Source organism: Thamnophis sirtalis, unplaced genomic scaffold, assembly GCF_051295495.1.
Source record: "Thamnophis sirtalis isolate CommonGarterSnake01/CBP01778 unplaced genomic scaffold, rThaSir2_p1.2 scaffold_1, whole genome shotgun sequence".
NCBI classification, from domain to species: Eukaryota; Metazoa; Chordata; class Lepidosauria; order Squamata; family Natricidae; genus Thamnophis; species Thamnophis sirtalis.
The window spans coordinates 20,894,552-20,966,640 of NW_028261381.1; positions in this window are offsets into that span (position 1 = coordinate 20,894,552).

Genomic DNA, 72,089 nt, shown 5'->3' on the forward strand with positions numbered 1-72,089 from the left:
CACTGAAACCGCCTTGGTCGCATTGATGGATGATCTTTGGAGAGCCAGAGATGAAGGACATCCCTCCATCCTGGTCCTCCTTGACCTCTCAGCGGCTTTCGATACCATCGACCATGGTATCCTTCTGCGAAGACTGCGGGAGGTGGGAGTGGGAGGCACCGTGTTACGGTGGTTCTCCTCCTACCTCTCGGACAGGTCGCAGTCGGTGTTAGTGGGAGGGCAGAGATCGTCCCCAAGGCCCCTGAAATATGGGGTGCCGCAGGGTTCGGTCTTATCCCCCCTACTATTTAACATTTACATGAAACCGCTGGGAGAGATCATCCGTAGGCACGGGATTAGATACCATCAATACGCGGACGATACTCAATTGTATCTGTCCGCCCCGTGCCAAATCAATGAAGCGGTTGACGTAATGGACCGGGGGCTTGAAGCCGTCATGGACTGGATGAGGATTAACAAGCTTGTGCTCAACCCAGAAAAGACCGAGTGGCTGTTGTGTTTCCCTCCCAAAAATTTGGTCACTAATCCAACACTCAGGCTGGGGGGTCAAATTTTACACCCCTCAGAGAGGGTTCGCAACTTGGGAGTCCTCCTGGATCCACAGCTGTCATTCGACCATCATATAGCGGCTGTGACCAGGGGGGCATTCGCCCAGGTACGCCTGGTGCGCCAGTTGCGACCCTACCTGAACCGGGAGGCTCTCACAACAGTCACTCGGGCCCTCGTGATTTCTAGGCTGGAATACTGCAACGTGCTCTACATGGGGCTGCCCTTGAGGTGCATCCGGCGACTTCAGCTAGTGCAGAACGCAGCCGCGCGAGTGATCGCGGGTGCACCCCGATTCACCCGCATTACACCTATCCTCCGCGAGCTGCGCTGGCTACCTGTCGATCTCCGGATGCGCTTCAAGGTGCTACTGATCACCCATAAAGCCCTACATGGCAGTGGATCTGGATACTTGAGAGACCGCCTTCTGCCAATTACCTCCCTACGACCTATAAGATCTCATAGGTTAGGCCTCCTCCGTACTCCATCGGCCAGCCAGTGTCGGCTGGCAACTACAAGGAGGAGGGCCTTCTCAGCAGCGGCCCCGACCCTTTGGAACGAGCTCCCCGTAGAGATTCGTACCCTCTCCACCGTCCAGGCCTTCCGCACAGCCTTGAAGAACTGGCTCGCCCGTCAGGCCTGGGGATAAGGCCCATTACCCCGCCCGAATGTTGTATGCATGTTGCCTATTATTTTATTATGTGTTGTCGTCTTAGTGTTGTATTCCCCCCTCCCTGGTTTTCTGTGAGCCGCCCTGAGTCCCCTCAGGGAAAAGGGCGGCCTACAAATAAAATCAATTCTAATTCTAATTCTAATTCTACTATTGTTCTATAAGGAGAGAAGCTACCTTAGAACTAATGAGAAATTTCCTAAGAATGATTAACCAATGAAACAACTTGCCTCCAGACATTGTGGGTGCTCCATCACTGGAGGCATTTAAGAAGAGGCTGGGCAGCCATTTATCTGGAATGATTTAGGGTTTCCTGCTTGAGCAGGGGGTTGGACTAGAAGACCTCCAAGGTCCCTTCTAACACTCTTGTTATTCTATTATTTTGTTATTCTGAGGCCTGTCTCCAATCTCATGGTGGTATTAAAATATATATTTGGGGACTTGAAGACCGATCTTAAAGAATTAGATTGAACAAGTTGTAATTGTACGAAGTTGGGGAAGGGGCCCAAGGGAGCCCCCTTGTAAAGAAGTTGTGCTAATGGCTTAGCTTTGAAAAGTTTCAGTGCTGCAGAAACGTAGAGGCTGCTTCTTGTCTTGAGAAATTTAGAAATGGTTGAGTCCCTCTGTACATTTTCAGCTACATAGTCCCCATTGGGTTTAGAAATGATTTATTGGCATATATTTTCCTCTATTTTCAATTGAAGGATATAAAAAATTAATGAACAGTGTGTGTGTGTGTGTGCGTGCGTGCGTGTGTGTGTGTGTGTGTGTGTAGGCGTGCACGAGTTAGTCTATCAAAGAAAATCCCTTCCTAAATGTCAAGCTCACTATTAAAACTAAGTCTCATTTCTTAGGTATAATTCATTTCCTACAGGAACCTTCAGTTCTGGCCCTGAGTATCAAGTGTAATAACTGAAGTCCTAAAGCCCCCAAATTTAATGTTGTGTGTTACATAAAAAAATATGGTCAGCATAGGACGGAAGTGAATGTTTGTAAATGTTGTTCCAGGAGCTACATTTTGAATGAAGTAAAACAGAAAGGACTTCTTAACCCTGTGACAATCATAATTGGGTAACTCCTGTGATCATGATTGCTCAGTGGCTGCAAAGCAGAAAATGAAGACTGTAAAAATGTCACATAAAGAAAAATGCAGAATGGGTTTAAAATGCCTGTAAGTAGCTAGAAGAAATATAATAAATGTTTTTCTGCAACATTGATCATACTGTATCAAAGGAAATATTAGTGTGCAGGGAGTCATGATTATGTTGGTAGTAATTCTCAGAATCAGAAATTACTAGGAGGTGTCATCCTTTATCATCTGAACTTTAATTGGTTGCTATTAATTAAAAAATGTCCTTGTATTGCTGCCCTAACTAGATTTTTTCTTAAATGAAAACTAGGTACGTTAGTTCATTAGTAGTAACTAAATCAGAAATTCAGATAACATTTGTATTTGAGTATGTTTCTTCTATACATATTCTAATATTTCATGAAATATCTAGATAATCCTTCCTGATAAGTGAGCATTCAGTGACCATTCAGAGTTATGACAGCTTGAAGTTGTGGCTCTTATAGCATCCCTAATGGTCATGTGATTATATTTCAGGTGCTTAGCAAATGGTGCACATTTGTATGGTCATGTGATCGCCATTTGCACACTTCAAAAATGGCTTCCAAGAAGCAAAGTCAAAAGAGAAACCAGCAGGAAGTTGCACGTCAGAGTCATATGACATCACACACACAGTAACGCTGTGAGCAATTCACTTAATGATCGTAGCTGGAACTGATGAAGTCTGGCACAATCATGTGATATTTCACTGTGTGACCATGGCGCTTGTTGACAGAGTTGCCATTCCCAAATGCAGACAGTAAGTTGTAGCTGTACTAAAATCACTTTCTCAGTTTGGTTATAAAATATGCCTAAAAAATAAATTCTCCTCACCTCAATTTAGTCAGACAGGCTGCTGGTGCATAATTCTGTACCACAATCCCACCAGCATAATGTCCCCTATTAATGGATTATTTGACCAGGGCAGCTATAGAAATGTGAAAATGCACACATGCAAAGTTCAGTAAGGTGCTCTCATTGTTTCAGTTTTACTGGCTGTATTCACAGATTCTGCAAAGACACAGCCTTGTTAGCTGTTTAATTTACAAATTTATATATATATGTATATATGTATGTATGTGTGCTGATCAATAAATAAAGTGAGACTAGTATAGATCTATTTCAAGCTATTTAGCTCTCATCAGCTAGCCATACCCTTACTGGGATTCGAACCTGTGCTGTATTGCATCTTAGGCAAACGTCTTAGCCATTAAGCCACAGGTCTCCTCCTTATCAGCTGAAGCCAGGGAAGAAGGTATATATTTAGAGTCACAACCCCTGGTAAGCCCCAATTATGGGAGGAAGCTAACTGCTTCCATCATCTTTCAATCGGCTCTTCACAAGAGTCCATCACGACAGAAACCCAATATTTTTACTGTTGCCTTTGTTGACTCTAAATATATATATTCGATTCCCAGCAAGGGTATGGCTAGCTGATGAGAGCTAAATAGCTTGAAATAGTTCTATACCAGTCTCCCTTTATTTATTTATCAGCACAAATATAACTTATATATATACACACCACAATATTGTGAAAATAAGTAAGCATGATCACTTTTATTAAGGTAAGTAAATAATGAACTCATTTGCAAAATCAGAAAAGTGATATTCTGACATTTTGTAAGGCCCTAAACCTGTGACGGTGAACCTATGGCCCGCGTGCAGAGGTAACAAGCAGAGCCCTCTCTGTGGGCACATGTGCTGTCGACAGCTGCACTTCTGGTTTCCGTCATGCACATGCACATCAACCAGCTGGTCTTCACGAGTGCCAGAGCACCAGAAAATGGCCTGAAAATGACCCCCCCAAACAGCCAAAAACAGGCATGTGCAATAGCCAGCTGGTCTTCAGGAAACCTGAAGATTCCGGAGCTACAGCGTCAGTGGTGGGATTCAAATAATTTACCAACCAGTTCTCTGCCCTAATGACCAGCTGGGTAGGCAGGGCTCGGTGGTCATGTGATCATGTGGGCGTGGCCAAGTCAATGTCATTCAGGTCGATGGGCACTTCACCTTAGTTGTTACAATGGTAATAAGAATTAACTCTGTAAAGTGGGGAAAAAACAAAAGATTTTTTCCAAAAACCGGTTCTCCGAACTGCTTAGAAAGTTACCAACCAGTTTTCCCGAATAGGTGCGAACTGGCTGAATCCCACCACTGTACAGCGTGCACACATGGGTTTGGGCACACTGGTTTGGGCACTTGGTACCGGAAAGGTTCACCATAGCTGCCCTAAATGGTAACTCCTTATGCTCAGGCCATAATGTGTTTCCAGTCTTTTATAAAAGTACCAAAATAAATGCAATATTCCATCTGGCATGAAAATAACTATATCATGAGATTCCACCCCTCCCACCCCCCGCCCGCCTGCCCACACACACACACACACTTTGTCTGAAAGGCTGAAACTGGCAGGGTGTTTTTCTTTGGAGCCCAAACAATGGAGGTCACCACTGCCCCTTTAAAAAAAAATGTTGTGTACATATAGTTTGTTAATAAACCAAAGCTAAGTAATCTGAATAATAGATATAAATTGCAACATTGCTACTTCTTGAAATGCATAACCTCAAGGTTCTTCTAATCCATGGGTCAAATTCGCTGTGTCACATTGCCATCACGTGACATTTTTTCCCTGTGTGGAACTGGGGTGGGTGTGGCCTGTGTGTGATGCATCCACCGCACAGGCCGCCAGTTTGACACCCCGGTAAATCCAACCAGCCAGCTTTCTCCCATATTCTCTTCCAGAAGCTTCTAGTAATACACAATATGTAAGATGGTGTTGCTAGGCTGCAAAGTTTCTACTCTACTCAACTATTTTAGCTGCTGCTCATGCAGTTGAAGAAGCTTGAAGTATACGAAAAGAATTCTGCCTTCCACAAATTGTCTGCCATTCTACAGATTGCTGAGGTTTGGTTCCCTCACTCTGTTCTCCACATCTGAATCATACCATCTTTGATTGCTTGGTGGTGCAGTGGTTAGAATGCAGTATTGCAGGCTAACTGTGCCCAAACGCCAGGAGTTTGAGCCTGACTGGCTCAAGGTTGACTCATCCTTCCATCCTTCCAAGGTCGGTAAAATAAGGACCCAGATTGTTGAGGGTAATCTGCCAACTCTATAAACCGCTTAGAGAGGGCTGCAAAGCCCTATAAAGCAGCATATAAGTCTAAGTGCTATTGCTATTTGTTGTGGTATTGTATTTCCACTTTTGCAGCTGCATTGAAAGAAGTCAGCATTTCTCTGTTCTAACTTGGATTGCTTAGTCTCCTATTAGATGTGATTTCATAGTAAACAACATTACATTGGACAGATGGCCTATGTTTACAGCAACCATATGTCCTTTGTTTCAGAAAGCTGTCCTTTAGATTTTTTTTTTACTTACTTTTGTCCTTTAGTTCGGTCATTTAACTTTTGCTATTTACCATTACAAATGGTACCACTTAATGCACAGATTTCACAGTCGTATGAAAAATATGGAAGTTGATTTGTCTTTTTAAAATAAATTTACGCATACTATTTTGCTTCACATATTTTAATCGGAATATGCGTTTGTGTAAAGATTGTCTTGGTTTTGCTCCTGAATTCTGTAAACATAAGCAATTAAAATATTTTATCTTTATAAACTTCTTTCAGAGTTTCCATCTTTCCAAGTTTTCCTTTATTTTTTCCAAGAAAATATGGTAATCATACCTATATTCCACACTGAATATCTCAGCACATTGTTATAATTATTTGCCAGCCTCATTGTACTGATTTTAATTCCCGCTCCCCCTTTTCATAAAGTTGTTAGGATAATGGCACAAGACTACTTAATTGAAATACTGGCATTTATGCATATATTTTTAAAGGGATAAACCATAGCGCATGTAGAAATAAATTGGAACCAAGGATAAGGGCTTAGTAGAACATCTGCCCTTCAAATAAGGAGGAATGGTGGGATGCATTAGGAGAGAAAGAAGAGATGGCGAAGAACAAAAAAGTGTTGTCCATCCTTGGAATGAACAAAGAAGCAAACGAACTCAGCATTATTTCCTTTTAGTGTGTTATGTTCTAATTATTTTCATATTTTCAATATTAACACACTTTAAGTACTGTTTTAATAATATTTTTTACTAAATATTATAATTCAAGTAACAAAAAGTTAATACAGACTTTAAAAAAGGATAAAAAGAAAGAATTGAAAATGCAGAAAAGAAAAATAGAGAAATAAAAAGCACATACAGTAATAAAGAAAAAGAAAAGAAATATACAAAGAAGTGACTTCTCACTTTCATCACAAGTATACACAATTTATAACTTATCGCCTCCTTTTAAAGTGCCACAAATTATCTCTTCTTCCCACATCACATCTCTTATCTACAAACAAATCCACAAAGTATTATTGGTGGTAATAATTAGTGAAATAATAATATTATTATTTTGTGTTACAATTGATGCTGGACAGATTTCTGCCTGCTGATTCAAATCCCCTTACGATCCCTGAATTCCTCATTATGAAACTGGATATTGTAAAGATAGCATTTAGTTATTTTGAGGTGCCCAATAGTAATGTTGTTCAAGATTGGGCTATCATAAGATGATGATGATGATGATGATGATGATGATGATGATGATGATGATGATGATTAAAAAAAGAAATCAAAGATTATAACAATAATAATAGGTTTCTTGGGTGCAATCCCAAAACAATTGGATAACTACTTGAACACCATCGGCATTTGCAGATCTACCACCAGTCAATTGCAGAAGGCAGCTTTACTACTGCCTGGAAGAAATTTCATCCCGCAACAATATCTGTAACACTGTCAAACATCAACATCTGCCTACCCAGGGTCCTTGGGAAGAACTCAGTAGGTGGATAAAAATGCCAAATCTATTTGACTGACTGTGTGCAACGAACCACAATAATAACATTTTATTTTTATTCTGGGAGTTTCAGAATAGGTGTATCTGTCTCCTTTTCCTTTAAATCCAGAAAAGCAAGAAAAAGATCATGTCTAACTAAAGAGCCGTGGTGGTGCAGTGGTTAGAGTGCAGTACTGCAGGCTACTTCTGCTGACTGCTGATTGCCAGCAGTGTGGCAGTTCAAGTCCCAGCAGCTCAAGTTTGACTCAGCCTTCCATCCTTCCAAGGTGGGTAAAATAAGGACCCAGATTGTTGGGGGCAATAAGCTGACTCTGTAAACCGCTTAGAGAGGGCTGTAAAAGCACTGTGCATCAGTATATAAGTCTAAGTGCTATTCCTATTCTGAATTCAGCAGAATGGATTTTTACCCATTTTCAGCAAAAAGTCTGTAAAAAGTTTCCAGTCTTTTGCAAAGGTAAAAGTAATCCCCTCCTTAATCAAACAAAGTGACCGCTAGATCCATGGTGAGCCAAGAAGTCCCCCCCTCTCTCTGTATACACCAGTGGTGGGTTCTGGATCCCATTCCAACCAGTACCGTTGGAACGGGCCTGGTGTCGTCCACATGGACGAGCGGAGCGCACGTGCATGCAGCATGCACATGCATGGTACCTGCCAGTGATGCCACCGCAAGCCTCTGCGATGCTCCAGCTGCTTGGTGGAGCGTCGTGCAGGTGCTGTACGTGCCATGCACATGCGCAGAAGCACCAAAGGCTTTAAAGAACAGGTAAGGTGCTCGGGCTGGCGGGTGAGCCCTCCAGAGCACCGTACTGGAACGGTACCCAGTGCTCCAGGGAGGCTCCGGTACACCCATACCGGGGCGTACCACCTGCAACCCACCACTGGTGCATACATATGCAAGTGTGCATGTGTGCACACTGCACCAGTGGTGGGTTGCAGGTGGTACACCTAAGGGATATCCCTTTCATTGCACACATATAAATAAATTTAGATAGCATTCTGGACCTTATCTAATTGTGTATGGTGTTTGGGGCTATGAAATGGATTGGTTTCAAATTTCTTTTGATTTAATTTATATTTAACTTGGATAAACTTTAAACCTAGTTAAGATGCTCAATCTTCAATGATAGATACAATAATTTTTTCCTGTTACCACCTTAGAAAACAATAATTTGGTAACAACTGCTGAACTTTATAAAACACCACACGACCTGTGCTCCAAGAACCTACTCTCCATCTAGCTCAAATCCCAGACTTGTTTTTCAACATTTTGATTCGCAGGCATGGTTGCTAACAAAGAAGATGAAAAAGGCAACTTTCCCTTTCTAAGTCACAGGTGTCTCTTTCACCATTCCTATCGCTCCTTATTTCTAGCATTTCTATAGCGCCTCTGCCACCCCAACCCAACTTTATATAAATAATTACTTTGAGAAAAGATTTAATTGCTGGAAAGAAAAGATAAGAAGAGTCTCAACCAAGTAATCCTAAATAATAATCAAGTACAGATAGTCCTCAACATATGACTGTAACAGACCCTGCCCACAATTAGTCATATGTCATAATAGTCATAAAAAGGGTCACCAATGTGACCAATCCAATTTTACCTTTTTTTTGTGGCAGCCATATTAAGTGGAACAATGGTTCTCTGTGGGTGTGGATTTGTCATAAAACCAGAAGTAAAACTAAAAAAAATAAAAGTTAAAAATGTCTATGGAAAGGGCCCAACCCTCAGAACTTCAAATCCACGTTGTAAGTTGACTTTTTGGGTTAGTTATAACTTTGGTCAATAAGCAACCTGTTGTAAATTGAGGACTACCACCTACACTTCCATTCCTCTGGCCTTGGAAAAAAATTGCTTCCTTCCCTTTCCATATCACCACATCTGACTCATCAAACGTCTTCCTGGTTTCTTTAAGCAATTTTCCTATCTGGAAATAGATTTTAAAGAAAACCACTCCTAACTAAGTCAATTCCAAAATTGTCTCCAAATAGGCAGCTATTTCCATCTATCTTGTAAATAAACAATTTGTCTTCCAAAAGTGAATATCTATAAAGCAGTGGTGGGATTCAAATATTTTACTACCGGTTCTGTGGGTGTGGCGTGGCTTGGTGGGCATGGCAGGAGGAGGATACTGTAAAATCTCCATTTCCACCCCACTCTTGGGGAAAGGATACTATAAAATCCCCATTCCCTCCCCACCCCACTAACCTGTTTTTCAGCTCTGTTCTCCTATGCAGGACAGCAGAAGAAGATCCAGCTGATCAGCTGGGACTCCAATCAGCTGGGACTCAGGAGGCATAAAATAGATAGGGGCAGGGCCAGTCAGAGATGGTATTTGCTGGTTTTCCGAACCACTCAAAATTTCCACTATCAGTTCACTAGAACTGATCAGAACTGGCTGAATATCACTTCAGTTATAAAGCAACTTGAATTATGATCAGCAACATCCTAGGCAAGTCTATCTCAGAAGAAATGTACTTTGTTGATTGGTAAATAAAGCAACTCGATCAAGACATGCCAAATGCTATTTTCAAGGTAAGCTGGGAGCAATTGTGCTTTCAACCACCTTGCAAAGAAACATATTGCACCTCATAAAGTAAATTATTCATTAATTAATAGGAACTACTGGCAACATAATCTTATCTAAATTAATTGAAAAGAAAATAAGTTTGATTTCAATGGGGCTACCACTGAAGCAAATGAACTTCTGATTGCAGCCTGAAAATTTCAGCATAGAAAGTTCTCCCACTCCACTGTGCCCATCCCAAATAATCAGCAGCTCTGTCTGGGTAGCCTAAAAATCCACTGGATGGCACTGTTGCATTCATCTGATAGCTGCGCTACACCAAATTCCTTGACAAGGATGGTTTTGGAATTGGCAATGCGGTAAACTATGTAAAGGATATTTGCCAGTATTTGACTCACAAGTTCTGCCTTGTACATAATTCTTGCAGTTGGAACAGATGTTGTACATGCAGTATTTTTGGGATGTAGATAGTTCACAACATCATCTTGTGCATCTCGTCTCCGAAGTAATTCACTGAAATAAGCACAGCTTACTCTCAGGTGAAAAGGCACCTGATTGCAAAGGTTCTGTACAGGCTTATTTTTTAAAAAAAACATATACTCTTTACCAAGGTTTGTTCCGATATATACTTACACTACAGACCAAGCATGCTTGTGTTTCAATTCCCAGAATTTCCAATAGTAATTTATAGGCAATTTATAGACAATAGGCAAGATGTTGAATCCAATGGCTGAAAGATTATTAGTCTGGTGTGCTGAAGATGCTCAAAAAGAATGTGTCACTTCAGTTGCCATGAGTCTCAAAAAGATTCCTTTAAAAGAGATCCACATACTCTTCCCAGTATTCACGAAAACATTCTCAAATCTAAAACTGGCTGTTCCGGCAGGCCTGGGGCTGTTGATCCCAAAATACAGTCCAGCCCCATCTAGAACTGAGTGTATGGTGTGTTGTTTTTAAATCTATCTTTTCCTTTACCTATATTTTAGTTTCTGACTTTATTTTTGTATTTGTAAGCCGCCCGGAGTCCTATGGGATTGGGTGGCATATAAATTTTATTAAATTCAAATTCAAAATTAATGTTAGAACTGAGCTACATGCTGTTCTCAGAAGGGATTTAGGGGTTGCCAGGTAGTCATCACTATGAGGAGGCAGTCCCAGAATACACTTCAGGAGAACTTAATGATCAGCAAAGGCAGGTGTGGCCACCCAGGAGTTGAAGATATTCTAGGACAGGGGTCTCTAACCTTGGCAACTTTAAGACTTGTGGACTTCAACTCCCAGAATTCCTGAGAATTCTGGGAGTTTAAGTCCACAAGTCTTAAAGTTGCCAAGGTTGGAGACCTTTGTCCTAGAATGTGATGAAATATCAACCAGCACACTACAGAATCAGAAACCCTTTGTATTGTATCCTTCATGAGTAGATGGATCTAGAACATTTTCACAAGAAGCATTTATCATTAGAATCATTTGCCTTCTTGGGTCTGGCTGGGATTTGGGAAGGGATGGAGAAACGGTTATGGTCCAATGTATTTGAAGGTCAGGGAAAAGCTCCCTTAGGATACATTCAGATAAGCAGCCTTTCAGTCTCCCTGTTTCTCTGGATCTGATTTGAAACATGGCCAAAATGGGCTATTTTTAAAAAAATTGTTTGGAGTTTATGGTCATGAGGAAAAAGTTGTGAAGGATGAAAGTTGGATATGGTGGAGGATTGGTGGGATATATTCCTGCCAGAGAATATGGCCCTCTTAATCCAGAATGGGACAACTGGCTGCAGCCAACTCACCACTGCCAATTCACCATGGCCAACTAGCCACAGCCATCTTGCTGTGAGGCAACATGCCATGGGATAATGCCATAATTTTATTTAATTATTTAAAATAATATTGAAAATATTTTAACGTGGGTCATTCACATTCCATTGTGTCCCTCCCTCTGCATCCTTTCCTTAACGATCCTATTTCACCATTTCTTTGATATTATGTAACTTTTGTCCCGTGGCAAGTTATCCCATGGCAAGTTGCCCGTGCCAAATTATCCCGTGGTGAGTTGACTTTGCGGAGTTCTCTCTATGCCCTGAGAAAAAGAGCCAGTGGAGAGGAAAAGAAGGACTTATTTCTCCTTCCTCCCTGCAATCCCTCATTTCCAAGCAGTGAATGTGTGGGCTTCTTGAGTGAAGTCAGTAACAAAGGGATCTTGGAGTCCTAGTGGACAACCATTTAAATATGAGCCAGCAGTGTGCAGCAGCTGCCAAAAAAGCCAACACAGTTCTAAGCTACATAAACAGAGGGATAGAATCAAGATCACGTGAAGTGTTAATACCACTTTATAATGCCTTGGTAAGGCCACACTTGAAATACTGCATTCAGTTTTGGTCGCCACGATATAGAAAAGATGTGGAGACTCTAGAAAGAGTGCAGAGAAGAGCAACAAAGATGATTAGGGGACTGGAGACTAAAACATATGAAGAACGGTTGCAGGAACTGGGTCTGTCTAGTTTAAAGAAAAGAAGGACTAGGGGTGACATGATAGCAGTGTTCCAATATCTCAGGGGTTGCCACAAAGAAGAGGGAGTCAAACTATTCTCCAAGACACCTGAGGGTAGAACAAGAAGCAATGGGTGGAAACTAATCAAGGAGAGAAGCAACTTAGAATTGAGGGGAAATTTCCTGACAGTTAGAACAATTAATCAGTGGAACAGCTTGCCTCCAGATGTTGTGAACGCTACAACATTGGAAGTCTTTCAGAAGATGTTGGATAACCATCTGTCTGAAATGGTATAGGGTTTCCTGCCTAGGCAAGGGGTTGGACTAGAAGACCTCCAAGGTCCCTTCCAACTCTGCTATTGTATTATTGTATTATTGTATTAAAAGACTTAACTGAAGAGTTCTTTAGAAAGTTGGAAGTTCTCCTCTTCCCATGAATTGCTCAGTTCAGGAAAACAGTGTGAATATATAAAAGAAATTAGTCTTAGTGGCAAGCCACTGGACTTTTGATACTCTGAGCGATTCATTTCATACCAATTCATTTCAAAACAACAGCACCTTCTGTCAGGGATCCAAGTAACACCCCTAACTCTGAGGCTTGAATTTCCTCATAGTTCCATTTTATTAGAGATGTCATATTGGCACATCTGGGAAAACCTGAAACTGAGTTTCCAGGTTTTCCCCACCCAAATCAAGAGTTCAAGTCCCTGCCCAGCACCCACATGCCCATCACACAGTCCAATCAGATACCATCCAAAACTGGAGATGCCTCCCAGTCAACTCATCACAGCTGCAGGGCCAGATGACCTTGGCTTTCTGAGAAAGAATGTTGTTATGGCTATATATCACCCACACTGTATAATCTCCCCTCCCATTTTCCCATAGTAGGCAATGTGGCAGGCCTGAAGTCCAAAAGGTAAAAAGATGGACTGATATCTTCATCTAGTTTGCTCTCAGTCATATCCCCAAAATGCCTCTTAAAATGAATGTAGTTTAAAGACCTGCACTACAAATCAAATTAACTAAATCAGATAAACAGGAAAAAAGTGGTTGTAAGGATATGTTCCCATTGCAAATCTCCAAGGTTTACAGTAATAATCCAATGGATTTTTTTTGGTACTATGCTATTGGGATCAGTGCAAAGCTATAAACTGCATAGAAAAGTGAGTCTTCTAAAACTCCACATACCTTTTAAAATGATTGATATATTCAGGGCATTGTACCACATAATTTCTTGCAAAGAAAACAGTAAGAATCGGAATTGTTTTGAATACTCCTGCATTGCATGGAAACCAAGCTACATCCCACTAGTTGGCTTTTATTTTCCTCAGCAACTCAATATAATCTTGGTTCTTGTAATGCATTTTTAAATACAGAGAGAAGAAGAATAAAAACTGTTGCCCTGAAATGGCTTCAAATAAGCAGAGTGGCTAATCTGTTTCCACATTTAGGACACATCGCAAACGTCTCTATTCCTTTCTCTTTGCCACCAAACTTTTTGTTTGACTTGTTTTAGGAATTTAAGGATGCTAGTCCTGTTTATGAAGGATTCTTGGCCTGGGCTTTAGGCTGTGGGAATTTATTCTCTGCTTCTGTAAAACATCACAGGGCTCCGTAGCTTGCTGTCCATACGATGCTTTGATCCAAATTTGCAGTCATTGTTTCCACATTTCGGGGCTGGAAGGGACATCAAAGAAACGGGCGGACTGAATTTAGTGGATGCCAGAACAGTACAATAACGCTCAGAGGATACAAGCAAATCCCTCAAGCAAGAAGGGTTGCCAAGCCTCGCAAGTAATAAAAGCACCAAATTGACAGTGTATCTTTGACAAATGCATAATGCAATGAATGTCAAGGGAAGGAACTCTCTTGCTGCAAAGTTGGGAGGAGGGAAGAAAGCGATTGGGAACAATTGGTGGTATTTGCACATTTCCTCCCTGTACTTTCACACAGAAAGTAAAGGAGACAATGCAGATGAACGTGGGGACTGTTGGAGACAAGAAGAAACCTGCTTGCTTCCTACCCCACCCACCCCACAACCAGTTCTGTGTTTGTCTCAAACTTTGTAACGAGAAATAAAACCTGATTGAAAAATAATTACTTATGGCTAAGGATTTTTTTTTTAATAGCCGTAAACTAGTCCCCCATCCCTACCGCTTTTCCTGCTTTTTGTCTTTTTGTGACGGCCAGATTTAATGTCCATATGGCACTTGTACAAACTGCTCTGTTTCTCAGTGGATGCTACTTGAACCTGTCCTATGAATTTGAAGAAGAGCATTGAATGAATCCCTCTCCCAGAGCACTAGCACACGGTTTTTCCTTCTAAAATGAAAAGATACAAACATTCCACAGAGCCGCAGTGGCACACTGGTTAGAATTCAGTACTGCACAGTGGTGGGATTCAAATAATTTAATAACCGGTGGTTGTCTGCCCTAATGATTTCTTCCAACAACCAGTTCACCAAACTGCTCAGAAAGTTAACAACTGGTTCTCCAGAAGTGGTGCGAACTGGCTGAATCCCACCACTGCAGGTGTGGGTTCCTGTCAGTTCTAACCTCTTCTATAGAAGAGGTTCCACAAATCTACAGTGCCGTTTAGAACCGGTTCCAGCTCCCTCCCCCCGCCCGTCCGCACATCAACAAGATGAAGAGCGAGAGGAGGAATTCTGGGAGTTGAAGTCCACGAGTCTTAAAGCTGTCAAGTTTGAACACCCCTGGAGTTTTTTTCCCTAAAGGGTTAGGGGTGCAAGGGTCTTGTAACTTGACAGCTTTAAGACTTGCGTGCTTCAAATGCCAGAGTTCCTGAGCCAACATTTTGGTTGCTAAGTAAGAGCGTTGTTAAGTGAGTTTCACCACATTTTACAAGTTGGCCATGCCCACCCAGTCACATGGCTGGCAAGCCACTCCCACAAAGCAGGCCACACCTACAGAAGAGGTTCTAAAAAAATTTGAAACCCACCACTGCACCACTGGTACTGCAGGCTATTTCTGCTGACTGCCATCTGCCTGCTATTTGGCAGTTTGAATCTCACTGGCTTCAGACTGACTCAGCCTTCCATCCTTCCAAGGTTGGCAAAATGAGGATCCAGATTGTTGGGGAGAACATGCTGACTCTGTAAACCGTTTAGAGAGGGCTGTAAAAGCATCGTGAAGCGGTATATAAATCTATTGCTATCCCACCCTTCATAAATATTTTTAATTCTCTCTTTGTCTGGTCTATTCACAGGGCTTTACCATCTTGTCTACTGCTGTGATCTGGATGAATTAGCTCATCTTCTTAGATATTATATTACCAGCGAATGGAAATCAAAAGTTATTGATACAGGCAGCACAAAAAAAAATTGACATACAAAATCTCACCTGTCCGCTTGCCATTCTGTTGCTAATTATTAATTTTTAAGGCAAAACCAGTGGTGGCAGTCAAAAAATTTTTATTACTGGTTCTATGTGGGTGGCTTGATGGGTGTGGTATGATTTGGTGGGGTGGCTTGGTGGGCATGGCAGAGGAAGGATACTGTAAAATCTCTATTCCCTCCCCACTCCAGGGGAAGGTTACTGCAAAATCCCCATTCCCTCCCAATCAGCTGGGACTCAGGAGGCACAGAATAGATGGGGGCGAGGCCATTCAGAGGTGGTATTTACTACTTCTCCGAACTACTCAAAATTTCCAGTCCTGGTTCTCCAGAACTGATCAGAACCTGCTGAATACCACCTCTAGTCAAAACCGTTTGAATTCAAATAATCAAATAATGGGAGGGAAGCTCCTGGTTGTGATTATTTTCTATTTACTTTAGGGAAGGATAGGGAGTATCTCAGAAGCCAAAACATATGATGATGACATGTTCTAATATAAATGTAGTTTGCACTTACCCCATTATAATCTTTCTTCCATTATATTCTGGAGTGTGAAGTAGCAGGAGATGGCTTTTTAAAAGAAGCAAGTATAAGGATTGTAATAAATCACAGAGTCGCTAAGAAAATTGCATGCTGTTTTGATTTAGGCATATGGTATTGACAGAACCCGTCGCAAAAGTAAAAAGTAATTTCACTTGCACAGATCGTTGATGGACTTGGTGTACATTTAAGCATCTAATAAAGAATTTATATTCTGGTTAATTAATTATAGACAGATGATAGCGCTATTGGAAAAAATTGTCTTGGGAGAGGTTGCCATATCTTTAAACCAAGGAGAATTAAGACATCAGGCTAAAGTTTTGTGTTTTTTTTTTTAAATCACAGGGTTGGACAAAGAGGGAATAGAATAAATGAAATTACATTTTAAAAAGACTTTTGATAGATAGTTAGTATCCATCCTCTTCTCTCCAGCAGCATCTAGAGGTGGAACGACAAAAGCAGGATTATGGTGTGATGTTGAAAGCCCTACTCTTGTATTCATGACACGACACACAAGTTTGAAAAGGGTGAGTTTATGAATTTACACCACCTTTCTGCTTTCAATCATTTTGACCAAGGCAGCAAGCTTTTGTGGGACCCCCAAGCTTTCCTTGCTCAACCCTTTCCATGTTCTCCTTGGCAAGCCCTCTTCTCCTTTCCTTTCCTTCTCCTCTTGCCTCAGATGCCATATTACCATGACTGTGTCCTTTTTATTTAGGCGAACACATCCCTTATGTGCATTTTGGGAACCACAGTTGCAGCCCAATCTGAATCAAAACATGGCTACTCTCCACCTCCAATCACATTCAAAATTGTACTCTTTTCCCCCTCCCCTGAGGACCATTTCCTTGTTTTCTTCCTCCTAGTCCTCAAAATGGCATCTGAAACATCCTCCCTGAGGGCCTGCCAGCCTCTCTGCCCCACTTCACTGTGGTTCAGAGGTAGGTTCCTACCAGTTCACACCTATTTGGTAGAACCGGTTTGTCAAATCTACCCAACCGGTTAGAAGAGGTTCCACCAGTGGACCCGGAAAGCAGGCCACACCTACAGAAGAGGTTCCAACATTTTTTTGAAACCCACCACTGGTCCTTGGATATGATTATTCTACACTATCATGCTCATATTTATAAAACTCAGTGCCTCTGTGAAAGGTAAGGATGACTACTGCGTTTGTGATGCAATCAGAACATTGCGTGTGTTGAAGTTGTTTTAACGCAAACCAAAGATGCCTTTTAAAAACAAGTTTACATCATATTCTTATGCATGCCAGTGCTGCGTGTGAGGTAATTTAAGGTGGTTCTGACAAGTGTCGTCGGCATCTTCATATCCGTTCACATGGGCGGCAAGCCACTCCCATCCGGTCACATGGGCGGCAAGCCACTCCCACAAAGGACGCCACACCCACAGAGTAGGTTCGAACAATTTTTGAAACCCACCACTGCTGTGGTTTGAAAGATTCCTTTTTAAAAAACAGAAACAAAACCAGTGTGCATGGGGGAAGGGGTGACACTGCCTGGCAAGCTGGAAAGCAAATTCCCAATCTCCACCATCATCCTAATAGCAGTGGTGGGTTGCCAATTTTGTTTCTATCGGTTTGAGCGCGCTTCCGCATGCGCACACGCAGGTGGGTGGACGGAGCGTCCCGACCTTGCTACTATCGGTTCGCCCAATCCAGGATGAACCAGCAGCAACCCACTTCTGGCTAACAGCTGTCATCCTCAGATCCACAATCTCTGAGCCTCAAAGGCATTTTTACCAAAGAGAAAAGTGGTTAATTTCTGGTGCTCTTTTTCTCTAGAAACGGGCTAATGGGCCTATTGGCCAATGCAATCCACTAGGGTAAATGAAGCTCTACAGATTACCTTGAAGGATTAGATAGAAGGATAGGAAGCATCTTCACGAGACTGATATTTTTGATCTGGGCTGGCAGAAAGGAGAAAAACAACAACAACAACAACAACAACAACAACAACAACAACAATAACAGATATATCAAACTCAGTATTATACATAAAAACATGTGGCATGATAAAATCCATTCATGATGCTTTTCCCTAAGTGCTTGTATTAGTCCGGAGGTCATGTTAGCTCCTTTAATCTATGCTTCTATAACTAAAACGAGCGCCTATAGCTGTAATTCTTGCAGCCACTAAAATCCTAAAATGCTCTTATGATGAGCCAAGCTCAAGTGCAATCGGATCCATAAAGATCTCAGAGTTTCCTGCATGGAGCAGACTCCCTGGGATCCTCCATCATTAAGGTGTGATCACCAGACATCAACAACTGTCTGCACCAGCCAAGCTACATCTTCTTTTTGCATTATCATTCCTTACATTTCTTGCAATCTATCTTCGTCTCATCTTTCTCCACAAACAGCATCTGCTTGGAGCTGAAAGGATGTTCATTTGTCTTTCTGCTGTACTGTGAGTCAGTCCCTTCAGCTTGTCTTTGCTATAAAACAATAACTTACAATGGACTGTAGGAAAACCTTGGAATGCTATGAGTTTAATGCTGTTTGAATGCAGATATCAGATTTCATCCTTCCATCTCGTGGATCAGAATATATGGTACAAAATTACATTTTTTTACAGGAAGAAGTGCGACTTGGAAATTAATATCAGAGTTCTTGAAAATTTCCATTAAAAAAGACAAATTGAAATATTTAAAATACATAGGAGATATCCACTACTGCAGATCATATATAGATGCCACATAATTCTTTCATCTATCTCAAGCATGAAACATCCTTTGATGACTAGGCAGATTTTTGAGAAGGAACAGTTGCTGCAATGCAGTGATGGTTAACTATTTTGGTGCCGATTGCCCAAAGCGCATCCATGTGTGCGCCAATGCATGTACGCATGCCCCAATCCCCAAAATGCAATGTGAGTACCCCACCCCCACACATATGTGTGTGTTCCCTATGCATGTTCCCCCCCCCCCCATTTTGGCTTCCAGATTGGTGCAGGAGGCTTTTCAAACTGGGGCGCGGGGGGCGAAAGGTAAGGCTCTGGGGGGAAATTGTGGAAATCTGGGAAGGCCCTGTGCCTACGCATGAGCAGCAGAGACCCAAAGAGCAGCTAGCCAGCTGGAGGCGCGCATAGGGGAGCTGGGCTGGGGTGACGGCTGGCGTGCCCGCACAGAGGACTCTGCATGCCACCTGTGGCACCCGTGCCATAGTTCACCATCCCAGTTCTAATGCAATGTTGATAATCCTGTCAATTTCAGACCAACCAATTTGATTTCTGGAAAATAATTGGTCTTGGCAGCCATTTTGCAAATAGATGAGCATCCATTTTGAAAAAAAGGATCTGTGAAATGCTCATGGACTTGCTACTTCAACAAGAAAGAGCAAGCTACAATAACCAAGAAAATCCCTGGATGTGAAGATGAAATGCAAAATTAATACCAGATGATCTATACTGCAGGTAACCCAGATAGATAGAAATAATATTCTTAGTGCTATTATAGAATGCTCAGGCAGCCCGATGTTAAGGAGAACTGGCAAGATTTTAACACTGTATAAAAGGTTAACTATCTGAGCAAATTAAAAAAAAAAGAGGCTAGCTAGCATAAAAATGTAGGTGAACATTGCCTTTATTTTCTGAATAGAAATACAAAGTTGAATCTTTGAAGTCTGGCCATTCACCACTCTGAAGTATCTAACTGGTTCCAAATACCGTACTACCTAAAGAATTGCCTACTATAGCAGCTATAGTAGTTTAGCTCAAGCCTATGGGAACAATTTGTTTCACATGAAAGCTCAGAAGTGTATTATAAAGATGAATTTGCTAAATATACAGCATTTGGTGTATATTTGGTGGTATTCAGCCGGTTCGGACCAGTTCTGGAGAACCGGTAGGAGAAATTTTGAGTAGTTTGGAGAACTGGTAAATACCACCTCTGACTGGCCCCGCCCCATCTATTTGCCTCCCGAGTCCCAGCTGATCGAGAGGGAATGGGGATTTTGCAGTAACCTTCCCCTGCCACACCCACCAAGCCATGCCACCAAGCCATGCCCATAGAACGGTAGTAAAAAGTTTTGATTTCCACCACTGATATATACCTCACATGTGTATAAGAATATCAATCTCAAAATCCAAGCTTTTACATGTTAATCAATTAACTGAATAAAAGAGGTTGCACAACTAGGTACAATTTCAGAGACTGACTTATGGAAATACATCTTTATATACTGATGTTAAATCACTGTGATATTTCATAAATGTTTATATCAGAGAAGTGGCTTAACTGAGCACATAGTATCATAATTTCTGTACCAGCCTGGCCACCTCCAAAATATTGACTGGTGGCAAGCCATTTCTTTTGTCCTGGGTTATAGTATTAAAAAAAACTAGTATTAAAATTCTCAGTTCTCTTAACTTACCCTAGTTTAAGTGATTTGAACAGAATTACATTAATTTGGAGATCCCACTTTTTTCCAATGGTACTATAACTCTAACAGAATAAATTGGATTGGCATGAATCCATCCAACTAACTAATGAGCTAATGCTCAATTTTAGAGTGAGCTCTCAATAAAACATGACATTTCTTTACAGCAATGACAAAGCTCCCAAGCAGAAATGTGATAGAAAACTCAATTGAAGTCTTGGTTAATAGCAAAAACTCTTTTGGATGGAAATTACAGACTATGTACATAACTTGAAAAGTTTATCCATGTGAACCAACTGTGAATGTAACAGCCAATTACACGCTTAAGTAAAAGAGTTTCAATTAGCCTTATTAACGTAGCTCATAACGGTTGGCTCTAACAGTAAATTTGAGGGATAGTGTTGAGAGGCCAGGAGATAAAATGAAAAGACTTGATATACACAGAAGTAGAAAATAATGTTTAAAAAAGAAACAAAGGAACAAACTGAACCAAACACAAAATAAAATAAGCCCTCTCAATAAATCTCAAATAAAAGGCTATTGGGGTTTTAATATGTCTGGTGAACAGGGCAAACTAGAACATGTTTGGAAGTCTGTCGAGGAAAATTTGAAAAATTGGGTGTGATGGTGTGTAGGAATATAGGCCTGGTCTTAGGAAGAGAAAATATTATTTGGCCCTGAGAAACAGGAAAGCATGAGAAAGAAACTCCAAATTAACTCTCTTGATTTTGTTCGGTATAGCAATAGCACTTAGACTTATATACCACTTTGCAGTGCTTTTACATCCCTCTCTAAGCGGTATACAGAGCCAGGCTATTGCCCACAACAATCTGGGTCCTCATTGGTCTCCGTGGTCATGTGGCCAGCATGACTAAATGCCTAAGGCACACAGAACGCTGTCACCTTCCCACCAAAGGTGGTTCCTATTTTTCTACTTGCATTTTTATATGCTTTCGAACTGCTAGGTTGGCAGAAGCTGAGACAACTAACAGGAGCTCACTCCATTACATGGCACTAGGGGATTCGAACCCTCGAACTGCCAACCTTTCTGATCAACAAGATCAGTGTCTTAGCCACTGAGCCACCACATCCCTTTTAAGTACTATGTCTCAAGTGCCTTATGGAACACAAGAAAACCTGTAATTCTGATAAATCTAAATACTTAGCTCTCATATATGTTTATTCTAGGACCTGGAGGATTATTCACTGACTTCAGTCAGACTTGATCACAGATGATTTTGTGTAACTATGACTATGAGTTTCTGGGACATAAGTAAATTCACATTGAAAAGCATTAGCATGTATTTGTCTGACTTTTTCAAGACTTAACATTTTTTCTCTCTTCAGTATTCCTATAGATTTCAACTAAGACAGTGTTTCTCAACCTTGGCCACTTGAAGAAGTCTGGACTTCAACTCTCAGAATTCCCCAGCCAGCATTTGCTGGCTGGGGAATTCTGGGAGTTGAAGTCCAGACATCTTCAAGTAGCCAAGGTTGAGAAACACTGAACTAAGATGTTTTTCACAGAAAGTTTGGGGGACTCAGCTTAATATAATCTGGAATATTATTTCCCCATTACTCTTTATTGTTTTTTTTCTTCAAACTCTAGACAGTAAAAGAGTCTTCAAGCAACTAACCCAATTTACCTTCACAGCATATGCAATACTAATCATGTTTGGAAATCACTGCACTCTTATATACATGGATGACTTTTATGATGCAAAAAAATATTCATCTTATAAAAGCTTTTTGTGGGTTGATAAAATTATTTTATAAGGCTGTCAATCAGTGGCACTTATTTGCTATTGCATCCTTTTTAATGATCATTCAAATTCCTCCAACAAGAAAGAATAAAACAGCTACTTCTGTTGAGAAAGTTTTATTTGTCGAGAATAGTTTACCTTCTACTCATCTTACTATTATTTTTATATTTTATTCTAAGAAAAAAGCTTTTTATTTGTTTGTTTAAAACAAACATATCATTTCAAAATGCACATTACTGTAATTGGTGGATAAAAATATTACACAATTAATGTGTATAAATTACTGTACAAGTAGTACTACACAATCAACTTGTACAAAGTTAGTAAAATTTAATTAAATATAGAGTTCGGAAACCATATCCTAAATGTTTGTATTTGCCTCACTGCATAATGTTTGGCATATGTGAAAGCCATTTTTGTTTAAATTTAATTAAACTAACACTGTTAGTTTCATAATTGCTGTGTATTCTCCAAGTTTTCATTCCCAAGCATCACTAATGTATCCTTTTTCCAAAGTTGTGCAAAGTTTGTCCCCATAGCCATAAGCATGTACCTTAGTTGGAAAACAAAATCCATTTTGTAACCCTTTGTAGAAAATTCAACATGCAAGAGCTGACTATATAGTATTTCCCTCTTGGCTTCAGTATAGATTAAGAAATGCAGATAGGATTTTGAAAAGTGTCATTGCGAATGGGGATACAAAAATACAAAATCTTATCACCTTGATGAATTTAAAATTTCCCAAAAGCATTTGGAGAAGACATTTGGATGTCAGTGGTACTAGACTGGGTGAAAGGATTCAGTAACATTCGTCTGCCTATAGTGAAATAGCATGAAGACCTCTGCTGAGTCCTGGTGTGAAAGCATTTTCATAGAAGAGAAAAAAAAGAAGCTCCCTTTGTTAAATTTGATTATAGAGTTAGATTAAAGTTTTGCAGATCTGGCTGGAGTGGTCTTTGACAGCTGGTCCACAGCTTATGGGGAGATACTTGAAGGATATGATTGGAGATGTATTTTTCTGATAGCTCAGGTGTATCAGGGGTGGGTTCCTGCCAGTTCTAACCTTTTCTATAGAAGAGGTTCTACAAATCTACCATGCTGTTTAGAACCGGTTCCAGCTTCCTCCCTTTGCCCGTCCGCACCACGCTTGCCCTGCCCACTGCTCACTGATTGGTTGGCTCACCAATTGCCCCGCCCGCTTCTAAGAGTCCTATCTAAACCTTAAAGTCTTAAAGCTGTCAAGTTTGAACACCCTGGGGATTTTTTTCGAAAGGGTTAGGGGTGCAAGGGTCTTGTAACTTGACAGCTTTAAGACTTGTGTGCTTCAAATGCCAGAGTTTCTGAGCCAACATTTTGGTTGCTAAGCAAGAGCGTTGTTAAGTGAGTTTCACCACATTTTACAAGTTGCCATGCCCACCCAGTTACATGACTGCCAAGCCACTCCCACCCAGTCACATGGCAGGCAAGTCACTTCCACAAAGCAGGCCACACCTACAGAAGAGGTTCTACCGGGGTATATCTATGGGGGAATAGAGGCTTGGGCCACAATTTCAGGAATTATAAGTCATGGGGACATTGGACTGACTGGTACAGAGGATGTAGGATTGGCAATTTGGTTCTCATTCCCTTTTCCAGTCCAACTGATACAAACCAGTCCATGAGGCTACACTTTTGAGAACCTTGATTTATCCTATTACTGTTTAAATTCACATTTGTGTGTGACAAAAGTTGAATCATCCATGACTTACTTGTAGATTTGGACCTGAAATGCATTGCTATAGTAAGGTGGCCAGATTTTACCGGGGGGGGGAGGGGCTTGATTAAAAATGTAAAAAAAAATCAGGACTTTTTAAAAACGCCACGGGATGCGGGACAAATTGTTAAAAATCAGGACTGTCCTGCCAAAACCGAGACGTCTGATCACCTTACTCTATAGCCAATAAGCGCCTTCTACTCAATGTCGCCCAATCCTTCACCCATGTCATAATTGCTGCACTATAATATGCTTCCCAGTTGGGTACTCTGAAGCCTCCCAGTTCTTTACGTTTTTGGAACATTTGGGCTTTAATTCGTGCTTTCTTGCCATATAAATCGAGCCACTATTGTCTCCAAGGATTTAAAAAAAAATTTTGTCCAATTTAGTTGGTGCCATTTGAAACAAAAACAGAAATTGTGGTCCCCTTTTGATCACCAATGGAGAAGACCAGATTCACTTAACAGCCATGTTCCTGACTTAACAACCACCATGATTCACTTAACGTGGCAATAAAAGGTCACAAAATGCGGCAAAATTCATTTAACAAACATTTCCCTTAGCAACAGAAATTGGGGGATCAATCCTGGTCCTAAGTCAAGGATTACCGGTAGCCAATTGCAAAAAGCAACTTTACTTGGAAAAGGTGAGATTGTGCCCGGATCCCTTTCATGCCAACATCCCATCCTGTCCATGGGGAGAACTCCACAGGTGGACAAAAGCCCGCAATCCCCTCTCAACCTCCAGCTGACTCTGCCATCTGCCATAACCACACATGACATTTAGATGCCCCTCAAAGGCAAAACTCAGGGGGCTGAATTCTACAGGGGGAGGAGTAAAGGGGGGATTTGAGGGGCAACCCAAAGCACCGTCTGTCTAAATTTGCATCAGGCAGGCAGTAACATTTTCATAGACCATGATCAGAGGAGCAGATGAACCTATGGAGAGACTCCTCCTGCATTCAGTCCCAGGCCTACAAGTGGAAGTACCCCTTCCTTCCTTCCTCCTTTCACCTTCCTTCCCTTCCTCCCTCTTTCTTCCTTCTAACCTTCCTCCCTTTCCATTCTTTCTCCTTCCTTCCTTCCTCTTGCCTATCTACCTTCTGTCTTTCTGCTCTTTAGATCTTTCTTCCCCTTCCTCCTTCCAACCTTTCACTTTCCCTCCAATTTGAATACGAGCACACGGAGCCGGGCGGGGAGATAAGCACCTTCATTTGGATTCTATGCGACCATGATGCTTTGTGAGGAACAATCCCCAGGGCTCCCCATGACTTTTTGCAGATTTTTCCTTTCGTGCGAAAGTAAGGTGACCAGATTTTAACATTGGTAAAGCGGGACACCACTGACCGGGGGGGGGGGGGATGTTATTGATTAAATTTTTTTAAAAAATCGGGACTTTTTTAAAACGCCGCAGGATGCGGGACAAATTGTTAAAAATGGGGACTGTCCCGCCAAAAGTGGGACGTCGGCTCACCTTATGCTATAGTAAAGGTAAAGGTTCCCCTTGCACATATGTGATAGTCATTCTCAACTCTAGGTGGCAGTGCTCATCTCCATTTCAAAGCCGAAGAGCCAGCCCTGTCTGAAGACATCTCTGTGATCATGTGGCTGGCATGACTCAATGCCGAAGGCACATGGAATGCTGTTACTTTCCCATCAAAGGTGGTGCCTATTTTTCTACTTGCATTTTTTACATGCTTTCGAACAACTAGGTTGGCAGAAACAGGGACAAGTAACAGAAGCTCACTCCGTTACGTGGTGCTAGGGATTCGAACTGGCAAACTGCCAAACTTTTTGATTGACAAGTTCAGTATCTTAGCCACCTAGCTACCACATCTCTCTGCTATGGTAATGTGTCTATAATTAAATGCACTATAGGCATGGAATAAAGAGAATAAACTAATATTAATACTGGAACATACTATAATAAATTATAACATCATAATATAGACTAAGGAGGCTCTAGAGAAGTGTTTCTCAAATGTGTCAACTTAATGATATGTGAACTTCAAGAAGTCTCCAGACATAATTTCAACATCTGTTATTGCAGATATAGTAATAGTAAATAGATATTAAAATCTATTTACATAATGAGCTAATGTGTTCAGCATCTTTTGTTGTCTTTCATCCGCCTGTTGATAGATATAGTATCAAGAAGAGATCAAGTGAATATAATTTTAAAAGCTTATTTTTAAAATGTAGTTTTATCCAAGTTCTATAGATGTGATCAATCCTATGTCAATCCTGAACTGAACATCCTATTCAATTGTGTTGATTGGTGGGGAAGGAATGGAGCAAAATGTTTATATTTGTTATATTTGTTTATATAAGCAAATCAGATTATATTTAGCTTTAAAAAAATCTATTGCTTTTATAAATGACTCAAGACAATCAACATATCTAAGAGTACTTCCTCCCCCTATTTTTCCTATGACAACCTTGTGCGGTGAGTTGGGCTGGAAGAGAGAGACTTGTCCAAGGTCATCATTCAGCTTTCCTGTCTAAGGCAGGACTAGAACTCACAATCTCCTGGAAAGGCCTAATTCATAGACTGTATTGCATTTGGTTTTCATTAGCCCTGTCTTGGAGGAAGAGTAAATTATCTGGATATTTTAGGCCCATAAATATTTTTTAAAAGGAACACGATTCAGTGAACTTCGCTCGCTTGTAAACATTTTCCTTTATGGAATGTTTTAAAAATATTAGTTGCATGATAGCCATTAGCAAATTATGTTTTTGGAAAGAATCTGCATGAAAGCATGCATATGTATGTTTTTCCCATCAGTAACAAGTACTGTGAGTATAAAATGGCTTTGCTCTACTGATTTTTATGAAAGTCACATTAGGTTGCAGTAGCTGAAAACTGGAAAACTGACTTTACATGACTGAGTTTATTACTGATTATGAATCTATTGGGGAAGTCATATTCTTCTACGTGATTTTTAAAAAAAATATTGCCTCAACTTTCAAGTACTCCTTGAGAGATATTTATTTTTACTTCCTTTTTATATACATTTTCTACAAAGACCATAAACATACTAACACCTACAGTGATAAAAGTTCCTGCACAGGTATTAACACAGAGTATTCACAGCAGTGGTGGGTTCCGGATCCCGTTGCAACTGGTACACCTGACGTCCTCCACATGAACGTGCACAGCGCGCGCATGCATCCTGCCCTCCAGTGATACCTCTACGATGCTCCAGCTGCTCGGCGGAGCGTTGCGCAGGCACTGTATGTGCTGTGTGCGGAAGCGCCAAAGAGTTTAAAGACAGGTAAGAATGACAGGTGGGTGGGCCCTCCAGAGCACCATACTGGAATGTTACCCGGTGCTCCGGGCAGGCACCTGTATGCCCATACTGGGGCATATCACCTGCAACCCACCACTGATTCACAGGTTCCACAATTATTCATGTTTGGAGATTCTCAGTCATCCAGGTCATGGTTGTGCCAAAGTCAGAACTGAAGAAGCTTCTTGGATGAGAAGTGAAACGTTTTCAAATAAGACAAAGAAAGTCCAGTTGCCTTTTGAAAAAAAAAAAAAACACCTTTGAGACACAATTATTCATGTATTTCATAGACTCATTTGTCCACCAAGGAAATAGAAGTAGGACATCAACTCTCCAACACAGATATAAAACTTATGCTTTTAAAGCAACCACTATAGAAAATGTTATTCAAACATAAAACTCTAATAGGAGGTTTTTTTTTATCACCTCCAACGAAAAGTTCCCTCTCAGCTCTCTGGGTGTTCATTTACAGTGCGTTGACTTAGTTTTTATCAGGAATATCCTCCCTGGGTTAAGTGGAAGATATGAAAATTGTGACTATGAACATTTAAGAATATGGTCGGGAAGCAGAACGTATCTACATAATCTTGAATTTTGGATTATTAAAATTATTTTTATTATTTCAATACTGAGGTCACTTGGATTAAAATTAAAAGCAGTGTGAGGTTGTTGGGATAGAAGTTCCATCTTTTCACAGGTTGGTGTGCCATCATGGTACACAAACAAAGGAGTGCAAGTTGTTTCAAGGCACAACTGCTTTTGTAAACCCCCCCCCCCTTTGTTGTTCCCTGTCAGACAACCATTGTGGTCAGGTTTTCCCTTATACATCTTCTAGAGCTCTTAGCACTTCAAGGTGTTATTTAAACATAAAACTCATAGAGAGGCAAGAAACAGATTCAGAAATACTAGGTCTAACTTTATTATGAGGTTGCGTAGCAGAATCCTGCAAGTCTGGATATACATTTTTTACAGTCCACGAAATTAAGGAAGGTCCCTTCTGAGAATGTTTGCCACCCTCCAAATCTTCTGTGGATCCAACTGCCATTTTTCTGACCCTTCTCTGTTTGCAGTTCTTCCACCTATTTCCCAAGATCATTCCCACATCAGAGGTGGGTTCCTACCCATTCTGCCCGGTTTGGCTGAATAGGTAGTAACTCGGCCGGCCACACTCCCAAACTGGTTCTATCGGCTGCGCTGTAACTGGTGCCATCTTGTTTTTTGCTTCTGCGCATGGGCAGAAGCATTTTTTACCGACTGTGCATGAACCTGAAGTGCGCACATGCCTGATGTGCATCCCTGAGTGAACCGGAAGTAGAAGAAACCGGAACCCACCCCTGTCCCACATGCTATTACGAGGCCTATTTGATAGTCTGTAGGATCTGGAAATACCTAAAGAAAATTTGTAAGTGGATTAGTGTGCTTAGAATTTGAAGCAAAAGTCCAGTAGCAACTTAGTAATAGTCACAAGAAGGAGCAGACTGAATTCAGTGAGTAAAGTTTGTAACTTGATGAACTTTTCTTGGTACACCAAACCGAGATGAAGGAAACTTGACCAGTTTTCAAAGGTATCAGAGCAGATCAGGGCACACTTAAGAACATCATCATTGTACATGTAGTCCTCAGTTTACAACTGCTCACTTAGAAACCATTCAAAGTTCCAATAGATGTCGCAAAAGGTACTTACGACTGGTTCTGAAGTTCTGAGAGACAGTCCCCATGGTCACATAACCACATTTTGGGTGCTAGGCCCACATTTACTACTGTTTGCAGCAACCTGTAGCCACATGACCACAATTTATTAAGTTTCCCCCTCTAAAGAACAGTGTTTATTTACAGTTTTTTGGCAAAAATGCTTCCAAAAACGAATGGGTTCGTTTAACGATTGTGGTACTTACTTAACAACCATGGGGTTTGCTTAGTGACTCCTGCAAAAAAAGGTCATAAAATTGGGTTGGGCAAATGGATGACCCACGTTATGATCTGTCAGCCTCTGCTTTGCTGCTGCTTTGGCTGCCATTGAAACAGGGAGTGGGGGCATGGTATTTGGGAGGGACTAATACTTGTGCTGGAGGAAGATTCTGGAGTTTCTGTTGCCTGTCTTACTGCGCATGCGGAGGAGGTTTCCCACCAAGGCCAACGGCACCGACATTCCATCTTGGTGATGCCTTTCGAAGTTAGCTCGCACCTGACACTTGGGAGAATTATGATTGGACTGTAACTGGGATGCCAAGGGGTTGGGAATGGGTTATTCTATATATCATTTGCTTTTGCGCCTAAATAATCAGTCTTCGCTTTGCTACGCTTCTGATCATTTATAATTAGTAAAAGTACACTTGATTTCTATCAATGGAGTCTCGTGGTTTTCTTTCCTAATTATCTAATGGAGGAATGTTGACATGATCATTCTGACTTACAACTGACTTCCATGACAATTGTAAGTGGAGGACTCCCTGTATGCCATATTACGCATCCTCTTTCACACAGCAGAAAGAGATTAGCTCCAAAAGCAACTTCCCTGAAGCCGTACTCTGTTGCTAGACAACATTATGCAGATGAACTAATGAAGACTGAACTTGGTGCGATGCTCCTTTAAATTCTCAGAAGAAAGCAACTCTTGATGTACAGAATCTCTTCTTGTGTGATCCACTGTCCTTACTTTCCAACCCAGCTGATGAGGATGAGTGGAATCTTTTGTTCATCTTAGAGAGGCGTAGTAAAACCTTGGCGTGTCACAAAAGGAAGAGCAGTAACATCGCAATCTTTCAAGCTCCCACCAAAATGAGCCTTGCTGCCCACAATCCCCTTGTGAAAACCATGTTCAGAGGAAGTTCCAAAGGTGCTTTTTCAAGAGGCAACTGGGCTTCCTGGTTTTTCTTTGAAGATGTTTTGCATTTCATCCAAGAAGCTTCTTCAGTTCATGTCATAGAAAGGACATTTTAAATAAATGCAGAGCAGAGTTGTGTGTGTTATGAATCTTGTCTGTGAGAATTTTTTGTGAGAACCTTCTAGCAAGCAATTGGCAGCAGGTTTCTTTCCATTGTGGTAAAAAAAAGAAAAGGAAAGTGGAAGGAGAAAAATAGCATCCTCCTCCATTATTGAGATTACATCACTCTTATAATCAAACAACACTTGGGACAGGTAAACCAAAGACGGAAAAGCAACAGCATGCTTTATATTTTTCCAGTGAGTGAACAAACCTGTGCACCAGCTACACAGTCTGTCTCTTGTGGCGCTTCCTTGAGTATCCTCTTCCAGGGCTGAGCACATTTATTTCATTTAACTACTTTCCTTACGCACACCTTAGGGCACCCTAGTTCCCCATTTTATTTTAGGCACTGCGCAGGATGCCATTTGGAGAAATGAAGCTTGCTGTTTTGCTGTAATACTATCTAGGGAAGTTGTGCAGCATCAGTTCAGTGAAGCCACACAAGCTGCCTATCTCCTTCTATTTAATCTGCATCTAATAAAACAGCCTAGAGAACAACTAGGGTAACTGTAGCACGCTGTGGAGTGTGCATTTAATTCCGAGGCATGTATGCAAGCTCCTTTTACCTTGACTACAACCTAATTATAAATACATCGCCAGTAGGCATAGAATTTTTCAATGAATGCAGAATCCTCCCTGTGACTGTTGGAGTTCTGACACCTGCCAATCTGGGCCAGAGAATCCTGTTTGCCTCGAAGGCTCCATTCCCTTGTGGACAGCATGATAACAATTGATGGGGTCAAAATCAAAGATGAGTGGTAAAGGGGACTTGGGAGGTTGCAACTGGGAGAAAAATTGGTGACTTCTCAAGCTATTTCCTAACCTGCAGTTAGATTGAAAAATGGCTTCTCTTAGCTCCAGCGAGAAGGTTTCTAGAAGATGAATTGCTATCTAGTGATGGACTAAGGAAGAAGGGCACAGTTCTGACCTTGTGGGAATATAGACCTGAAATCTAGAAACTAACAATTTAGACAACATTAACTCGCATACTTTCTCAGTTTTGTTAGCGTCCAAAATGAGTGTGCTGCTTATGGCTAGTTCAGTCTGAAGTCATTCAAATAACAGTTTAAATGGGGAATGGGGGGGGGGGGAGTGGGAGTCTGACTATTTGAAACTGAGATGAAATGGGATGATCAAATGATAAATTGCAAAGAGATTACTAGAATGACAAGGAGGGGAAAAAAGCTGTAGCTGGCAGGCAATTCTTGATCACATCTCAGCAAAGTAAGATCCCTCGAGTGCCTTGGTACAAGAAGAAAATTTTGGCATTGCCTCGACTCAGGTTGCTTTTAGGGCTAAGTGCCAGGAAATTTTAGGATTTTAGTAGTTGGGATTGCACTTGTCATAACTGTTCTCTACATGAGACATCCTATGCTACATGGGACACATTGCATTTGGGTGGAAGCCACAAAATTTCACCTTACTTAAGTGATGAGACTTTCATTTATTAGTGATACCCTTGGAAGAAAGATCATTAGCATTTTAAGGTATTTTGCAATTCATCGGCTCCTTTATGAAAATAAAATTTGAGCATGGGGACAGACAAAAGTACCCAAGGATCTATTTAACTGTTGTGAGGCAATAATCATTCACAGAATAGTATGAAATCAGGTAAATTAAAATAAAATGATTAAATTAAACATAATGTATGTAATTAAAGGAATAAAATGCAGTTTTACAGCTTTAGAATAATATGTTCATTTGCTTCAGTCTCCCCAATTTCATTTCCCATTCAGACAATAATAATATAGCAATGAATTTCATTTTCTTTTCACACCAGTAAATTGATTTCCAATTGCCCACCTATGAAATGAATTGATTTCTCTCCCAGTCTAATTAACTAATTAACTGATTGATTTAAAATGGATTTTCCTCATCCTTCTCCTCCGTCTGTACAACTAATTCCAAAATTGTTTTGGTTTTTTATCCTAGTTTTAAATTCACATTTTTCCTACAACAAGAAACAGTAAAAAGGAAAATGTGTCATCTTTTATCCAGCTCATTGATTGGGCTCCTGATGAGGAGCAGAGGAGATAAAAACATGTGTGATCAATACTCTCATTATTATCAAAAAGTCTGTTAAGGAATTTGATGGGGAGTTATTATTCTGTTTGTGATAGCAAATAACCAAAAGAGAGTTGCTTTTGTGGACTATGTCAAGGCCTGTCATTGGTTGAGAAGGAGTAGAAGATACATTGGAAAGACAAAAATGGTGGCAACCACAGTAGACGTTATGGTGCCACTGAAATCTGGCAGCAGAATCTGGAAGGCCCGAGGTCCCACTTAATTTCCATCAGCAGGTTTTATACAGGACTATAAATTCTCACATACATTCTATAACAAGTCTTTATATAGTATAGCCTTTATTGTCATTGTACAAAATAAATGCAATGAAATTGGTTATATACTGTTATATACTATGCATGCTGGCTTGGAGATCATTTTGTCTGGTGTAATGGTTAATTAAATGTGGTATCATAGTGATGGGAAGAATGGACTATATATCTCATTGGGTGACTCTGTCCCAACCACTACCTCTTTGTGCACCATGGTGGTGCAATGGTTAGAATGCAGTATAGCAGGTTAACTCACTGCTCACTCTAGGAGTTCAATGCTGACTGGGTCAAGGTTGACTCGGCCTTCCATCCTTCCAAGATAAAATGAGGACCCAGATTGTTGGGGCAAAATGTTGACTCTGTAAACAACTTAGAGAGGGCCATAAAGCACTGTGAAGCAGTATATGTCAGAGGTGGTACCGTATTCAGCAGGTTCTGACCAGTTCTGGAGAACTGGTAGCAGAAATTTTGAGCCATTCGGAGAACAGTAAATACCACCTCTGACTGGCCCACTCCCATCTGTTCTCTGCCTCCCGAGTCCCAGCTGATTGGGAGGGAGTGGAGATTTTCCCCTTCCATGCCACCAAGCCATGCCCACCAAGCCATACCATGCCCATCAAGCCATGCTCATAGAACTGATATAAGTATAAGTGCTATTGCTATTGTTACTCACCAGAAGGACAAACTTGACTTCTTAAACTCATTCAGATTCGAACTCCAAGAAGGAAATTATGATACAAAAAATAATAAAAACAAGCTTATAAATATTGAGGGGAGATGGAGTAAGAGTGGCCTTCATGGCAGGTCCTTTATAATGGGTACCATATGCAGACAATTCTGTTTGGATTTCTGATCCAGATCAGCTCAGTGTGTTGGATTTTATTTTCATGAACTTCCAAACACCTTAGTATCAAAATGGAAGAGATAGAGTGTAATGAGGTCACAGAGAATGCACTCTGTTGGAACCTCAGTTTTGGGGAATGAATGAAGGTTTGGGCCAACCCTGTTTGAATCTACAATACCTGGTTATGGGTTGCCCAAATCTGCAGGAGTTGGATTAGTAATCCTTCAAAGATCCAAGAACGATTTTTGCCTTAAGGTAAGATGGGTAGCCTATAAATGTTATAAATAAACGAGCATGTACTTTCCATGTCATTGTAATGAAACCATTGGCTGGCTCTTTGCCCAGTTACAGCCTGAAAAACTTAACTTCCAGGGCTGTTTTAGGAAAGTCAGGTTATACGTATGTTGCTAGGGCTGCAATAAGAAGCACACAGCCTTTTCAGCAAAGTTGTTTGAATAACAAATAGGGTTGATTAAACATTTATTGATGTAAGTAGAGGAGATTTTAAAAACAATTGATCCATTCATAGGAACTGGGAAGTTCACAGCCTTGTTTAGTGAACTACAATGGGATGCTGAAAAGATGGATATTGGGGGAAAGAAGCCAAAAATAATGGTGCTTCTCAAGTTGTAGCTTTGGGAGAGCATTTTTATATTGTTGATTGCCAGAGCTAATGACAAATTAGGTTGCTCATGAGAAGAAAAAAAAGGGGAAAATTGCATAGAATGTTTGCAATGATGGCAATTTTGAAAAACTGTCAGTGATATTTTACCATTACTTGATTGTACTGCTAACTGTTTTTCATAGTAGGAACCACACCCATGTTGTATTGCCTGAGGAAGTACTTGTAGTAGCTTGCTTATGGTTGGCAACATATGTTACAATTTCCTTTTTTAGTTGCCTACCTGCCTGTTTATTGCCTTTCAATTTTGGCAAATATACAACAGATACATTTACAAATATTAAAATATATACATGAAGTTAAAAACACATCCGGATTAGCAATAAAATACAGCTAGATAATAAAACAATGTAACCATTAAAGTCCCATTGAAAAAGATGGGTCATAATAAAACTGCTTCCTTTAAGATTTGGTTGCATTATAGACTGTAAGATTTTTTTAAGCACAAATGGGTGTATTGGTTTGCTGTGGTATCTAAGCACCTGGTTCCTCATGCTAAATATTTTTTTGAGTTATTTCCTCTTCATCTTTCCACCAAGGACTTATTCAGATGAGGACATGTTTCCAAAACACAACATCCCTTTCATTTCCAACTAATAGTTGAAGCTATCTTATTTGATGTTTGTTTGATCTGATATTAAGGTAGTCTTTTTCACTTCTTCTGATATCAGCCTGATCACCCAAACCAGTAGCAGAAACCATGGGTGGGCCTGCCCACCTTCCCCGACTCCATGCTGTCCTATTTAGGCTTATTTTTGAGGGTGCGCCAGAAGTTGGTTTCAGCTAGTCCGGTCTGGTCTGCACTTACTGGTGCCAGAAATCTGGCATGCATTTGTGTACTGGGGCTTCCGGAAGCCCCATACTGGAATGATCCCTCCCCTGGCCTGCCTCCTGCTCACCCAGTTGCCATTCTCTCTCTCTCTCACCCCACCTGTCTGCTTATCTCCAGCCAGGCTGCAAAGCACGGGGAGCAGAGAGCAGCCATACCCACAGAAGCAGAGACCAACCACCACTGCCGCTGTTACCCTGCTGTTGCTGGTGGTGGGGATACTGGTAATAGTAGACATGGACGCATCTTTGCTGCATATACTGCTGCACCCAGTCTCATGGGAGGCGAAATGGCAGAGCCTCTGGGTGGAAGGCAAGTGAAGGGTGCAATGGCGGGAGAATGCTGGCCATCCCTGAAGCCAGCTCTCGAGGAAGGAGGCAGAGATGAGGCCCGTGGTTCACTTGCCTGCCTCCTTCCTTCGAGAGCTGCAGGCAGCAGGGAAAACGAGTCTTCTTTGCCAGCCTCCCAGCTGGCAAAACAGAAATTTTCGCCAACTGGAAGGCATGTGTGTGTGTGGGGGGGGGGAGAGTGAGAAAGAAAGAGAAAGAGTAAGAAAGGAAGGAAGGAAGGAAGGGAGCGAGAGAGAGAGAAAGAGAGAGACATAGAAAGAGAGAGAGAGAAAGAAAGAAAGTGAAAGAGAAGGAAGGAAAGAGAAAGAAATTCAGTTGGAGAGAGAGATACAAGAAAGAAAGAAGGAGGGAAAGAAAAAAGAAAGAGGAAGAGAAAGAAAGGAAAGAAAGAGGTAGAGAGAAACACACAAGAAAGAAGGAAGGAAGAAAGAAAGAAAGAAAGAAAGTGGGGGAGAGAGATACAAGAAAGAAAGGAAGGAAGGAAAAGAAAGCAAGGAAGGAAGGAAAGAAAGAAAGAGGGAGAGAGTGACACAAGAAAGGAAGAAGAAAGAAAGAAAGAAAGAAAGAAAGAAAGAAAGAAAAAAAGAAAGAAAGAAAGAAAGAAAGAGAAAGAGATCACAATTGAGCCCAAAATTTTGGTTGCTAAGCAAATGAGTTAAATGAGTTTCACCACATTTTACAAGCTGGTCACTCCCACTTGATCACATGACCGCCAAGGCACACCCACAAAATAGGCCACACCTACAGAATAGGTTCTAAAAATTTTTGAAACACACCACTGGGGTGCACACACAAGCAAAGTGCATATACAGAAGGCCGGACACATGCATGGAAGGGGCACAGGGGTGTGGGGCGAATCAGTGGTAACAAAATGTGAAACCCACTGCTGGTGGAGATGATGTGGCAGGACCTGAAATCTGTTCAGCTCCTATTGGCAGCTCTGAGCTATGGTACCCTTGCCTTCTTTGATCACTGGCAAAGTCTCTCCACAATCATTTTGGCTTGGGCAGCAAAAGTGACCAAGTATGGGAAATATTTGTCAGTCATATGTTATGAAGGGTCTTTAACTATCCATTGAGATAAATGCTTTGAAAGATAAGCAGTTTGCATGATGGTCAGCACTGGGGTAATATAGGCCCATCTTCCTGTCAACAGTCACCCAGCCGCTCTTTTTAGACTGAGCAAAAGAGACAAAGTGTAAGTGAGCAACTGAAAGAAATAAGAGACAGCAAGACAAAGAGAAGATAGTGCGATAGTGAGACAGCACGAAAGAAGAGCAGTGAGTAAGTGGACAAGAGGGTGGGGGAGAGTGGGAAAGAAGAGAGGAACGTGCAAGATGGTGAATGATGAAGCTAGTGATGGAAAGAGATCGGTGGTGTGGTTAATAAAGAAAGAGGGAGTAATGGAGTGGATGGTAGATCAGGTGATAGAGCAAGCAATCGTGGGAAATGTTGTGATAGAACAGGCAAGGAAGCAAGTGACAAAGTGACTAAAGGATTCGGCTGGCAGTAGAGTATGCGATAGAGAAGGTGATGGAGCAAGAAACTACAGATATGGATAATGGAGCAGGTGATACTTTCATTGCAAAAGGATCCACACTCAAAGAATTTGCTACAGGCACAAGAAATTATAACTGGATCCAGACTTCTGCAGTACATATCCTGACTTTTCAATAACAGATGTTGCAATCTGCATCCAAAATTCTTCTAGTTATTAAAAGGTAGATTCTAGACCTAGATGAATTAAATATTGTAATTGGTTTCTTTCTTTCTTTTTTGAATTAATATCCCTTTTGGAGAGGTTAACGTTTAAAGGACTCCTAACTTGAATTGTTTCATTTTTGAGTACAGGAGGTCCTCGATTTACAACAGTTCACTTAGTGATCTTCGTAGTTACAACAGCACTGGAAAAGGTGGACTTATGACCGTTTTTCACCATTATGATTGTTGTGGCTTCCCCATGGTCACAAGATTTATACTCAGATGCTTGACAACTGACTTACATTTATGACGGTTGCAAGGTCATGGGTCATGTGGTCACTTTTTGCAACCTTCTAAGAAGCAAAGTCAATGGGGAAATCAGATTCACTTAACAACCATGTTACTACTTTAACAACTGCAATGATTCAGTTAACAAACATGGCAAGAAAAATTGTGTAATGTATAATGGGGCAAAACTCACTTAACAAATTTCTCACCGCATAAATTTTGGGCTCCGTTGTGGTTGTAAATTGAGGATTACCTCTACGCTTTAATCTGTTCTACATTTGTGATAATACTTTGGAGAAACCAGCCTGCTTAGCCTGAGTCTGCAGTTCACATTATTTCCGATACAGTGTTAGTCCATTTGCGGATTGAAATTGAGTGGAGCTGTGCCATGATATTGTGACTTGGAAGAAGAAGATTGCTGAAAATGGATAAAGACCCAGAAACTGAAGTACATACAAACAGAATGTGAAGACAGGCGTTTCCTTTTTCACACCTCACAGTGCTGAAACAAATATTACACCAAACAATGTACAACCTATCCAGATTAAATCTTATGAAATGGTCAATAAATGATCTGAATCAAATTGCTGTATTGTGCATATGCTCCAAAATAAAATTAATTTGTGGCCATTCTCCATAACCAGATTAGTCTGTAATCCTATATTCATTGACCTGGAAGAAGGAAGGGCCCATTATTTTTGAAGATTTTTGCACAACCCAGCACAGTTAGCATGATAGTATTTAAATAATATCAGGAGAGGGGGCTTAATTTTTAAGATATCAGGATCTGTCACATGAACATTTTTTTTTCCTTTTATTGAAGAAAAGAATCCTAGTACCAAAATTTAGCATCAGATCTTGATTTGAATTAATTTATTTTTCAAGGGATTGTTACAGTTAAATGAGTAAATCTATTTGCAGTGGATTTGTTTTTTTCTAAGTTTTTTTTTACAAATCAATATCAAATCAATGCGGGAACCGTGTGGCACCTGAGTGTCATACAGTCTAATACAAATAAAACTAGTAATCTGATAAGTTAATCATAATTATTACATTCAATCATATATTTCCAATAATGATACACATTTATATTAGGTTACAATCTGTCATTCAATTATTCCATATTTTCTCTTGTTATTACTTTTATTTTATTATATAAAGGTGTATGCACTAATATTCCTCCTTCTCTTATTTCTATCACTTATTCTAGCTTTTAATCAATAACATATTAAATCTATTAAACCCATAAACATTAAAAACTCAACACCAAAGTTAAACTTCATTACAAGCCTCTCACTCACTTTACCCTATACCAGCACTTGGGAGGGGAGGGGGGAATCCACAACAAATGTCTCACTTACCAACATAAATTTGGGGCTTAATTGTGATCATCAGTTGAGGACTACCTATAGTTTGTATACAACTCAATCCACCATGAAGACACTAAAACTAGAGAAAATGTCAACCTCATAAGGCAATCTTTCTCTCTTCTTGCAATTTATATGCACTTTAATTTACCGATCTGAGCAGGGCTCCTGTCTAGCCTCAAAAAGCTTTTATGAACTAACTCCAACAGGAACATTTATTTAGTTATCATTCTAAGAATATGGTTATCTCCATTTTCCTCCCCATTTATTTCTTGGACAGAATTCTAAATATATTTAATTTTTCTGCGTTTCTAATTAGCAGCCTTTCCAGAGTTATGGTAGAATAACTAATAACTAATTAGCAGCCTACCCTTAGTTATGGCATAAATAAGCAACCTCCAGTTCTAGATGGTCAATTACTCATCCATTCGATAATTCGATTTTCTTGCTCTGCATATTCAATTCATTTAGAAACTAGTTGGGGGGTGGGGTGGGAGGGAGGAAGCTGGAGATATGAAAGAGAAGAGACCTTGGCACAGAGCAGAATTATGCAATGTCATGGGTACATTAACATTTGGATCAAATTTTTACATTGTGTCAACTCAGTAAATAGTATAAATGGTTCAGATTTGCAATAAATAATTGTCTATTAATACTCTGGCATGGTGTAGCAAATTACTGTCTCACGCCAGTGAGCACAGTTGTAAGCTGGAGCCAGGCCACAAAGAAAGCCATGGCTTTGCGTTGTTATAGTAAAAAGAGAGAGCAGTATCACTGAAGGAGGCTTATTTTAGCTGCAAGAACAAGCTCCAACAACTTTGCAGATCATGTAGAAAATAATGCTTCAGCCCCCTTAAAATTAAAGAGGGTTATATTCTAATCCCTAATCATAAAACTGTTTGGTTAATAGGATATATGGAAGGCCCCATTCTGATGCTATAGAAACAGGATTGTTTGTCATGGATTGAGATCTTTCTCCTGCAGTTACATGCACTTTTAATTTGTATAACTGTGTATTGGCGTCCATGGGAAGCAAGATCCTAATTGTGTAAAGTTTGGCTCACATGTACCGTACTGGACAGAGATGGGTTCCTACCAGTTCGCACCTATTCGGTAGAACCGGTTCGTCAAATCTACTGAACCGGTTAGAAGAGGTTCCACCAGTGGACCCGGAAAGCAGGCCACACCTACAGAAGAGGTTCCAAATTTTTTTGAAACCCACCACTGGTCCTTGGATATGATTATTCTACACTATCATGCTCATATTTATAAAACTCAGTGCCTCTGTGAAAGGTAAGGATGACTACTGCATTTGTGGTGCAATCAGAACATTGCGTGTATTGAAGTTGTTTTAACGCAAACCAAAGATGCCATTTAAAAAACAAGTTTACATCATATTCTTATGCATGCCAGTGCTGTGTGTGAGGTAATTTAAGGTGGTTCTGACAAGTGTCATCGGCATCTTCATATCCGGTTACATGGGTGGCAAGCCACTCCCATCCGGTCACATGGGTGGCAAGCCACTCCCACAAAGTAGGCCACACCCACAGAGTAGGTTCAAACAATTTTTGAAACCCACCACTGGTACTGGAACAGTACCCAGTGCTCCGGGCAGGCACCGGTATGCCCATACTGGGGCGTACTGCCTACAACCCACCACTCCTATAGGGTAAAAGAGTCAGATGACTACAAGTGTCCGGGAATCGAGGAAATACGGGCAGCACAGGGAATGGCAGTAGGGAGAGCAAATTTAGCAGACCCAAGGAAGGGTGGAGGGTGCTTTAGCTCCATCAATGAAAAAGGCCCTTTGTGTGAGGACTTCTTAGGGTAGAAACTGCTGTTAAAGATTTATATGTTCTCAAAAAATCAAGACATACTGGCCACTGGTTTAGCTACTAGGGTTGTTTAGATCGCATGTTGAACGGCAATGACTCTAATCTTTTTTAGTGTTACAGTTTTCGCAATGGAGGTTTAGTACAATATTATAAAAAACCTTTGCATTACTCGAAGTAGTTTCCTGAGTGCTTGAGATCACAGCAGACACGTGGGAGAATAATCTACAAAGAATCTCTGTATTAAAATCTACAAGTTCCCAAATATATCCCAGTATTCCAGCTTTCTTTTCTTACCTCTCAGCTTTTAAAGGCATTTTTTTTTATTTCTCTGTAATGTTATTTGTATTTTAATAATATTTAATCTGCTTATTTGTGCTCCTCTTCAAAAGAGAATGGTGCAAAATCCCATTAATTCACAACTTTTTCTGTTCTCTTAATCAGACTGTACCCTTCTCATAAACTATGTGAATTCTCAATTTAAAAATTCATCTAATTTACTTCTGGCCCATTTCCAGACGATACGGATCTTTGATGTGTAGCGATGCTTTGCCCCATTTTTCAATTTTCTCTTAGTGTAGTCTTTTGACAGAAGTTAATTACAGAGATGCTGAGCAATAATGCATGTTATTACATAGCAAGCTACACAGCAACTTCATTGGGAGCCATGATAATTAAAGAGTGAATTGTGTTAATGCCCCTGTGTTATTATTTGGTAACTGTGTAATTACATGGGATGACCCGTGCAAATCAGATCCACATTCCCATTTTTCTCTAGGGATCACTGAATTAGCTCAAGCATTTTAGGCATCTCTACCTCCGGTACAATGCCTATCCAGAGAGTAATTTTACATTAAGGCATTACAAATAGCAATGAACAATAAGTGAAATAAAATAGAAGGTTGGCATTATTTTTCATTTCAGGAGGCTTTATGAATGAAAACCCACGCTTAACAATATAATTATACCATATTTCATCCTAGGCCAAATATGGATTCCAGAGTCAACATAGCCAATGATCACGGATGATTGGGGATGATAGTGGATGATAGTGGATTGTGTACCAACATCTGTCCCAGTGGTGGGTTTCAAAAAAAATTAGAACCTCTTCTGTAGATGTGGCCTGTTTTGTGGGAGTGGTTTGTCAGACATGTGACCAGGTGGGAGTGGCTTGCCAGCCATGTGATTGGGTGGGCATGGCCAACTTGTAAAATCTGGTGAAACTCACTTGCTTAGCAACCAAAATGTTGGCTCAGAAACTCTGGCATTTGAAGCACGCAAGTCTTAAAGCTGTCAAGTTACAAGACCCTTGCACCCCTAATCCTTTAGAAAAAATACCCCCAGGGGTGTTCAAACTTGACAGCTTTAGGACTTGTGGACTTCAACTCCCAGAATTCCTCCTCTCACTCTTCATCTTGATGATGTGTGGACGGGCGGGGGAGGGAGCTGGAACCGGTTCTAAATGGCACTGTAGATTTGTGGAACTGCTTCTATAGAAGAGGTTAGAACTGGCAGGAACCCCTGATCTGTCCCCATCAATGAATGCTGGCCAGGATATTTTGTTCCCCTGATCTTCATTTCTTAACTTTATCAGTTTGTAGCTGATGACTAACCCATTGCCTCAAATATTGCATCATTTGAGAGCTCTCAATTATTACAGAAGGGTATTTAGATTTGGAACAAGCAAAAACTTTTCTGACTTCAAAATATCAGTGGCCAACCTGAACACTGAAGTCACATTATTCCACTAAATAAGGCAAATAAACAAAACAGATACAATAAAAACATGAATACAGTGCACATTTACTTTTACTAGTTCATTATCTTCAAAACACACAGCCCACAATAGAAAGTAATAGGTGAGACTTTTATTTGTCTAATTAAAAATATAAATAAAAGGGGACATTGACGGAGCTTCTGACATGCCACTATGAGTACCTAATTGAATCAACTTTAAGTGCAGTTCCAATATATAATATGAAAGTGCTAAAGAGGAGTCAGTTTATCTTTACATTTTTCAATGAATTGTCATAGTGAAATCTATATATTTCTTTGTTTTGATTGATCTTCTTGCATTGCTTTCGATTTTTCTTTGAGTTGTTATCTGTAACAAAAAGTTTCTTCCACACACTTTATATTTCCAATCCCAATTCCAATTCCTCAAGTCCCTTTTAAAGACAAGTCACAACCATCTTCTTAAAGTTTATGAGAACTTCTACAGGTTCTTCAAACAAGGACCAATTATTGCCCCACAGCTATTAGTCTAAGTTCAGGTCCCTGACCTCTACTCCAGTCAAAAGTATTCTGGAAAATTAAATTAAATAAGCCATAGAAAAGAATGCAAACAGCAGAGCTGTAGGTATCAGTAAAGCACTAAAACAGAGCTGTCAAACTCCCAGCTCACAGGCTGGATGCGTCACGCATTGGCCACGCCTACGCCTAGTTTAGAGAAGGGGGAAAGTCCCGACATGTCACATGACATCATCATGACAACAGGAGTTGACACCCCTGCACTAGAACTCTAAATATCTTACAAGATGGTGCAGAAAACAAGCTATTTGTAATTTGTAAACAGACATGGGAAACACTGCCAGAATCAGTAGGTCAATTCATATTTCATTACCCAAAAAGAGCTATGCTAAATAATGCGCAAACTACTGTACCTACATGCATTACATGTGTAATACTTATTTCACAGGTATGTAAGAAACTTTTTAGTAATATATAGAGCAAGAATTGAGAAGAGGCAGGGATACTCAAGAGCACATTGTTAACTTCCAATGAATGATGGAAAAAGCAATTAAGTTCTAAGATGGCACATATTTTTGCCTTATTAATGATGTAAAGGGTTTTGACTGTTTAAACCACAACAGACTCTAGATAGCCCTTGCGAACATGGTATAATGGTTCAGCTTTATCTGTCTACTGAAGAATTTGCATGATGACTAGGAAGCAGCAATTAGAACAGTAGTAGAGCAGGAGAACTAAATGATTCAGGATAGGGAAAGTAATGCACTTTGTATATTATTCTCTTATTAATTTAATTAACACATACTAGGTCTAAATTAATTAGAGGAACTTAGCTTGTTTAGCCTAAGAAAAGAAGATAAAGGGGAGATGTTACAGCTGTCTTGACAAACTTGAAGTGCTGTTACAGGGAGGATAGCTTTGGGCTGTTGGTTTAGCCCTTCATGGTATTGGACCTGGGTACTTGAGAGACCGCCTGCTGCCAATTACCTCCCAAAGACCCATTAGATCGCACAGGGTTGGCCTCCTCCGGGTTCCATCCACCAGCCAATGCCATCTGGCTACGACCCGGGGGAGGGCCTTCTCTGTTGCAGCTCCGGCCCTTTGGAACGAACTTCCCGCGGAGATTTGGACCCTCACCTTTCTCCCTGCTTTCCGAAAAGCCGTTAAAACCTGGCTGTGTCGGCAGGCCTGGGGTTGATGAGCTCCCTTCCCCTCTCGACAGGTGTGATTGTTGGTCATTTTAAATGTCTATTTTGTACTTGTATGTTTCCCCTTCCCGTTTAACTTGTTTGCCGCCCTGAGTCCCTTTTAGGGAATAAGGTGGCATATAAATAAAATAAAACTTAAACTTAGCTCTGAGGTTGGCAATTCGGTTGCAACCAAATTGCTAAGCTCGGAACTCAAACCAACAGCCCAACTACCAACCCAAGCTACTAATATTCAAATATATTTCAGGAGGGTGTTTCCAAGGTTTCAAAGGTTAGGACAATAACCAATGAGTGGAAACCCTATAGAAGAAGGCCCAAACTCAAAATAAAGAGGAATTTCCTAACCATGAATGTTATTATGTAGCAGAAAAGCATGCTGGAAGTAGTATCTACCTTGGAAAAGGGCAGATTCTAGAAGACCACCAAGATTCCTTCCAACTCTGATTCTATGAAATCGAAAAAGTTTCATAGTCTCCGTGCTTTTTAAAATGTGCCATAGGGTTCAAACATGTTTGGATGTAGCTCTCAATTCAAGAGAAGTGTGTTTTGGATCACAGTCCTCATTATTATTCTCGATTGGTTCACATATTACTGTATTTTTCAGAGTACAAGACACACCTTTCCCCCCCTAGAAGAGGGTAAAATTTTGGGTGCGTCTTATACACTGAATGTAGCCCCATGCGCCCACCATCCCCCACCCTTTGGCCTCTGCCTCCCAGCAATTTACCTCCTTGCAACAAACGGGAAAATGGAGCTTGCGGAGGCTGCAATAGACTATAGCAGTGATGGATAACCTTTTTTGAATGGTGTACCAAAAGCGGGGGGCGCAGGGGGGTCATGCATGAATGTGCCACACCCATAATGCTATGCGTGCAACCCCCACACGCGACCAGTGCCTCCCCCCACCCCGCTTTTGGCATGCTTTTTTCTCCCTTTTTCGCCCTTTCCAGGCTCCAGAGGCTCTCTAGGAGCCTGGGGAAGTGAAAACAGCCTCCCCCCGGAGGCCCTCCAGAGACTTCCCTGAAGGCTCTGGAGGGTGAAAAACTGCACTGGGGGCAACTCAGAAGTTTGGGAACTGTGACTTCCGGCGCCCATAGTGTCGTTTTTTACCCTCCGGAGCTTTCAGGCATGATATAAGAATTGTAGGGAGCTGGATTTGTAATACAGGTTGCTCATCAGAAAGAAACTTTCAACATTTCAGCCAGCATCTTCAACTTTTGACCTGTGCTTTTATAGGACCTACTCAAGTCACAGGGAAAATTTCAGTACAAAAATATAGATTTTCTTGGCACTATTTCTTGCTCCACAGCCCTTCTTGAAGAAAGTCCATTTATTTGCATGGCATCAAAATGCAGGCCACCTCTCTGGTTTCCTGCACCCTTTCTGTCTCTTTCTTGTTTTGTATCATCACTCACTCAAAAAATATTCAAAATAATAAAACATTGGGCAGAAAATGGCTTCCTTACATCAGTGCCTCAGCAGGCCGCTTTTTATTTTCTCTGAAGTGACAAGGAGACATTTATCTTTTAAGGGGCAGAAATTCCATTTTACCTCAGGAAATGTTAAGTTAGAAATGGTCAAACCCGGCCAATAAAAATATTATTATTTGTTAAAAAGATGGTTTATCATTTCCGACAGGAAAAAAATATCTTCATCTCCTAAATATAGGATTAGGCTAATAGATTAATATTTTTACTCCATCCCCCGCCCCTGCCCCCCATAACTGTTCCTGATAATATTTATGTGATACTTCTGCCAAACCCTACAGAGGACTTTTAACTCTCTTTAAAAAAATAAAAAGCCTGTCAATATATTCACTTGAGAGAAAGCTCATAAAATTCAACTTCACCCACAATCTGGATGATGGTCTGCCAAGCTCCACATAAATAAATCATCGAGTCATTTTTGGCATCCTGTGGACCAGAAGGAATATTTTCTTGGATAGATTTAAAGAGACATTGTTCCATAAAATGTAGTTTGCTGCAGAAAGACTGGAAAGCAGTGATTAATTTGGATTTTTTTTTCTTATTAACAATCTGAAAAATAAAAGAGAAATAATGGCCAAATAATAATAGCTTGTTTGCTTTAATATAAAGTTTCTTCTTCTTTTGGTTATAGAAGAATATGGTTGAGAAACACTGCTGTAGCAGAAACATGGTTACAAGAGGAAAACCGGGGGAATATTTTCTGATTCTTCTCCCCAATAAACCTACTGGTAGTATCAACACTTCAACTGCTCATTATACTTCCCATCCTTCAGAATTTTTAGATGGAACCTGGAACCATTTCTGAAAGAGATAATAGGAAGCGCAGAAGGAGGATGAACCCTTTTCTCCACTTGTATCTAGACATAGCATAAACATGCCCTGGCAATCTTTTTTTCTGCCATATCCTCATGATGTTGCTTTCATTTTATACCCATTCCCACTGCGAATAAAACTGAACATTTTTAGCTGTTCTGATTCTGTTCTGGTTAAAGAAGGGGAAAGGTTTGTTTTCACACATGCTGTGTGATTGACATAGGTTTAATTGGATGGTCTTCCAGTTCGCATCCATTTGATGTTACAGTCACGTAATCCATAGTATCTGCCTAGCTCCTCTTCTCTAATTTTAGCTCTTATAGACCACCATCCACCCCCACACTCCTTTTGGGCCTTTGGCATGGTCTCCCATGCTTTGCTTTGGCCAGGAGCAGCATTCCAATTTACCGTGGGACATCTGGATTACCCCAAATAAGCTAGTGATGGCAGCATCGGTGTCTCAATGTAGCTGTGTAGTGTTAATTTAGCATGCCTTTAGTATACCCAATTTACTTTTAGCAGAAAAAAAACTGGTGACTGAAATCATACATGGCTGCTGTTTAAACCTATTTCCACTTCCAAAAAGCTTAAGCTAGTGTTGAATCCAGAAATGACTTTACAGAACAACATTTTTCATGTCTTAGCTTGCATGTTGTGAGGTCCTGCTTCTCTGCTACCTTTTCATGTAGGCTGCATTCAAAATTGCACCTTGATTTGGGCAATTCTATTGAGATTAGCTCTTAGTCCCCTGCAAAGAGTGAGTTTCACCTGGATAAGCATATCTTAAGATAAGACTCAAGGTAAGGAAAGTGCCCACTGCTGTAAATTCATTCTCCAAAATGTTCACAACCGGTGTAACTTAACTGACATCTTTAAAGTCTTCCTGGCTTAATGTTTTATAGACCACTAGTTGATAACCTGGTGTTGCCTGGGTATTTATTTATAGGGGGAAAATGTCTGGACCAAACGTAATTTCTAATGTTGGATTTTCGCCCTTACCAGAGGGAGCCCACTTGTGGAGTACTGTGAAGCCTTTACCATGGCAACTCCACTGCGCTGTACAGTAGAAGCCATTTTACGGCACTACAGTAGAGCCATTTTAAAGTACAATAGGTTATATCTTAACATAACACCCTCACCCCCCCCCCAAGGGGTGTTAGGAGTGTCTTATCCCCACAATTTTTTTTTTCAGAGAGTAAGTCATCTGTGTACCAAGTTTGGTTGAAATTGCTTGAGGCATTCCAGAGTTATGGTGGAACACACACAGATACACAGACACACACACACAGCCATTTTTAGATAGATAGATAGATAGATAGATAGATAGATAGATAGATAGATAGATAGGTGGGTGGGTGGGTGGGTGGGTGGGTGGGTGGGTGGGTGGGTGGGTGGGTGGGTGGGTGGGTGGGTGGGTGGGTGGATGGATGGATGGATGGATGGATGGATGGATGGATGGATGGATGGATGGATGATGGACGGACGGACGGACGGACGGACAGACAGACAATGAATGGCACAGAGCGTATAATGGAGAGAAATCATGAGATGGATTCTTTCCATGACTGATCCACTTCAGAATGCCTTTTTTACCCTTGCAACTTTTCTGCATAAGAGATTCCCTAATGCCACAGTCCCACACCATGTGCTAGGCAATTGCTGTTTAAATACATTGAAAATAATGCACCATAGCCATTGCTTGAAATGGGAGGAGGACTGAAGAAGGAGTACAGTGATTCAGTGCTTAGGGGCAGCTAAATAAACTGGTTTATTAAGGCAGAGATATTATGGCTGAAAAGGCCCATTGTGTGCTTATATCTCTCTGCTATGTCTGTTTCACTAGCAGCTCTTTTTCTTTAGTTGTCTTTAGTTTTGTGTCTCTTCGTCTGCTATCCTAAAATGCAATTGACTCAGATCTAAACCGTAAGTATAGGACATTATTTGGACATTTATTTCGCTCCTCTAGTTCTGAAGAGGCTGTTACAAAGCCGGGAAAAGGCCCCAAAGGTATTGAGAAATCCATGTCAGGCAGTTAACAGGTTAAGGATCATTTGCATAAAAATTAGTACGTTTTAACAAATGAATTCACCTGAAAGTAGGATACGGGACACTGCGCGCTAATAATTGACAGCCTGTATGAAATGCGACGTTCTTGATGGGGACATTCAACTCCGCATTGCTATTAGACCCAGTGAAGCAGCAAACCCTGAGAAAAGAAATGCCATTTCATTCTGCGAATTACAGCTTCTGCATAACAACAATCTTTCATTTTGATGGTTCTTTCTAATAAAAATCCCCAGCTAGATTTTTACGCACGCAGGATGAGTCAGTGAAAAGAGGAATAGAAGAGGAAGCCCAGATGTCCATGCTCTGAGACAGAAAATGAAGAGGAACAGATATCCTGGTAATACAGTTTGAACACACTCCTTGCTTTCATTGTATTCTGCTTTCAAAACCACCCAAGCTGATGGTTTTGGAAGAGTTTCCCTGTATATAGCAACATTAAGATGTGTGGACTTCAACTCCCAGAATTTGGTGGAGTTGAAGTTCCCTTATTTTAAAGTTGCTGAGGTTGAGAAACGCTGCTCTAGTAAGGTGGGCAATCTTAAACACTCAAAGAGCCACAAAGGTTCTAACCGGAAGCCCCCCGTTCAATTCAGGAGCTGACCAAAAATCCTGTTCCCCCACCATAGAGGCTCCTCCTAGCACAGTGTCCTTTTCTCTCTACATATCCTAACTGAAAGCCCTATCAATTGTGGAGTCGACTGGTGACAGGGAGCCACAGCAGGGGAATGAAAAAGCCACATGCTGCTCCAGAGCTGTGGGTTGCTGATCCCAGCTCTAGTAATACTGCAGGTAGATTGCTGCAAAATAAGATTAGGTTATGTCCAAAATGTAAGACTCACAGAACCAGACATATGAAAATGATCTAGACAGAGGTGTCAAACTCAAGGCCCATGGGCCAAATCCGACCCATGGGGTGCTTAGATCTGGCACGTGGGACAGCCCTGGAAACAGCGAGGGACTGGCCTGGAGTGCCTCTGCCAGTGAAAACAGAGCTCAGGAGGGCCCTCATGAGCTCCGTTTTCGCTGGCAGGGGGTTACAGGAGGCCATCCCAGCTGAAAATGGAGATTGGGAGCCTGTTTTCATTAGCAAAGCACTCAGGCCACCACAGCCCCCCCCCAACATGAGTGACGTCAAGCTGGCCACGCCCACCCTGGCCATGCCCACCCTGGCCATGCCCACCCTGGTCCCCCAAGATCAAACACAACCCTGATGGGGCCATCAATGAAATTGAGTTTGACACTCAATTGATCTAGAAGAAGGTACAAGAAGTCTTTGCTTAACAACCATTCATTTAGACTGTTTGAAGTTATGACAGTGCTGAAAAAGGTGCTTTATTACTGGTCCTCAAACGCTCACAGCATTCCTGCAGTCATGTGATTGTGATTCAGGCACTTGACAGCCATCATACATTTACTGTAGTTGCCGCATCCTGCAATCACATGATTGCCGTTTGTTACCTCCTCGGCCGGTTTCAGGCAAGCAAAGTCAAACGAGGAAGCTGGCAAGAAAGTTCGCAAGTCACAGTCACATGATGCCTTACTTAAAAATCTTGCTTAATGAACACGGTGACATGCTTGTATCAAATGAGGTCATAAAATCAGCTGCTGTCATATGAGGTCCCACTTAATGACATTTCACAATGAGTTTTCTTGTCCCAATTGTGGTCATTCATCAAAGACCCTTTGACTTGCCTACAAAAGTCACCACCCACTAAAACTCTGCTTAAGACAATGGCCTTATTTATTAGTTGGTTTATTAGTTAAGCTGAGTTAGTCTTTGTGTCGACCAGATCCCCTGAAAATCCCTTCAACCCTTCATACCAGCAAACCAGTTCACACAGAGCTACATCAGCTATTTTGTTTACCAGCCTTCTCTCTCTCTCTCTCTCTCTCCCTCCCTCCCTCCCTCCCTTCCTCCCCCCCCCCTCTCACACACACACGGCTGAGCTACCTTGGCAAATGAGCCTGTGGGTGGACTTACCTCAATGCTTTCTGGGATAAGTTGTTCTCTTTGTTTTCATGCCCTTGCTCATCTATAAACTCACACTGTTGTGTTGCTTGTGAGGGGGGTGAACCTTTTCCAGTGAGACCAGTGCAGCTACATCCTTCACGCCTCTAGTGACTGCAAGAGATTCACTAACCATATGCCCTAGTGCAGAGGTGTCAAACTCCATTTCATTGAAGGCCACATCAGTGTTGTGTTTGACTTCAGGAGGGGCACCAAGGGTGCGTGTGACCAGGATGGGCATGGCCAGCATGACAAGACTTGTGTCAGGGGGCTCCTGTGGTGGTCTGAGTGCTCTGCCAGCGAAAACGAGCTCTTGAGCTCCATTTTCTGCTGGGACAGCCTCCTGCAGCCCTCTGTCAGTGAAAACAGAGCTCGGGGGACCATGCACGGCCCTCATGAGCTCCGATTTCACTGACAGGCACTGTGGGCCAGTCCTTCGCTATTTCCAGGACGGCCCTGCGGGCCAGTTCTAAGTACCTCATGGGCCAGTTTCACACCCCTGCCTTAGTGAATGGAAATGACAGGGAGCCTAAGTTTCTGTGACGCGTCTTTCTTGTTTCTCTGTCACAGTGTTGGTAAACTTTCAAGTCCTTGCTAGCCACTACCTTCTGACCTGCTCAAGCTGAGGAATATCATGTTCCAAATAGTAGTTGTAGTAGTTGAGTTTATTTATAGGCCGCCCTTTTCCCTGAGGGGACTCAGGGCGGCTAACAACTTGTATGGGAGGGGAAGACATACAATAACATAAAAACACAATGTATAATTAAAACCAAGCAACATTCATACAACATTTGGGTGGGGGCGGACTATGGTCTTTACCCCCAGGCCTGGCGGGATAGCCAGATCTTGAGGGCTGTGCGGAAGGTCTGAAGGGTGGTGAGGGTACGAATCTCCACGGAAATACTCATATAATGCAGCAGTGACTTTCTCAAAGTGCTCTTGCCACTCTTTCAAAGTTGTCATGCTTTTCTCTGTGCCGTAAGTACATCCGCCAAGAGCTGGAAGTGATTCTGCTTTTAATAACATGCCATTATTAAAATTAGTTTAAAGTGAATTTAATCATGTAGCTCATAATCTACTTTACCAAGTTCAGAGTAAATATGCCATCTCAATTAAATTTCAATGAACTGCAGTAGCCAATAAAATCCCCATCCAGAAGTAATATTTCCAGATATTGATGGCAGAGTTATTGCCATTAATCTGAGCATAAAGCCAACATCAGATAAAAGAAGTTGTCCAATAAACTTCGCAGGCTGGCTAACAAATATTATTAGCCTTTATTTCTATCTCTGCCTTCCCATCTTCTTTTCTGCTAGTGGGAATTTCCACATTTTGGGGGGTCTGTTCAACATAGAATTAAATATTGATGATGATAATATAATTACCAGAAAAATAAAAGCATATAAATATGAGCTCCAGTGTTATACGAAAGATTCATACACACTCAATACAAAATTAGCAAATATCTGGAAATTTATTTTCTTAATTCTTGTTATGGTTAAACAGGTCAAGGAAATATATGTTCTGACCTAGGCTTCCCCCAGCAGGACGAAGCCGAGTCCTCATCCTGATAAAGCCCTCAGTGAATTCCTCTCCAGCAAAGTCCCGGCCCACAGTCTTTCAAGAGAGTTCACAATTATCGACCTTTATCAGGCTGATACCTTTCAGACGCTGCAATACTTGGCAAGAATGCAGGAATGAACTAATTGTCTCCTGCAAACACCCCTCCCCTTTTGCTCCTCTTTTATTCCCTATGGGAGGGTCCATTGACCTGTGGCTTCACTCCCAAGTCGACCCTTGTTCCTTAGCTCTTCCCTTTGTATGGCAACTTTGTGCATGCGCACACTGGGAACAGGCTCCAGCTGTTCGTCTGCCTCACTGATGTCTGATTCCAAAGGCAGCTGATAACTGTCAGACGGCCCTAGCCCCCTTCTCTGATGCAGAGCATTTGTTAGAGCCTTCCCCAGACTCCAGGACTGGCCAATGTTCCTCCCCAACCTCCTCACTGTCTGAATCTTCCGCCAGTTCCGCTGGTCACTGGCAGCCCACAACAATATATTTTTATTATTATTTGGGGTTGTATGTTCCAGCCAGACTGATATGAGTGGTTTACAGATTCCCCTGTATAACACAGACTGATAGTGAGTGGCTTACGGTATTCTCCTGTATAACTGGATAAAAAATATGCAAGATAAATATAAAGCATGGTTCTAATGACCATGTATTCTAATGGTGCCCCTTTTCTCAGGGAACTTTCCATTCCTTACTTCCAAGTGCTCCTTTGCTCAATCTCACTGGCTCATTTTTTAAAGACATCGTTTCAAACTTTGAATTAGCATCCTGAGTGTGAAACATTTGAATGCTGTGTCTTACTGCTATCTCTTAATTATTTTGGGATTTGAGACTTATGCGCATTTCACAGTAATAAGATAAGACACATGAATAAAACTATGAATCTAGTAATTAAACATTGCATTCCAATATTCTTCCAAAAATCCTATATTAAATATCATTGCAAACCATCACTGTAAAATAAAATAATTAGTGCATTTCAATTGTGAAATACTATCACATATGAAATAATATTGCATTATAATGATTAAAAATTGGTGCATATAATTTTTCTATTTTGAAATTGTGGAAAGGGTTCTTCAAAGCTCACTTGAGGTTCTTAAAATCTGCTAAGCCAATATTCATTACTATAACCATGTTGCTTGTATCTTTCAATTTATATTGTTTTTATTATTTTTCTAAATATGGTTTGATAGCTTATTAGTAACTTTGACTATCTTTTTATTAGCAATAGCAATAGCAGTTAGACTTATATACCGCTTCATAGGGCTTTCAGCCCTCTCTAAGCGGTTTACAGAGTCAGCATATTGGCCCCAACAATAATCCGGGTCCTCATTTTACCCACCTCGGAAAGATGGAAGGCTGAGTCAACCCTGAGCCGGTGAGATTTGAACAGCCGAACTGCAGAACTGCAGTCAGCTGAAGTAGCCTGCAGTGCTGCATTTAACCACTGCGCCATCTCAGCTCTATAATTGATTAATGTTGTATCTTTTTATTCTTGATGAATGTATTTTATTCTCCTTATGTACACGGAGAGCATATGCACCAAAGACAAATTCCTTGTGTGTCTAATCACACTTGGCTAATAAAGAATTCTATTCTATTCTATTCTATTCTATTCTATTCTATTCTATTCTACTCTATTTCTTTGAAATGATCAGTCAAATGATATTTTCTAAATTATACTCTTGTTTTACAGTACAGCAAAACTGCTTTGCCAAAGCCTGTACTTCAGCCTTTTATATATAATATGCAATACAGTATTGACCTTCTATATAGGTTAATTGGGATGACTTCTGAAATAATGTATTGTGTTATGTAATCATGTAACTGTATTATGAACTCATACTTAGATTTTATTATTTATTTGTGCATTTTCATTATAGCTTAATTGCATTTTAATTCATTAACTGCATTTATTTTTCTGTTTTTTTTCTCTTTTATCAGCTGCTGTAAGCATTTCTCTTGAATAGAAAAGTGAGCTATAAATCAAATACTGTACCATTAATGCTGCTAATAAATAATTAGCTATACCTCAGTTCAGTTTGAATTCTGAATCTGGAGCAGAATGGCATGATTCAAGCTGCTATTTAAGTTTGGGCATTTCTCATATTGTGGCCTTTTGGCCAGTGGCCACACCAGCAGTCAAATCAAATGAGCAGGTGTGGGAGTCAGCATCAAGGCAACCTGAGAGCTCTGAAGGGGAAGAGGGAATGGAGCTGTCAGAGAGAGAGAGATAGAGGGAGGGAGAGGGAGAGGGAGAGGGAGGAAGGGAGGGAGGGAGAGCCTGGGCCATCTGTCAGGCCTCAGATGGAGAGTCAACAGACCCCAGGTCTGGAGATGGCTGATGAGGAAGAGGAGGAACAGCTGAGTCCAGTGCCTGATGCACGGATGCGCAGAAGGCAGAGGAGAGGAGAGCAGTGGAAATCTGTGGGCCAATTCTTGGGACGGAAGAGCCACCGCTGCTAGTGAAGCCCTAGATCTGGGGATAAATGGCAGGGGGCAGAGATGAATAAGTATGGCAGACAATTATTCATCGCCCTGCCGGACAGACTTGTTATCCTGCTATGAGGGAGAAACTTTTTGCGGGGGTTGCTGGCGCGCCTAATAAAGGAATCGTTGATTGATTACGGAGGGTTTGTCATGTTTGGTGAGCTGGGTCAGAACACTTAAGCTTTTTGAGTCTCAGACATACATAGAAATGAAGCTGACAAAAGAAATTTATTTGTGGATTTCAAACACTTCCTCCACTGTGGTTGCAATGATGGGCTTCGGGTTCTGTCCAGACCATGCCTACCAAGGCCCTTGATTAGTGGATTCTCCCCTCCCACCAAATACAGGTGGTCCTTAACTTATGGTTATAATGAAGCCTGGAATTTCCATCATAAAGCCTGACAGTTGTAAGTCAAGGCACCCACATGTCCAATCTAAATTTGTGACCATTTTTGCACCGGTTGTAACGTGAACACATGGTTGCATCATAGGCACCACAGTCATTGGGGGTGGAGAGAATATAATAATAATAACAATAATTTTAGTAATAGGATTTTTCACACTGGACCTGTGTTTGAAAAAACAGGGCTGATGCTCTCTTGAAGGAACACTAGTTCTGTGCTGCACAGAAAGCCGATTTAAACTGGGAAAGAGAAGTGTGATCTCAACCCTGGATAAGGTAAGCTGTATGTTCTGTCACCAGTGAATCTGCTAATTCTGCTAACAAGGGTTTCATCTGGCTGTACAGTTTGGTAAATTCTGCTACTTCGTCCCCCATTCTTCCAGGGGTAGGCTTCAAAAATTTCAGCAATGGGCTCTCTGCCTGGTTGCTGGGTGGGCGTGGCCTAGTTGGATTCCTGCACCATTGGGGGGGGCTTTTCACCCTTCCCAGGCTCTGGAGGCTTTCCTGGAGCCTTTGGCAGGCTGAAAACCTCCTCCCCCGGGCTCCGGAGGCCCTCCGGAGGCTGCCTGAACTTCTGGGAAGCCCATTTTCCCCCCTCCTCCAGGCTCCGCACATGCCCTGCACTTATCTCATACCCAAAATGGGCCATGTGGAGACTCCTGGGAGAGGGAGGATGGGGTAGGATGGGTGTGGCCAGCCAGGGGTGGAGGTTCTCCGAACAGGCCATAACATCAGCTACGAGTTCTCCTGAACCCAGACAAACCTATAGCAGCCCACCCTGCATTCTTCCCAATCCACAGATTATTTTTGCAAGTGTTGGACTGTACTGCTTGTTTGTAGCCCAGCCATCAACTCGCTCATTAATGTATTAATTACTCACCCTTATTTTTCCACTGTGCCTCTCCTTTCTATCTGCCACTGATTGACAGGTGATATAGAGGAGAGAAATAGGAAGGAGAACTCCTTATGCCTGGCGCACTCCTCCCTTGTGCCTCTCACCAGTCAGTCAGGTATTTGGAGGTACAGGTGTTGCATTCTTATAAGGTCCCTAGAAATACTCTGTTCATTGAGAAGTTGAAAGCACCTGTCTCCAACTGTCCTCTCCACCAGACATTGAAAGGATACTTGAAGATAGAAGGTAACCCTCAGTGGGAAGAGAAACAAAGCTAGCAGAATCCGCCAATTGCCTTCCTTGACTTGTCTTGCATTTAAATGGTAAGGACAGCACCACCAGTTACATTCCTGTGATAAACCTCTGGTGGTGATGTCACTTAAATGTGATTCTCAGTTTGCATGGTTGTCAGGGAGAAAGAACAAAGGCTGATGGATCAGTTGAGAAATATCCCCCAAGCATGATGAGGAAAGCAAGATGTAGCTGAGAGCATAGTTTTCTTTATAATAGAAGAGACTTCAGCTAATAATCTCATGAATGAAATGTTTATGACAGTTGTGCTCCTAAGAGGCAGCTTGGACAAGTATAAGACTGTTGTTTTTCTCATTTGGTCAAGTGGCTTGGAATAGCACAGTATGCCAGCAGCAGGAACATCTAATCTCTGGAGAGAAAGAAACCATGCATGCAGTGGGAATGGGCTGTTTTCTATGAGGTTATCATGGAAACACTAAAGACAACAGTGGAAGCTTAGTGTCTTGGTCAGATACTATGTTCTAAAAATGCACAGCGCATTACAATAGTCCAGTCGGTAACTGACAAAGACGTGAGTAACCATGAACAATACCTCCCAATCTAGGAATGGGTGCAGCTGGCACAGAAGATGTAGCTGGGCAAAAGTTCTCTTGGCCATGGGTGCCACCTCCTTCTAGACTTCCTAATTTCTGGACTTCTGGACTCCCTAATTTCACAGGGGAGCTTCCATGTTCAAGCTGAAAAGACTATTCTGCTGCTTGGTTTGCTGTCTTAGAAGCACATTGGTTTCCATCTGACTGCTGTCTCTTTGATATCAATAAGAAACACCGTGATTTATGGCAAGAGTGCAGAGCCTAATCTTGCCTGATGGCTGAACTAATTCTGGACAGTTACATCAGGAATTCATCCCTGCTGTGGGTATGGCCCAGTGGTGAGTTCCTACCGGTTTTGCCTGGTTTTGCCAAACCAGTAGTAGCTTGATGGCCTGGATCATTGGGACAGGCAGCGACCCAGGCCTGCCATGCCCCCGAACTAGTTTGTCTTGTTTTTTGCTTCTGCGCATGGGCAGAGCAATTTTAGTTGTACTGCGCATGCGCACACAGTGCATCCCTGAGCAAACCGGCAGTAGTCTCTGCTGGAACTCACCCCTGGCATGGTCACATTAAATTGTCGCAGAAATACCCCATTGCAGGCCTGGGGTCTTCTTCATGCTTCCACCACCACCACCACAGACTCATATATTGTCACCAGTCTATCAAGTAGACTGAATTGAGCAGTTAGTATTTACATGTATGAAACTTCAGGAAGTAAACAGTGAAAGTTATAAAGCTACATTTGTTTCTATGTGTCCTGGGTATATGGAGAAATAAAAGGAAGTAGTATTGAAGGTGTTACAAAGATCTGCTGTCACTCTCCATTAAGTTCTTTCCATTCCTATCCTTGCACGTTATAACTTCTCTACACATGTTCCAGTGGTGGCTTTCAAACTTTTTTAGAACCTCTTCTGTAGGGGAGGCCTGCTTTGTGAGAGTGGCTTGCTGGCCATGTGACTGGGCGGGAGTGGCTTGCCAGCCATGTGACTGAGTGGGAGTCACTTGACGCTTAGCAACCAAAACGTTGGCTCAGAAACTCTGACATTTGAAACACGCAAGACTTAAAGCTGTCAAGTTACAAGACCCTTGCACCCCTAACCCTTTAGAGAAAAAAAACAACTCAGGGGTGTTCAAACTTGACAGCTTTAAGACTTGTGGACTTCAACTCCCAGAATTCCTCCTCCAGTCATGTTGGCTCAGGAACTCTGGCATTGAAGAGTGCAAGTCTTAAAGCTGTCAAGTTACAAGACCCTTGCATCACTAACCCTTTAGAAAAAAACCCCAGGGGTGTTCAAACTTGACAGCTTTAAGACTTGCGGACTTCAACTCCCAGAATTCCTCCTCTCGCTCTTCATCTTGATGATGTCCGGACGGACGAAGGGAGGGAGCTGGAACCGGTTTTAAACGGCACTGTAGATTTGTGGAACCTCTTCTATAGAAGAGGTTAGAACTGGCAGGAATCCACCCCTGATATGTTCCATAATTCACACTCTTTCCCTCACTCTCTGTTTTTTTCATATACAAAACTACAATCACCCCATTAACCAATTGCCAGTAAAAGTAATTCTAAAGCAATTTTTCAATGTGGGCTCATATAGTTAGTTGTGAGGCTTAGACCTGTGTTGCACCATGGATAAAGCGGTGATTTTAAATGAAGGGTTATGAAAAAAATATCTTGGCTTCAGAAGATAGAAACTTCCTTTCCCTGTAGGACAGGGTGTGGGTAGTGTCTGTGGCAGAGGTGGTATTCAGCCAGTTCAGTCTGGTTTGGGTGAATTGGTAGCAGCAGCTGCGGGAGGCTCCACCCACCTGCCCCGACATAATGCACAAGCACTGCGCATGCACAGAAGGCGGTGCGCACTCACATTTTTGAACCTATGGGGAAGGTAAGTGAATCTCACTGCTGGTCTGTTGGGGAAAGGCCCAGGCATGAGAAATTGGGGCAGAATCTCTCAAAACTATTGGCAACATGAACGGAGCATCTTTAGAATTGGATTCCTGATCTATACCTCAATGCTTTTGCTTTTATTATATGCTGTGAGTACAGGATACTGTTAAGTTCCTGACGTTTTCTTCCAGTCTGGTTCACAGGCAACACTTCCCATTATCCCCAGCCAGCAAGCCATGCTGACTGGACATGGAGGACCTTCATCTGCCTGGAAGGCACTAGTTAGAAAGAGCTAAGCTGGGTTGGAATAATTCTCTTGCATTTGGCAATGATCCTTATAATTCTTTTAGTATGGAGAAATAAAAAAGAACACCGCCAAGATAAATTATTCCTTTTCCCAAGAGGGCTCATATTAATATTTAAACCACAGTAATATGCCGGTAAGTAAGACACAATTAACAAAAAGGAAAAACAAAAAAGCTCAACAATGTTGTTATAGAATTTTCACATTTCCAGACAGTTCTAAGGATGATCATGATGATGAAACATTTTCTTTTTAGAATCATCCAGGAGAAGGACAGCTCAGTACAATCAAGGGGCCTTGACTTTTAATAAGCAAATGAAGCCTTATGAAATAGCAACAGCAATAACACTTAGACTTATATACTGCTTCACAATGCTTTACAGTCCTCTCTAAGTGGTTTAGAGAGTCAGCCTATTGCCCCCAACAATCTGGGTCCTCATTTTACCCACCTCTGGATGTAAGGCTGAGGCAACCTTGAGCTAGTGAGATTTAAACTGCCAAACTGCAGCTAGCAGTCAGCTGAAGTAGTCTGCAGTGCTGCACTCTAACCACTGTGCCACCTTGGCTCTCAACATATGTTGAGAAGAAGGCAAACTACAGTATCCTTCCCTTGGAGTGAGGAGGTGTGGGAAGTTATCATCCAGCCCTCTCCCAAAAAAATGAAATATGCTAGGAAATATTGAAAAGGCAGAATATTTCTCTGGATGTGAAAAGAAAGAAACGTGTTTTAAAAGTCAGAATAGTTGCCTGTAGCTTCCTGCCCATCCCCACTGTTAATGGGCCATTAAGAAGGCCAAGCTAGTCCACTTACATAATAAAGGCTTCTCCACTGCAGCTGCAGGGGGGATGGAATCAAAAGCATGATAATATTGGCCCTTTACTCAACTGACCACATGGCCTCTGAGAACTCAACCAAACCTGGATTCAAAACACAGCCCAGAGAGATGCCCCTGCATGGCCCCATGGGAGTCTGACAACCAATCTGAATACATTTCTTACACAGGAACAGGAAACAGAGAGATGGGGCTGAACAGGTTATAAAAAGCCTAGCAAGCCCCTCCCTCAGCCCTTCTCTTCTTCTCCACCAACATTGAAGCATGTGATCACCTTTTCTGTTCAGGGCTCAAGCCATGTGGCCCTGTCCAACAATAAACCATCTTTCCAAGCAGCCTCCATGTCTCCAGTGTCTTTCCCCCCACTTGGAGCCGAACCCAGAAGGACAATTTTTTCATCAGAGGGAGTGGAGATTTTACAGTATTCTTCCCCTGGAGTGGGGAGGGAATGGAGATCTTACAGTATCCTTCCCCTGGAGTGGGGAGGGAGTGGCGATGTTACAGCATCCTTCCCCTGCCACATTCACCAAGCTATGCCCACCAAGCCGTGCCCACAGAACCAGTAGTAAAAAAAAATGAATCCCACCACTGAAACATATAACATCACTCTGCTCATGCAAATGACCTGCTCGCAAAGGTTTTCCAGCCAACAAGCAAAATCTTTAACCACTTACAATCCATTGGGGACAAGTTGTTTATTATTGTTGTTGTTGTTGACAAATGGTGACTTGCCCAAGAAGACTCAAAAACAACTGTATGCCTCATTACTTATAGCTGAATAGACTCTTTATATCTCTAGGAAGCTCTGAGACATATCCTGAGACATAAATCAATTATATAAAATAACTACAAATATTAAGTGAAACAAAGAAAAAGTCATAACAAATTGTAAATACCAGAAGTCAACAGTGGTCAAAGATCAATGCAGGAAGAAAAGATATCAAGCAAGCAAAATGATGGATGGGATTTTTTTCCCCTTGTGATTTGATAACTGATTTTTGCTCCTGCCCCTCTCATTTTTATTTTTATTTTGTTTGCTGGGCTTCCCTTAATGTTTCTTGGTGAGATCTTCATTGTTTTGGTGCTCTCCATTTATGAAATCTTTAGAAATATTCTTTCTCCGACTATGGCACTGTATTTATGTCAGATTGCTTGCATCTTGAAAAATAGTATTAAAATCTATTTTGCTTAGAAAAGCCAGTCCTAATTTGCTGTCTTTGGGGATTTCTATGCTAGCAATTTATAGCACCATCCAACCATTGCTATGGAGATAAATCACTAATTCCGACAGGATCTCTATTGCCACAGAGAAGCCCGAGTGATGTTATTAAAAACATGCGCTTCTGGAAATGCTCTTGATAATTACACTACCATTCCCATAATTTTCCAAGCAACGTAGCCTATCCTACAGAAACTAGGGGAAGGCGCCAGAGTGGGGGAAGGAAGGCTGCTGAGGGAATATCAACCACCTATTTATTAGAGGTTTGTATTTGCATACGGAAGATTTGGACTGGATTTTGCACTCTTTATGCTTTGGTCGAGCCATCCTTTCCATGAGAATATTCATACTTATGTGGAGCTTTCCCATTGCAGTTGAGAAGAATGATGATTGATTCATCCCATTGTGTGCACAGATGGGATCCTTTAAATGTGATAATGCCCGACATCATTTTGAGCTGGAAAACAAATGAAAAAAGCCGCATAGGCCCTAACATAAGCTTAATACATTTTTCGTTAAAGAAAAAAAAACTGTGATCCTACTCCCCACCACACCCCACCTCCCCCCCAAAAAAATCTGAAAAAGCAATCCCAGAATCTCTTCTGTTGATACATCTGCATTCCTGCCCATTTTATCCCATTGCTCACATGTGGCTGATGCCATAAAAGCCATGCCATCATTATGCTATAAATAAACATGATACAACATCATGCATCTGCTCTTGTGGGTGTTGTTCCTGTTCTGCCATGTTTCAGCTGAGTATCATATAATGGCTAAGGTGTTGGATTAGGTCCCAAGATCAAGTCTATTATGACTCACAAAAAGTTCCTAGGGGTATTTGTATTTGTCTCAGCACACCCTGCCTCAAAGGATTGCTATTGCAGGCAGTAAAAAGGTGGGGATTCCCATCAGAGGTGGTATTCAGCAGGTTCTGACCAGTTCTGGAGAACCCGTAGCAGAAATTTTGAGTAGTTTGGAGAACTGGTAAATACCACCTCTGACTGGCCCCGCCCCCATCTATTCTCTGCCTCCCGAGTCCCAGCTGATTGGGAGGGAATGGGGATTTTACAGTATCCTTCCCCTGCCACGCTCACTAATCAATGCCCACCAAGCCATACCCACAGAACTGGTAGTAAAAAAAATTGAATCCCACCACAGATTCCCATATAAGTTATCCTAAGTTTTCAGAGGAAAGACATGATATAAATTTAACCAGTAAATATATAAAATATTATGAAAGTTGGTAAATTTTCATTATCGCAATTTGCAATTCTACACATTTGTGTTTGAGCATATTCATAAAGATTACAAGCACCAGTGGTGGGATTCATTTTTTTTTACTACTGGTTCTGTGGACATGGCTTGATGGGCATGGCTTGGTGGGCATGGCAGGGGAAGGATACTGTAAAATCTCCATTCCCTCCAGATCAGCTGGGACTCGGGAGGCAGAGAATAGATGAGGGTGGGGCCAGCCAGAGGTGGCATTTACCGGTTCTCCAGAACTACTCAAAAATTCCATTACCGGTTCTCCAGAACTGGTCAGAACCTGCTGAATACCACTTCTCACAAGCTTACACCTGCATCTACACTTGGTATACATAATCCCAATAGTCTTTGGTGGGCCTGGCAGAATGAGCACTTGTGGCTCACCAATAAAAAGCATCAAGGCTAGGGATAGCAATAGCAATAGCAATAGCAGTTAGACTTATATACCGCTTCATAGGGCTTTCAGCCCTCTCTAAGCGGTTTACAGAGTCAGCATATTGCCCCCAACAACAATTCGGGTCCTCATTTTACCCACCTCAGAAGGATGGAAGGCTGAGTCAACCCTGAGCCGGTGCGATTTGAACAGCCGAACTGCAGAACTGCAGTCAGCTGAAGTAGCCTGCAGTGCTGCATTTAACCACTGCGCCACCTCGGCTCCCACTGCGCCACCTCGGCTCAGTTACTGCCAATCCGGATATAAACACATACAACTGAGTGGATTTCTTATTGCAGTGTAAGTTAAATAGCTACCTCCAGAGAAAGAGACAATTGAATAGTGATGGCAATACACATTTTGTTGCTGTTCCACCACCCCACTGCTGTGAACTGGAAAATTATTCTTACTTAAGTTGATTGTTTACGTGTCCCACTGCTCCGGCTTGCAGAAATGCTCTACGGATCTGTTTCTGAAGACAGGGAAAAGGTGTTTCCTTTGAAAGCCATTTCCAAAGTGAGATTCCTCAAGGGATTGCCTAGTTCCACCACACACCCCTCTATATCGCTGAGTGCAGCAGTGAATGCTGATCTAAGGAGGGGGGAATGGGACACTTTTGCGCACGCACCCTGCTTGGTTTGGAAGGGACGTGAATAAAAGATGATTAAAAAATGGCTTCCAGTAGAGAAGCAGCTGCTTTTAGCAGATACGCAGAGCCGTGGTGGCGCAGTGGTTAGAATGCAGTACTGCAAGCTACATCTGCTGACTTCCGGCTGCCTGCAATTTGGCAGTTCGAATCTCACCAGACTTAAGGTTGACTCAGCTGTCCATCCTTCCGAGATCAGTAAAATGAAGACCCAGATTGTTGGGGGCAGAAGGCTGACTCTATAAAACCACTTAGAGAGGGCTGTAATAGCACTATGAAGCAGTATATAAGTCTAAGTCAGTGATGGGCAAACCTTTTTGTAAAGGCGTGCCAAAATTGTGGGTGCATGCACTATCATGTGCATGTGTGTCCCCACATCCACAATGCAATGTGCCCCACCCACATGTGCATGCATGCATGACCCACCCCCACAGGGGGTAATATTCACCCTCCCCAGGCTCTGGAGGCTTTCCTGAAGCCTGGGGAGGGCGAAAACCGCCTATCCTGGCCCTCTGGAAGGCCAAAAATCACTGGCCGGACATGCGCACCGGAGCTGACAGCTCATGTGCTGGCAAATATGGCTCTGCATGCCACATGTGGTACAGGTGCCATAGGTTTGCCATCATGGGTCTAAATACTATTGCTATTGCTACTCTTCTCCGTGCTGAAGTATTAATTGATTATTTATTGAATTTATTATTATTTTTATTTTGAATTGAATTATTCTTTGCACTGATTTTTATGATGTAATAATATACGCGGTTAAAAAATGTCTTGCTAATAAGACGAGATAACAAGAACAGGGGAATCTCTTGCAGCTACTGATGTAGAAGAGATAAATTGTGATAGTGGGCTTGGTGGATTAATAGTGTATGGGTGGCAGAGAGAGAGGGCGGGATGGAGGGAGGGAGGGAGGGAGGGAGAGGATTGCACCAAAATCATAATTTGTCTTCAGATTGTATTAATCTTTCACCTTATTTTAATTTTTTTTCCTGGAGTTCTAAGACCTACAATTCAGAGACTGTGACACATACAGGTAGTCTTGGCTTACAACCATTCCTTTAATGGCCGTTTGAAGTTTTTCCAGCTGCACTGGAAAAAATGACTTATGGCCATTTTTCATGCATATGACCGTTGTAGCATCCCCATGATCAAAATTCAGATGCCTGGCAACTGGCATGTGTTCATGACGGTTGCAGTGTCCTGGGGTCTCATATGATCATTTTTTGTGATCTTCTGATTAGCAAAGTCAATGAGGAAGCCAAATTCGCTTAACAACCATGTTACTAACTTAATAACTGCAGTGATTCACTTACCAACTGTGGCAGGAAAGGTTGTAAAATGGGGCAAACCCTACTTAATAACTGCCTTGCTTAGCAGTAGACATTTTGGCCTCAATTATGGTCAGAAGTCAAGGACTACCTATATGTATTTTTTGAATTCAATAATTTGGAGCTCACACCTTTGGCAACAGAACTGAATGGAAGTCAGATAAGACTATCAACTTCAGGGAACTACCATTTGTTCCATTTCAACAGTACAATTGTCCAGGTTGGAAGATTTTGCTACTTACATCTGTGTGTAACTATGACTATAAATCTTTCTCATCTGTTGCTATCATGAGACTGAATTCTTTGTCAATAGATTGAGACCTACCTTCATCCTAAACCTGTTCAATTGTTTCATCTTGTTGGAGTACTGTTAGGTAAGCTCCTCGTTGGGAGAGCGAGTACGTTCAGAGAAGCGATGTGAGAGTGTTGTTGGAAAACACACAAACCAGAGACACTGCAGTTTAAATAGGCTTTTACTTTAGTGGAAATAGAGGTATCAGAGTCCATCAAACAGTCCAAGTCATACACGGATAAGACAGTCAGTCATCAATGTCTTTCAGTTAAGGGATAATCCAAATAACATAGTCTAGTATCATATAATCAGTTCAGTACTCAAAGTTTGCTAGCAGTTGCAAAACTTACAATAGCTCACGGCACTTTCTAACAGCCAGCTTCCAAAACATTCAGATCAGATCAGCCCAGCATCTAACAGAGAGCTAACAGTCATTCTGGCTCCCTCTTATGGCCGATTGAGGAAAACAGCAACCAATCACATTTTACAGTATGATTTAAAGCAGGGGTAGTCAATCTTTTTATACCTACCGTCCACTTTTGTATCTCTGTTAGTAGTAAAATTTTCTAACCGCCCACCAGTTCCACAGTAATGGTGATTTTATGAAAACCTAATGAAAATTTTTAAATAATGCTATGGATTTTTTTTTTAAGTCAATTAAATTAAAAAAAAGGAAGGTGCTTCAGTATCGGACAAAACCCCTACCGCCCACCAAGAAAGCTGGAACGCCCACTAGTGGGCGGTAGGGACCAGGTTGACTACCACTGATTTAAAGAAACAAGTACAGCATTGTTACATGGTTTATATATTGCCAACCCAACCATTAGATTATATTCCTAACAAGTACTATTATTTCATTGTCCCAATTTGCATTACATGAAAATGAAATAAAAAATAACAGATTAGTGCAGACAAATTTCCTATCCTTAAAGCATTTAATAAGCAATTTATTTCTAGACAAAATATGAAGTCAATGTCACATAAGGATGAAATTATTGTACAGTATATGTCATGCCCCTTTTGGAGCCTGAATCCGCAGAGGAGGACGTGCAGGAGCTGGGGTCGAGGGGGGCAGCATCGTTGGCTTTGGAGGAATGTGAGGAAGAGCAGGACTAGGCAGCCCCAGGCCTCTCTGGCTTGGGACAGCTTGCCAGCAGGAAGGGCAAGGGCAGGATGACGGAGAGGGCAGGCAGTGGAAATGAGGAGCGACGAGCAAGGACCACCACCTCCTGATCCTTGAGCATAGAGAGTGGAGAGGAGACGGGAACAGCACAGGACAACCAGATGACTTGGGAGGAGAGCATCCTACCCCTCTTCACAAGGTACATCTGGGACTTAATGCCCCTCCCCACTGTGGGCAGGGGCATTTGTCGGGAACAAACACTGAATTTGTGGGGTTTGGTATGCCATTGCCAATGTCTGGTGTTTGCAGGACTGCTTGCCTTCTTCCTTGCTTCATGGATTCATTTATTTCCTTGTTCCCTTGCCCCACTGGGCTTCTTTCCTTGAAGCCATTGTGCTAACAGCGTTTTTATGGCCTACTCTCAACCAGGGGCTGCCGTGTGTGCGTGTGTGTGTGCGCGTGTGTGCATGTGTGTGTGTGTGCGCGCTTTGCTCTGGGACTTGCATAACGTGGTTTGGGGAAACGTTGGAGCATTAAAGGGGAGTTTGAACTCTCAGCCTTCGTGCCTTGTCCCAGGTCATCACAGTATATTATGACCAGTAGCATTGGCTGTTCCCATTGACATTTCTTCAAATCCATAACTAATCATCAAGAATTCTCAATAAGCATTTGGGGACTGTTGTTTGTAATAAATGAGAAATTGTAAAATTGGTGGCACAGTGGTTAGAATGCAGTATGGCAGGCAAACTTTGGCCACAGCCTAAAGTTCGAGTCTCACCAGCTCAAGATTGACTCAGTCTTCGTTCATTCTGAAGTCAGCAAAATGAGGATCCAGATTGTTGGAGGCAATAGGCTGACATTGTAAATTGCTCAGAGAGTGAGGTAAAGAACTATGGGGCGTTATATAAATCTTGAGCGGTGGGATGGACTAGATAACCTATAAGGTCCCTTCCAACTCTGTTAATCTGTTAATCTGTTAAAATGCTATTGCTATAGTGCTATTGTATAAATCATTTGTTTGAAAGAAAAAAAATGTATCTTTGTGGTAAAATGTACACTGATTTTTTGGAGCAGAAAATTATACGACTCCATGTCATTTGATGTGATGGCTGCTTTTGCAAATGAACCCCCACACACATACCTTTTAAAAATAACAGAAAGAAATGTTAAAAGCAAAAAGTATCTTATAAATCTGTTCCAAGAAAAGAGAAATAATAACGTTTTCTTCCATACTATTTATTGTTTCAACCTAACTGCTGTGTAGAGCATTAAATTTATATGCCACCTGACCCCCAATTACCTTGGGAAGCTTACAAGAAGAAAAAATTAGGATTTACAGCCAGCCACAAAACAATCTTCACATTTGTCTTCAGTTCCTCTAAAATTCCATCCTTTACTATTTCCAAATAAGGCTAAGAAAAGCTTGCCTAAAATCCTAATGAGCCACTGACTGGATTCAAGGCAGATTCCTCTGTCCCTAGAATGACAAATCACTTTATGCAGAATGTAATCTTGGGGTAATTTGCACAAGATCACAAAATCCCAGTTGTTTACTAAAAGCAGTGCCGAAAAGACAGAAGGGGGAAGACACAGGGCTAAAACGTAGCTCAACAAGTTCTCAGAATTAATCTTTTTTTAAATCATAAATGCATCGATCTGCTCAGTGGTGGGTTTCAAATTTTTTTAGAACCTCTTCTGTAGGTGTGGCCTGCTTTGTGGGAGTTGCTTGCCGGCCATGTGATTGGGTGGGAGTGGCTTGCCAGGCATGTGACTGGGTAGGAGTGGCTTGCTGGCCATGTGATGGGGTGGGAGTTGCTTGCCAGCCATGTGACCAAGCGGGAGTGGCTTAGCAGTCATGTGACTGGGTGGGCATGGCCAACTTGTAAAATCTGGTGAAACTCATGTAACAATGCTCTTGCTTAGCAACCAAAATGTTGGCTCAGGAACTCTGGCATTGAAGCACGCAAGTCTTAAAGCTGTCCAATTACAAGACCCTTGCACCCCTAACCCTTTAGAAAAAAAAACCAGGGGTGTTCAAACTTGACAGCTTTAAGACTTGTGGACTTCAACTCCCAGAATTCCTCCTCTCACTCTTCATCTTGATAATGTGCGGACGGGCAGGGGGAGGGAGCTAGAACCGGTTTTAAACAGCACTGTAGATTTCTGGAACCTCTTCTATAGAAGAGGTTAGAACTGGCAGGAACCCACCCCTGAATCTGCTGCACAATAGTACAGCTTCAGCACTTGGGTTATAGGATCCATCCTGCTCAGTGTGGCCTTGCAATCATGGTCAAACAACAGCAGCAGCAAAAACAATTTAAATATGCCACCGATGCTGACTTTTTGTTCCTCTTTAAAGGAAGAAAGACTTTCAAGGTAGTTTGGTCTAGTGGTTAAAGAAGCAGGCTAGAAAATGGAAGACCACAAAGACCTGCCTTAGTCATGAAAGCCAGCTGGGTGACTTTGGGCAAGTCACTCTCTCTCAGCCAAGTCCACCTCACAGCTGGTTGTGGTTGTGGTTGTGAAGAAAATGGAGGAGAAAGAAATGTTGGATATGTTCGCTGACTTGAGTTACTGGTAAAAACATAATATAGGTGGGATATAAATAAATAAATAAAATGATGCCCCTTCTAAAGCAGCAGTGGATTATTGCTATAGAGCAGGTATGGGGAGCTATGGCCCTTTTATGACTTGTGGACTTCAATTGAACTCCACAAGTCATAAAGGGACCATAGTTCCCCATCTCTGCTATAGAGTGTAACTATCAGTGCTAGAGATGATTCCTGCCTTGCTTGGCCTGCCTCTTAATTCCTGGATTGTCACTCTAGCAATGTAGCACTATGGTTGAGAAAAGTGCTCTGGACAGCTTTGCTTAACGTTCCCTATGATATGGAAAGAAATATAATGAGTGCAACTGCTATGTCTTGGACAATTGCAGTGGGTTCACTTCCTACAGAATGAGTAGGATTTCTAAAGCTTTCAAACAGGTTCTCACACTTGAATCCCTTGGAATAGGGCATTGCAAGAAGGGCCTCCAAATCTTCCCTTTCACAAAACCTCTACATCTCTTCAAAAGAGAGCTCCACTAGATAGCTTGAGTGAAGTGTCATCTCATTCATGAAACCACTATATCCTGACTGGCAATTTATTGCAACTTCATAGCAACACATCACTGAAGTTGATATAAAGCCTTTATATCATTACTGTTCATTTGGCACAGTGGTGATTGAATGATTAGAGAATGCTATAAATCACTCCTGAGGAAATGAGCTTAGTCACTTTGCATGGGCCTAGTTGTAATGACCTATAGTTGCATGCATTTAATGTCATTGATTTATTTATCATATATATGTACCATAAACCTCTACATCCTTATTTCAAAATTCCACCAATTTTAATGGAACTTTCATCATTCCTATTTCCTATTCTTGCCCTAGAAATCATATTGGGAAGGTAACAAAGAAAACACACACAGCTGCATGAAAAAGCTTAGCCAAATATGTTTCAATGAATATCTTTGTGAACAGAAATCAACACAGCCACTACATGCTAGGAAGTTAAACATGGAATCGTTTTTGCGAATTTAAATGCATACTTATTATGCATACATATTATTTAGAGATTCAGAATAGAAAAATAGTGAATATGGCAGTTGCATAAGATTGGATACTCTTTCAATTAATGCAGTTTTTCAACCTTGGCAACTTTAAGATGTGTGGACTTCAACTTCCAAAATTCCTCAGTTATTCTGCTGAACTAAGTGAGCCACCCTGATGAACAAGTGTACAAATTACTGTCAAAAAACCAGGAGAGATCAGAAGATTCAGGCAGTTCAAATGAGAATAAAGATTTATTGCAAGCTTAAGCTGCCTACAAGAATCTGACCAACTAGTGGTAAAGGGAAATGAGCGAGAGATAAGAAAGGCATTCAAGGTGGGCTGGACTTAGATCTTTTGCGATCACACAAAGATTCAAGACTCATGATGCATTTGACCCCTCACTCCTACAATTACTTAGTCACAGTCTCATATATTAAAATAAAGTGGCCTGCATTTCTTCTTAAATTATATATTTCACTGTGAGTTATATTGTGTTGGGAGGCTCAGCCAATCTCATTGTACAGATGTTGTACTCTGACAATAAAGGTTTGAATTTATAATATGTTTCCAATTTCTAGCAAGCAAAAATTTCAATATGAAAATTACGTGCAAGTCTTCTGTCCTCTTATTTTGGTGATGTGTCTCCTCCCCCCACCTTACACTCAGTTATATAACAGTGCACAACAGTCTCTTTGTAATAAGGGTGGGTTCCGGCAGGCACTACTGACGGTTTGCTCATGGGTGCGCTGTGCGCGCATGCACAATACAATAAAAATTGTTCTGTGCCTACGCAGAAGCAAAACACTAGATGGCGGCGCCTATGGCGGTGCCCAGAGAACCAGTTCAGGGGCATGGCAGGCCTGGGTCGCTACCGGTTCCAGTGACCCAGGCCGCCAAACTACTATCACTTCAGGCGAACCAGTCCAAACTGGTAGGAACCCAACACTGCTTTGCAAGTCAACTTGGTGGCAACTTTACATAGGTCTTGTGATGAATCTACACTGCACAACATAACATTAAGGAAACTAAACCAACTGTTGCAATCATACTGTTATTTATTCAGTGATCTTTTAAGGCTACCCTGCTCTTCTTTTTAAAATGAAAAATAGACAAAAATGACATTTATAATAAGTGGCTAGTAAACCCATTAGATATGTCTAACTATCTTGCAGCTAGAATTTAGTGAAACTTTGGTGACCGCTGGGATCACGAGTAAATTATTTAACACCCATGTGCAAAAATGCATCTTATAAGTACATGATTATAATGACAAATGCAGCAGACATTAAAAGGTTATAAACTATGGTTATAAGTATCCTATTGAAGGGTTAGACTCAGTAGTGATCTATTGCAATTGATTAACAATTTTTCAAACTCTTTTATTAACCATTAATCAGTCCTTTATAAACTATTTATAAGAGGTACCTCTGTGAGATCTCGCTGAGGGATATAATTCTACATTGTGTGCAGAAGGGGGAAAAATTGTCAAGGCATCAGAAGTCACAAGGGGACATGAGTGACCCAGATAGCCCTCAGAGGTTAAAACGCAATTGACTCTAACTAGAAAATGGCTGCCCCACAAAGTATTTTTCTAACAGGCAGGTTTTGTAGCACAGTTGATTTAAAATAGAGCCACAACATGAGAGAAAGTAGTAATTGGTGTCTGGCTGTGTATGTGGAAAGCTCAGCCCCATAGCTCAACCAGCCCTTTCAGATATCTGCTCATTTGTCTCAGCTACCAGACTGACGGTGAGATCCTAGGTCCATTTTCTTGCAAGCCTTCCATGAGCACGACGTGCAGCTGTTGGCAGGAGGTGAACCATACTTGATGGACTTAATCCTTATATTTAGAGAAACAGAGAATTTCTGCCTCTTCAGATTTTGATGGAACCACTACCCAGAATTCCTCATAATTGCCTCTATTGCCTGGGACTTGAAATGCAGCCATACATGAATCTCAGAGGTTCGCTGTTTTAAGATCTTGGCACCTTCCTTAGAAAGAACCAAAACTAATTCCCTTTGCTGTCTATGCTTCTATTCAGATGTTGGGAACAAAGCCCGTTTTTTAGCTACTGGAAAGAAGGAGGTGTAACGCCACACATTACAGCCAGTCAGAGCTAGGGGCAGTGGTGGGTTCCTACCTATTTGGACTGGTTCGGCTGAACCGGTAATGGTTTGGTGCCCTGGGTTGCAGGCCTGCCACGCCCCCAAACCCGTTCCCCAGGCGGCACCATAGGCGGCGCCATCTTGTTTTTCAGTTCTGCACATGCGTAGAACAATTTTAATTGCATTGTGCATGCATGCACAGCACACATCAAGAACACACAAGCACGCATGCAGCAGCACACAAGCGAGCTGGCAGTAGTGCCTGCCGGAACCCACCTCTGGGTAGGGTTGTCACTAAAACAAAAGGAAGCATTGGAGACCCTCTATTCTGAAGGATATAGGATGGCTCTGGCTGAAAAATAGCCATTTTGAATTGAAGCTGGAAACACAGACAAAGAGTGCATTTGAGGAAGCGGGTGGCATCCTCAGGAAGTGGGATGTGATCCAAACTAGCAATAGTCAAACAGAAATTGTAGCTCTGCCTTCAGTCTGGGTGGTTTCTTTGGGTAAGCT